This window comes from Python bivittatus, unplaced genomic scaffold (genome assembly GCF_059951505.1).
Source record: "Python bivittatus isolate LINGU-HERP-01145 unplaced genomic scaffold, Pbiv_v1 ctg000700_np1212, whole genome shotgun sequence".
Lineage (NCBI taxonomy): Eukaryota > Metazoa > Chordata > Lepidosauria > Squamata > Pythonidae > Python > Python bivittatus.
The window spans coordinates 101,284,736-101,353,054 of NW_028277098.1; the positions used below are offsets into that span (position 1 = coordinate 101,284,736).

At 46.0% G+C, this 68,319-nt stretch overlaps 3 protein-coding genes across 3 annotated transcripts; all 3 read left to right on the forward strand.

Moving 5' to 3' along the window:
• The first annotated feature begins 1,189 nt into the window (after nucleotides 1-1,189).
• Nucleotides 1,190-13,630, forward strand: LOC148214291 (signal-regulatory protein beta-1-like). The gene is made up of 7 exons (XM_088153652.1): nucleotides 1,190-1,306; nucleotides 2,693-3,034; nucleotides 3,233-3,550; nucleotides 3,933-4,268; nucleotides 5,541-5,635; nucleotides 12,009-12,029; nucleotides 13,276-13,630. The coding sequence occupies exons 1-5, from the start codon at nucleotides 1,231-1,233 to the stop codon at nucleotides 5,594-5,596; spliced, it is 1,128 nt and encodes a 375-aa protein (XP_088009778.1). The 5' UTR covers nucleotides 1,190-1,230; the 3' UTR covers nucleotides 5,597-5,635; nucleotides 12,009-12,029; nucleotides 13,276-13,630.
• Nucleotides 13,631-18,959: 5,329 nt separating this feature from the next.
• Nucleotides 18,960-31,891, forward strand: LOC148214292 (signal-regulatory protein beta-1-like). The gene is made up of 7 exons (XM_088153378.1): nucleotides 18,960-19,081; nucleotides 21,439-21,780; nucleotides 21,979-22,299; nucleotides 22,681-23,025; nucleotides 24,323-24,417; nucleotides 30,036-30,056; nucleotides 31,407-31,891. The coding sequence occupies exons 1-5, from the start codon at nucleotides 19,006-19,008 to the stop codon at nucleotides 24,376-24,378; spliced, it is 1,140 nt and encodes a 379-aa protein (XP_088009504.1). The 5' UTR covers nucleotides 18,960-19,005; the 3' UTR covers nucleotides 24,379-24,417; nucleotides 30,036-30,056; nucleotides 31,407-31,891.
• Nucleotides 31,892-49,368: 17,477 nt separating this feature from the next.
• On the forward strand, nucleotides 49,369-57,943 carry LOC148214293 (signal-regulatory protein beta-1-like). The gene is made up of 5 exons (XM_088154040.1): nucleotides 49,369-49,498; nucleotides 55,570-55,911; nucleotides 56,110-56,430; nucleotides 56,812-57,156; nucleotides 57,918-57,943. The coding sequence occupies exons 1-5, from the start codon at nucleotides 49,423-49,425 to the stop codon at nucleotides 57,941-57,943; spliced, it is 1,110 nt and encodes a 369-aa protein (XP_088010166.1). The 5' UTR covers nucleotides 49,369-49,422.
• Nucleotides 57,944-68,319: the final 10,376 nt, after the last annotated feature.

Sequence of the window (68,319 nt, forward strand, 5' to 3'; positions counted from 1 at the left end):
CCTCCTCAGACGCAATCCTTTTTATCCCTTAGAACCACAATCATGACTCTCAGGATTTTCATAACGTTCCCAGAACAAATTTCAGCACACCGGTGCCCTGTCCCTGTCACACCTGTTCCCATCAGCAAGTTTGCAATTTTCTTCATTTTGCAAGTTGCTCTTATTCCCTGTTATTGCCATACAGGTCACAGTTCAGCTAACTTGGCTTTCTTAAATGCATTCAAAACTAACATTAAAACATACAAAAGGCTACTAAAATTTTCCTCTCACAGTCCCCAGCAGAAGCTCATCTACGCAGACAAGCAAACTCCTGGACTCAAGCAAAGAATAAAGAGGAAATCCCCAAGTTCCTGCCCAGATTTCACTATCTTCATCCACAATGTTACTCTGGAAGGTGCAGGGACATATTACTGCGTGAAGGGGAAGAAAAGCACGGGGCACAGCAAGGACTGGCTCAAAGGACGTGGGACTCTAGTGGTTGTGAAAGGTCAGCGTGAAAAAGCTGTGGGGAAGTTTGTTTATTTGGCTTCTGGGTCTGGGGACCTGTGTGTGAGTGCCGCAGCCGTGCCTGGCTCCAGATTTGTGGAGGACAGGCAGGCTGCCCATGGTGGGCCTCCCCACGCCCCAATTCACACAGGGCCTCCAGGAACACGGCCGTGTGGTCCAACCATCTTCCACTCTTCTGCAAGTATGTCCAATGGATGTGAAGCTGCTTTAATTTTAAGCCTGATTAGTTTTCATGTGGTTTAGTGTACTGTGAGAATCCGGTCTCTATCTAGCTTTTCCTTCAGTAGCTTCTTTCCCAAAGTGACCTTTTGTTAGCATCACCCAAAACTATATTCCCTTCTCTCTCTCTCTCCCACACATACACACCGCATATCTTGGGAACGGCTGGGAAGACATCAGGAATCAGCTGGCCCAGAGCTTCTAATTTTGAATTAGAATACTGAATTCTGCCGATTTTTACTGATTTTTATTGATTTTTATTGATTTTTATTGATTTTTATTGTTGAATATTGATGATTGCCCAGAGTCTCCCCACAGTGAGATAGGTGATGACAAATATGAAATATAAATGAAAAATAAAAAGAAATTAGAGATGATTTCTGGAAATTGCCCAAGTTTAGAAGAAGGAAAGGAGACTTCCTCTTTTGCTTCTTCTGCTGAAGGAAAGATATAGTGGGGGCAAGACACGAATTAACTGCAGACATTTCTCCTGCCGCTATCAGCATGGCTATCTTGAGGTCCTTCTTGGGAACCCCTGATCCGCTTCAGCTGCTGTATCTCCTCCTTCTGCGGAATTTGGGTGAGTGTTGGCATTTGAAATCAGGCAGGGTCCGTTCTCAGATTTACAGCTGGAATAAAATCCTGCAAGGCCAGGCCATCCCCCCGGCTGGACCCCGCAGCTTTGCCAGAGGACAGTCATAGGCAGGGGCCAGGCGGGGGGCACCGGGCAGGACAGCAGGATCATCAGCAGACGTTGCTCATTCCCCCTCTGGAAATGGCTGAGGGGCTGTTGCCTGGGCTGAGGGGGCAATTCTCGCCCTTGAACTCTGCAGCACCTCACAAAGTCCTTCTCTTTACCGGCATCAAAACTTCCCTCGTTGAGACTCAGTGGGTGACCCAAATTTTTGCCTTGTGACGGGGGGGGGGGGGAGGGAAACATCACTGGAACATGCATGATGTTCTTCCATGCCAACATGTCTCTCTTTAGCCTCCATCCAAGCGGTAGCTTTGGTGCATGGCAGAAGTATTCTTCCCCCCACCCTTTAAAAATTGGGTCTCTGGTTTTGGGGAGGTTTTTTGCACCTTTCCCAAATGTGAAATCTGCATCTCCATATCTGTATCACCGTGAGTGAGTTGGGCAGCCATATAAATTACTTTAATTAATTAATTAAATATGTATATCTATATATCTAACTACATCTCTATATCGATCTCTATCTGTGTCTCTATCTCCATATCGGAAACTGAAAGAGATATACAGCACATTCCCACCTGGCCTTTGCTTTAGGAAAGACGGCTTGGGGGCTGTCTCCAGAAAGTGCTCCATGTGGTCTTGGGAAGCGGTGAAGGAAGGGAGACCAAACATACACCGGGCCCTGATGGAGCACCTGCTCCCCCAGCCCATCTCGTCAAGCAGCCTGTTCTCCCCGTGGCCCACCAACTGTCCAACGAAGCCCAGCAGATGAAACTCCCACTGCCCCCCCAGCTGAGAGCCATGGGTCCCCAGGACTTGCAGCAATTGATCCAAGATAATCAGCTATTGCTTATGGCTTAGGCCCTTAAGCGGAAAAAATACATAACTAAAGCGTTCCTATTATTATTTATTTTGTTCATTTACTAACATTTTTAAACTGCCCAGTAGCTGAAGCTCTCGACATCGCTTACAGTAAAACACGCTAAAAAGGTACAAGGTGAATAAAAGCAAATGAAATGTAAAATTAACATACCGCCTGTATACCACTAAAACTCTCCTGCCTGTAACATTCACCTGGGCTAAACGGTGTGTTGTAACGCAACAGTTTTTGAATTAATGTACCTCAGATGGGCTAACTTTCAAATGGTTTGCATTCAGGAAATGCAAGTAATTCTGTTCTCTAAAGGGGCACCACCCATTCTTCTGTCTCAAGAAGAGCAGTGACCACTTTCTAGAGAAAACCTAGTATAGAAGTGTCTCTTTCTGTTTCAGTTGTTGGAGGACAGAACGTGGAGATAACGCAACGTCCGGAATCCCTGTCAGTGACAGCCGGAGAGACCCTCAATCTGACGTGTATCCTGACTGGGGAGAATCCACCAGGAGCAGTGCGGTGGTACAAAGGCCTGGACAGAAGCCAACCTCCCATTTACAGTGATAAAGAAGGAGCTCTGAACCGGGGGATGAGGGTCGTCCCAGGATCAAGCACAGACTTCAGCATCTCCATCCGAAACATCCTCCCTGAAGATGCTGGGACCTACTACTGTGTGAAGGTCACGACAGGGAACCCAGAGAGACAGCTGGCTTCGGGGAAAGGCACCGTGGTCTCTGTGATCGGTACGTTGCACCCCAACGTGATTTCCAGGGATGAAGGAACATCCACCCCAGTCAACCGAGAGAGATGTGGGGCTAAATCACATGTTTGGGGCAAATTCCCTGCACAAAGCTGAGTCTCTCCAACCAAAAGCAGTCTTGGAGACTTGGGTATGGTCTATGTGGGACTGTCAGTTGATGTCTCCCTCCTTCCTCTCTCAGCCAGGCCATCCCAGCCTTTGCTTCGTGGCCCCCCAGGCAGAATCACAGGGTCTCGGGCCTCTTTCAACTGCTCCTCAGAGGGATTCTCCCCCCGAGAGATCACAGTCACCTGGTTGAAGGATGGGAAGGAAATAGAGGGGGCCCAGACCAGGATTCTGGATTCTGGTGAACAGCAGAACATCTCGTACCGAGTGGAGAGCACGGTGGAAGTGCTGCTCGGGAATGGAGACGTGAGGTCGCAGCTGACCTGCCAGATCCAACACAGCTCCTTGGAGGCTCCCCTCCAGCAGGACTTTCCACTTGGTGATATCCTAACAGGTAGGTGAGCTCTGGTCGTGGAGAAGGACGAGGCCACGGAGTCTGGATGTGTCCGAGGTCCCCCGATGGCAGAGGAATGGCTCCAGCCAGGCCCCACTTCTAGCCCCCTCAGTCATGGAAGCCCACCTAGACCAGCCATTCTTTCTCAGCACAAGGGGCTTCACAGGGCTGATGTTGTGGGGAGCAGCCCTTTAGGAAGGCAGCCAAGATCTTTCCCCGGGTACTTGGGTCAAGCGCAGTAGAGTTCCAAATGGGTGAACTCATTTATTTTCCCAATGCTGCAGTCCCAGGCCAGGCCGAGTTGGTCTTCCAGCCCCTTCTGCACGCAGGAGCCATGAGTTGGAAGCTCTTCTGACTGATCTCTTTGTCTCTCTTTCCTCAGTTCCCCCCAAAGATCTGTTTCTCAGCATCCCATTTTCCCGTGTCCCGCTGAACGCCACTGTGGCGGTCACTTGCAGCATGGAAAATTTTTATCCTGATGATGCCAAATTGGAGTTGTTTAACACGGGTACCCCAAGGAAAAAAGGAAAGGTTGGCCCGAGCACCCTGAATTCTGATGGGACATATTCCCTTGCGGCTTCCCTGGTGGTGGTGGCCACCGAAGACAGAAATGCCTCAAACATCACTTGCATGGTTCAGTATAACTCCCGCTCTCTGGCCAATTTCACTAGAACACTGCTCATTGAACACCACAAAAGTTCGGAAGGGAATCCAACAAGTAAGTGTGGACTTTTAGAATAATTCTTCAGTGTTTTTTTACCCCCGCCCCCCTTTTTCTGCTTCATTCCACTTTGATCTTTTGGTCTTCTCTTGATTTGATGACAACATGCATCTCTTAGATTGCTCTAAAATACTGTAGTGAGGGTTCTGTTGCTCCAGGATTCAGCCCAGATGCTGTGTGCAGAAGATCTAGGACCAGGGCAAGAGGTCCTGCCTTGCCCCAGGTGAGTTTGGAAACCCACAGAGATGACCTTGAAGAAACTATGTGAAAACAATTAGCAAAACAGGAAGAAAACCATAGAAAGAAATACAGACTAGCTCCCCTTAAACATTCTGGAAAATAAGAGGGAGGGAAGGAGAACACTCTCAAACATTTCAAGGTCAGCCGAGTCAGAAAACAGACTCTACAAGTAGTACTGGAACTCTGCTTTACTGAGATAGGCTAGAACGGTGTTTCTCAACATGGGCAACTTTAAGAGGTGTGGAGTTAAGTCACCCAGATTGAAAAACACTGAGCTAGAGTAACAGACCCTTGAGAGCTTGAGAGCATTTTCCATCTCTCCCTCCTTCTTAAGCTTTAGAGAGTTAAGATGGAGCTAACCTGAGTTTCTTTCTAATGTTCTCTTCTCTTCCTTGGGTTTAAATCATGTTTTGCTAACTGTCAAATTCCTTCCCCAAGGTCATTTCCATCAAACTCTATCCTGTGTTTTCTTTTTCCCTCTTTCTTCCATTCAGAGAGAAATCTGGAGGTCTTTCCCTGATTTATTCTTCTTTATAAAACTCAAGTTTGTGCTACAGGTGACATGCAAGTCCTGAAAATGTGGGAAAACAGGCCACGGGGTGGTCCAAGGGCCAAATCGGAACAGCTCCAGTTGGGTTTCACTGATCTTCTATTTCTGTGGTTCTTCTTCTGGTGTCCTGTTAATCTATTGTGTACAGGACTCTTAAAATCAAGATAGTCAGAGGCGATGTCAAAAGAAGTCAAGGTAGCGGCCCTTGAAGGGGGACGTTTCACAGTTGGACATTTGTGGCTGCCATCTAGACTTTCTTGAGCCTCCTTGGCGAAGCCCCTGAGGACAGCCTTTGTTTGGGTTTTATTCCACCAAGCAGCTTTGGATATTTCTCTTGTTTTATTCTGTGAGCTGCCCAGAGTTGTGATGGACGGGGGTGGTCTATATATTTCAACAAATGCATTTCATAAATAAATGCTGGCTGACTTAGAGGACAGCTCTTCTCTACCCTAACCTGAACCCATACGATCTTTCTGCAGAACCAACCATTCTAATCGTTGCTGTGGTGGTTAGTGCACTCCTGGTTGTTTGGTGATTGCGGTTATCTACCTCATCCAAGCAAGACACGGCAAAGGTAAAAATCTGTGTTTGCTTTTTTTTTTTATCAAGACTTTTATTAAGATATATAAAAAGTACAATTAAAATACAAATCGGAAAGTATAGAAGAGAGAGAAGATAGAAGTAAAAGAAAAAGACAAAAACTAAAAGAGTGAGATCAAATATAAGATACAACAGAAAGTGACTTCCGACTATCTCTAATACAGATATGAGTACAAATTGAAACAGAATATTAATCTCTTACCACTATTGAATCCTAATGCACATTATTTCTATCAGCACCAACCATCTAATCATTAAATCCCACAATCAAAGCTTCATTTTTTCCCAACCCAAGCACGTAATCTAGGAAGGGTTGCCACGAGGAGACAAATTTAGGAACAGTATTATCTGTTATTAAAGCTGTTAGCTTCACCATTTGAGCCAAGTCCATTAGTTTAATAATCCACTCTTCCACTGTAGTTATTTGTGAATCTTTCCATCTTTGCGCATATAACAGTCTTGCAGCTGTGATCATATATAGAAGCAAAGATCCATATTGTTTCTCCAATCCTTTCTCCTTCAAACCCAGTAGGAACAATTCTGGGTTTTTTTGAATATTCACTTTAAGAATCTTTTGAATAGCAATGCATATCTGGTCCCAAAATTGTTTAGCCTTTTCACAAGTCCACCAAAGATGATAAAAGGTCCCATCGTCCTGTGAACATTTCCAACAAACATTTGTTATACCAGTATACATTTCTGATAACTTATCAGGAGTTAAATACCAGCAGTACATCATTTTATAAAAATTCTCTTTCAAATTATAATTCAATGTAAATTTCAAACCTTTGTTCCACATATTTTCCCATTGTTCCAACATCATACTGTATCCAAAGTTTTTAGCCCATTTAATCATACATTCCTTGACTTGTTCATCTTCTAACTTCATCTGTAACAACATCTTATACATTTTAGCAATAATATGCTCATCAATTATACTGAGTTGAGTCTGAAAATAAGACATTTCATTCACAAATCTATCATTCTTTTTGTCCATTTAAAACGTTCCAACAATTGCATATGAGTAAACCAGTGACATATAAACCCTTCTAATTCTAACTATTCCCTTGTTTAAAAACTTGGTTCACCCTCCTCAAAATTTAATAAATCTTTCTATTTTAACCACTTCATTTCTCCCACGTTTTCTCTTCTAGTAAATGCTTCCTGAGGTGACAACCACAAAGGTACATTAGGAGACAGTCTTACCTTATATTTATTCCAGATCCGTAGTAAGGCATTCCTCATATAACGGTTCTTAAAATCCTTACTAACTTTAACTTTATCATACCACAAACAGGCATGCCACCCGAATCTTGATTCATGACCTTCAAGTAGTAATAATTCTTTATTCTCCACGGTTAATCACTCCGTCATCCAAAGCGTACAACAAGCGTCAAAATACAGTTTTAAGTTAGGCAGACCCAAGCCTCCTCGTTCCTTGGCATCTTGTAACAATTTATATTTAATTCTCGGTTTTCTGCCTTGCCAAATGAAATTAGATATATCTCTCTGCCACTTTTTAAACGGTAAATCTGTAGTCAAAACTGGTATAGTCTGAAAAAGAAACAACATCCCAGGCAAAACATTCATTTTCATCACTGAAATTCTCCCCATGAGAGACAACTGTAATTTTTCCCATCTTGCCAAATCTTTTTTCACTTCATTCCAAATTTTGCCATAGTTATTCTGGAACAACACACTATTTTTAGTAGATAGAATCACCCCCAAACATCTCACCATTTTTTCAGCCCGGAAACCGGTCTCGCTCATCAACAAATCCTGATCAGGCAGGGTCATGTTTTTAATTAACATTTTTGGTTTCTGTTTATTTATTTTGAAACCCGCCAGTGAGCCAAATTCCTTCAGGTTCTTCATCAAGTGTTCAGCAGATACCAGAGGGTCTTGTAATAGCAAAACTAAATCATCAGCCAAAGCCCTCAGTTTAAAAACCTCTTGTTTAATCTTTAAGCCGTTTATTTGTCCATCCCTTCTAATGTCTCTATTAAGAACTTTGAGAACCAAAATAAAGAGCAGAGGCGAAAAAGGGCCACCTTGTCTTGTTCCTTTCTCTATATGACATGATTCAGTTAATTCTTCATTCACAATAATAGTAGCGTATAAATTGACTTTACTCCCTGTGTAAAATGTTCTCTAAAGTCCATACTTTCCAAAACTTTAAACTTTAAAGGAGAAGGGGACGGCAGAGGATGAGATGGTTAGATAGCATCACTGAAGCAATGAGCATGAAACTGAGCAAACTCAGGGAGGCAGTAAAGGACAGGAAGGCCTGGCGCAATATGGTTCATGGGGTCACGAAGAGTCGGACATGACTTAACAACTCAACGACAACAACAATATTGTAAACATTCTATAATATCCAACACGACCCTAACATTGTCTCTTAAGCAATGTCTTTTAGACAAAAATCCACATTGATCATGATGAATACATTCCTGCAAAATTGTTTTTAACCATTCTGCCAACACTGGAGCAAATATTTTATACTCATTGTTCAACAATGAAATTGGTCTATAATTCTTAATTAAAAGAGGATCCTGTCCTTTAGGTAGAAGCGCAATGTTGGCTTCCTTCCATGAGTCAGGCATTGCCGCACCCAACAATATAGAGTTCATCAATCTTTTAAAAGGTAAAAGAATCTCATTTTCAAAACATTTACAACATATTGCAGGTAATCTATCAGGTCCTGGTGCTTTTCCCAGTTTGGTTCTCTGGATAGCTTCAACTATTTCAAAAATAGTTATAGGACTGTTCAATATTAATTTCTGTGGCTGTGAAAGTTTTGGTAAATTTGCTTGTTCAAATATTCATCAACCTTTTCTAAAGAAATTTCTTGTTTTTTATATAAGTTAGAAAAGAAATTATGAAATGCTTTTTAAAAATTTTTCATTGTCCAATAGTTCCACATTTCCTTCTTAAATTTTAGAAATCATTTCCTTGTCTCTCTCTTTCCTTAATTTGTATGCTAACCACCTTCCTGGTTTATTTCCAAATTCAAAGTGTCTCTGTTTAGCATATCTTAACTTCATTTCAATTTCTTTCACAGTCAACACTGAAATTGTTGATGTAGTAACTTAAGGTAATAAACAATATTATTATCAGACAGTTTTTTCTGGAGTTCCTTCTCCTTCAACTTAATCTGATCTAAAATCATTTGTAATTTTTGTTGAGACTTTTTCTTAAAAATACGATTATGATAAATAAAATTTCCCCTCATCACCACTTTACTGGTATCCCACACTGTTTTTAAAGCCACACCTTTATCTAGACTGATCTCAAAAAAGTCCTTTAGTTTCTTCTTACAGTCCTCCACAACATTTTCTTTTTGCAAAGTAGATTCATTCAACCTCCACCTAAAAGACCTAGTAAATTTGTTAATTGTCATGCTTACAGGATTATGGTCTGAAAAAGTCTTTGGTAAAATATCCACTGTAGAAATTTTATTTGCCAAGTCCATTGAAACCCATATCATACCAATTCTTGAAAAAAATCTATGTGTCTCTGAATAAAAAGTAAAAACTTTTGCCAGTCCATTTTGATATCTCCATGAGTCCATCAGTACCAAATTATCCATTAAATCAAAACAGGACTTTGGTAATTTTCCTTGCTTGATTTTAATTTGCTTCTCAGATGTTCTGTCAAGTAATGGTGAAGCAACTCCATTCCGATCTCCCATCAGACACCAACTTTGGTATGAGAAAGCTGACAATTCATTCAAAAGCTGCATAAAAAATTTGCTCTTGTCATCGTTCGGAACATATACTCCCACAACAATCATTTTAAGTCCACGAATCTCCACTTCAACAACTACATATCTACCATAATCATCTGTTAACAATAAATGTGGTTTCAAGTACTTTTTAACATATAATACAATTCCATTTATTTTCTTCGAATTGGCTGAAACAAATTCCTATCCCAAATTATTATTTATCAAATATTTTGTATCTTTCTTCTTTATATGTGTTTCTTGCAAACAAATTACATCATATTTCAATTTATTCAAATAGCGAAAGACCTTTTTTCTTTTCTGTGGAGCATTTGCCCCATTTATAATCCATGTAAGACATTTCAAAGCCATCTTTATGCAGACGATTCACCACAGTCTTGAGGAATGACAGCTCTCTCTTCCCCGTATGTAACCACATCCGTTTGCTTAATTCCAGATGTATCCTGTTCCAAGTTGGTTCCAAATCTAGCTAAAAAGTCCTTAGCCTTAGAAATCAAAGTTAATTTCAATCTTTGTTGGTGGTAAGCAAAACAGGGAATTTTGTTTTTTTTCAAAACATTTGTCGGAAATGCATATTCTTTTCTCTTCCTTAAAATCCTTACTGCTATTTCTCTGAGGACCGTTATATCCATACTCCCAATGTTAAGTTTAGAGTCAAAGTGCGCTTGCAAAAGCAAATCCCTTGTTTTTCTCCTAGAAAACTGTACCAGCACATCTCTTGGGTTACCATGTACAATTGCATATCTGGAGTTTATATAAAAAACTTTTTCTATCTCGTCTGACATTTTATCTTCTTCCCAGTCAGTTAGTTCCTCCATGACACATGTAATCATATCTTTTAAGTTTTCTTCTTTAACTTCAGGGATTCCCCAAAGCCTCAGACAAAACCCTTTATCTCTCGACTCCAATAATGCAATTTGGTCCAGCCCTTTTTCCCTTTCAATTCCAGCAAGTCAACTCTATCATTAAGATTTTTAGTCCCTCCTTCTAATTCCTTCTCCATTATTTCAATTTCCTGATCAATTTTTTGATCTAACTTTTTTTCAAGTTCAAGAAACTTTAAATCAAGTGCTTGAGTAATACTTTGGGTGATCATTTGTGTTGTTTTTTTTAAAATATATTCTTCAAACATACCTTTTATCCAATCAACCTCACCAGAGCCACATCTTGTTAACCTTCTGACAGCCATTATCTTTATTTCTATCTTCTTCTTTTCCCCTTACTTGGAAGGAGAGAGAAAAAGGCTATTTCTTCCTTTCAGTAATCCAATAGTCCAAATATAATACTTTCGCTCCGTCTTGTGGCCCAGGATAGTATTCCCAGCAATCAAATGTAACCAGATATCCACAACTAGAAACAAAGCAGAGGGGGAGGAAGTCTACAGCCAATCACAGCTTAGGAAAATCGGCAGACCAAAACTTTCCCACAGCGTCTAAAAATAAACTGCTTCAACTCCACAGAAAACCACTTATATAAAAATCTTCCTTTTCAAGAACAAAGGTAAGGTGTACATAGAAACATCATCTCCTGAAAATATACAACACTTTCTACAGCACTTTAAAGCTTCTGAGTTGTGTGCTCATATTTCAATCTTTCCAATCCAGTATAACGCACTTAGAAATCCCCCAAAAATAATGAAAAGCCCGGCAAGAGAAGAAGTATTTCTGTAATGGGGATAGCCTCCTTACATTCTTTGAATAATAAACAACAAAGGTGATTTTAGAAGTGGGGGGGGGCGGAAGTAGTGTCTCTTTAAGGAGGCTTTAAACTCAGCTCCGACAGGCTGTTCCACCCACTTCCCAGCTGGTCGCTCACTGTCTGGTCGCATCCGACGAACGTTCGATAAGCTATAGCCGTCCGGAAGAGAAGAGGTACAATTCAAGGCTTCTCCCTGCCTGGAGTTTGCTTCGTGTCTCGGAAAAAATTCTACCACACTTATAATTTCGGCTTCAGCAAAGCTCCAGCTGGAATTAACCTTCCGCCATCCTTCCTCCACCGGAAGTCCAAAATCTCCATTTGCTGATCTTCGTTGTTTCAAGTTCTGCTAAGAAACATGGCCATCCCATGGTGACCACCCATGGGATGGATGGATGCACTGAAGGCATCTTCATGCACTGGGGTCTTCATGTGGTGCCTCTAAACCGGCTGACATAATTTATATGGTTAGGACCTTTCCCATTGTGATGCATGTAGTGGGTGGGTGGCTGGCTCGATGAGGTCTCCTCACGTTGTCCTGAATTCCTGATGGCTTTATGGATACGTTCATGTACCTTTCTTGGTGAGAGTATGGAATTGGCTTGCCACTGCCTTCTTCAAATATATTTTTTGACTTCCCAGTCTCTCCTCCATCCATGTGATTTCCTGGGGGAAGTGGAGGTGGTTCCATCCATGTCCTAACCATATCCAACCCTGTTGCTTTTTCTGAGATCAGCCAAGGTCATGAGGTGCCTCCTGGTCACTTCATGGAGATATCCTTGTACTTTCCCTGACACCGTATTGTTATTGTTATTTTAATTGTAAGAATGAGTTTTGCAGGATTTTTTGGGACCCCTCAAGAACTGACCTTCCAGCTAATGTGTTTTCTCCTACTTTCTTGTAGGTACAGACTCCACTCCGTAAGGTAAATCTACTTTTCTCTTTTAATCCGAAAGCTGGTTGATTCGGGAATATGAATAAAGTAGAGGCCAGCACAACCTGGTGTACTCCAGGTTCACTGGGCAACAGTTTCTGTCAGTCTCAGCCCCCGGGACCCACAACTAGTTCCCTGGATGGTACCAAACGGGGCTAATGTTCGGCTAATGTTTGGAGTGTAAAACTTGTTTGTTGACATTGGCTAATGTTGTTTTATAAAAGCAAAATCTGGCCTTTTCACAATCTGCAAATCACCCTGGATTTCTGGCAAGGAAGGTTGAGCAGATAGGAGGGAACCAAACATTATCAGCATTCACACAACATGTTAGCTGTACAGTCGGGTTAACAAGCATCCTTGTTGCATTAACAACACATGCCACAAAAAGGAGGAGGAGGAGGAGAGGAAGAAGAAGAGGTGGAAGAGGAGGGGAGCGGAGGGGAGGGGAAGGGAGCAGGACCAGGACCAGGAGGAAGAAGAAAAGCTCATTATGGATTAACAGAACAGCTTGGGACAGACATCCTGCTACGATAAAGAATGAACCCCAAACTAAGCAGAAGCTTATCTAGATCAATCTCCAGGTTGATGGGATGAAACCATCTTACAACTAGGAGAGTGTTTCAACCACCTGAGATAAAAGAAGCAAGAAATAATGTGAGCCAAGAGACAAAAACCACAGGAAATGTATTTAAGAGCCTAAGATTCTAGGCTTCTCTTCTCCTGCTTGTCAAGCGTGAAGCAGCAAAACTGTTACTCTAATTTCCCTTTATCTGGTGAAAAGAATCTGTGCGTCTGCTGATTACTTTTGGACCTAACAGATGATAACTAAATGTGTAGAATGATAGGAAATTCCATTTAACGCCAAGGGCAAACATTAGATTAATAATTCAGCTATCTGATCAACCCTCTTAAGACAAAGGACAAAGGATCCCTCAGATAAACCCAGATTAAAATAGGAAGTTTAAAGTAAAACCATATGTGATTTCTTCCTTCCCCGTGTTTCACGTTGACTGTGTAGCAATCTCTTAACGTAGGTCGCTCAGAAAAAGAGCCCAGAACTGCCTCTATGGCTGGTCCAAAGGTTTTTGTTGAGAAATGGCTGAAGGCAAACTTAAACCCCCGTCTCCCCCACCATAAATCAAGAGTAAGGAACCTGTAGCTTTGAAAAATTAAAAAGTGAGTGTGTGAGATTTGCTGTTTACTCTTTGGTGATCGGAGTTTTTGGTCCCACCTTTAGGGTTCATGCATCTGAGAAGTCTCCTGGACTGACGAATCAGGAACGCTGAGCTAAATTTCTTGAGCTGCTGGGCAGAAATAATTATTTCAGAGGTCATCTCTTCAGCCTCAAATGCCTAACTTTGATCATTTACTTTCATCCTCAGTTGATGCAGTTTTTTGGACTGGGACAGAGAATCAGCCTAGATAAGTGGGTCACCATCCTGTGGTTACTAGTGTTATTTTTTGAAGGATCACTGTATTAAAATAGGAAAAATAAACTTTATTATTCCAAGAAAATAAACCTTTTTAGCACTGCAGACCTCTAAGAGGTGGTACAAAGTTTTTTCTTAAGCCTTCTGTCTGTACCCTTAAGAGTTGACTTCCTTCAGCACTGAACCTGCAACATTTTGAAAGCTGTTTTTGCACTCTACCCTCTGCCAGAGATTCTGTCTAGTAGGTGTAAGCTAATAAAGAGCAGAGCAATTCCAGAGCTGTCTCGTGGAGTTTCTTGGGCTGAACCTGACAGCAATCTCGCCAGACTCACTCTAACTCCCAAAGTCCGCAACTAAACACTACGAATTCCTTACTGTGGTGCCAGTCTCATCCTCTTTGAGTTCACACGCTCAGTCTGTGGGCTGAGGAGATGCTTCTCCCCATGACCTTGAACCTCCTCATCCAAGTCCTCCATCACAGGAAGCATTCTAAGAAAAGAAAAATAATTCAGAGCTGCAGCCTAGGGCTTTAGAGGGAAGGACGCCCACCTGCTAAATGGGTGTGTCCTTCCAGCCCCCGCCCACTGTGGCTGCCATTTTGTGAAAGTGTTCACCATATGACCTTAAAACTCACCAAGTGGCAACTGATCCCCAAACTCCCCCAGACTAGGTAGAGTTGATGGGCACTGGGCACTTCCCTCCATCTCCACTGCTCTTTCACGGACCTCTGAGTTGGTGGGATGCAGGCAAAAATAGGTTTGGCTGGGATGCGGGCAAGGCTTGCAAGATGCCTAGTTGACCCTTGGAATGGAGGAAAAGTTAAAGAGTGTTATTAGGTGCGAGCCAATAAAGGAACTGAACTGCACTGGATTGCCTCGTTGCTCTTCTTGGGCTGACCCTGACAGGGAGACTCTGTTGGCTTCAGGGCTTCTGCTCCACGAGTGGCCGGCTGTGAGATCCTGTTCCTGAAGTTGGGCTTGCGAGAACAGCTGGGACTGGTGCTGCTCTACCAGCCTCCCTGCTGGGCATCAACCCCCCTGCCTGAGTTCTGGAGGCAGACTTGGGTTGGCGGTGGAGACCCCCAGGCTGATGGTTCTGGGGACTTTAATCTGCCGTCCCTGGGACGTGCCTCGGAGGCAGCCCCGGGGTTCATGGCCACCATGGCAGCCATGGGCCTGTCCCAGATTATTCGCGACCCGACTCGGGACAGTGGCCTCACACTGGACCTGGTTTCTTGTCTGAGCAGAGGCAATGTGATCTGAAGGGGGAATTACAGCTGCCCCCTTGTCATGGTCCGAACATGCCTGGGTGGCCTTGAGATTCTCCTATGCTACCCCGCTCCACAGGGAGGCAGGCCCATTCGATTGGTCGCCCCTGGCAACTGATGGACCCGATGGGGTCCCCGAGGGAGCTGGGGGCTATACCCGAGGAGCTGCTGCATGGTCCAGACCCTGGCCACCAGATGGAATAGGAAGGTGGCCGAGGCCTTGGATAAAACGCGCCCGTGCCGCCTTTCTTGACCCACCGAGCCCGATACTCCCCATGGTTCACGGAGGAGTTGAGGGGTCTGAAAATTATTAAGAGATGTCTAGAGGGCCACTGGAGGAAAACAAGGACCGAATCCAACTGAACACAGGCGAGAGCCGCCATTAAGGCCTACCTTGTGGCGGTGAATATTTCTCTGCTCTTATGCATCCGCAGAATGCCGCCCAGCGGCCCTGTTTAAGGTCACCTGATCCCTTTTGGGAAAGGGGGGGCCAGTGACCCACCCACGGGACCTCACAGAGGGGTTTTCTGGGCATCTGGAGGATAAAATCGCTTGGATCGTTCCCAGTTGGATGCCAAGCGTGTGGCATGGCCTGTGGAGATGGATGCCTGGGGTACGGACCTGCCCTGTTATCTGGGAACAGTTTGATCCTGTTGGACCTGAGGAAGTGGGCAGGGTCCTCTGGGCTGTAAATGCCACCAGCTGCCAAGTAGATCCAGGTATTCAAACCTACTATGGTGTGTTGCTCGGGTAAAAGGCAAAGGTGTGGTGCAATTTTGTGTTGATAAAGGGAAGTTGTAACTTGGCCGGAAAGGAGTTGATTGCACAATTAGGACTTAAGATTACTGGGGAAGATGGGGAAATCGCAGTGAAATTACTGGAATTGAGAATAGAGAGTCAGGAACAAGTAGATCCAAAATCCTCTCCTGCAGGAAAAGGGAGAAGAGCTTTTCCAGATCGGGGAGTCCCAACGCTGGAGGCTGCGAAAGCCGTGTTTGATTATCCTGAAAGCCCTTGTGCCACTCCTCAACGTCTCCAGGAGCCCGCCTTAGCTGTTTCCGAGTGCGTGGAGCCTGTGTTTGATAACGCCCTCTGTCCCGGTGAAAGCTCAAACCCTCGGGAAACAACCTTCCGCTGGACTAGCTGCGCTTTATCTTTGATGCCTTGTATCCACACGTGGCCAGGTGGTTTAAGGGAGACCGCAGAGCCTCCGCACACTCTGAGGCTGATGGCGAAGCCAACAGCAGATCATCTGCCTACTGGAAACACGGTCTCTTTCAAGGGGGATGACCACAACCCCAGATCACTGGCCAGGGCCGTCCCAAATAGAGTTGGGCTCTTCTTGAATCCCTGGGGCAAAAAACCCCAGCCCAGTATATCTGGGTCTTTTGTGCCATCTGAGGATCTTCCCACTCAAAAGCAAACAATTTCTGGCTTCCCTCTCCCAGCGAGATGCAGGAAAGGCATCCTTTAGATCCAAAACTGGAAACCGCCCCAGAGGCTGGTATAGTTGTCAGCAACGTATAGGAGTTAGGCAGCAAGGAGTATTGCAAGGAGACGCCCCTGGACCGATGAGCCCATGTTCCAGGAATTTGTCGTCTTCCAACAACACGGATACCCACGCAGCTCTATCAAAAGTGCCTGACCACTCAATTTATTACAACACAACCCACACAAGCCATGAAAAGGATCACGCTGCCATACATCAGAAACGCCTCAGAAACTACCAATAGGCTATTACAGCCACATGGCAACTCCGTAGCGCACAAACCAGCTAAAGCTAAATACTACGTTGTTGCAACAGCGGATGTCCAGTAAGTAGGCACACCTTGTGGTAAGATGCGTGCACTTTTTATTCCCTGTGCAGGAGCGAAAAGACCCTCCTGCATTTCCCCATTGGTTAGGCACTCAGGAGTTTGCAACCTATCCGATACGCCTAATACAAGTCACGGACGTCCCGCCTTAGTTTACATCTCCCATTACCCTTATTTTAGAAGCCCCTTTCCCATATTCATTTCCTTCCTTCTATGGCAGTTTCGACATTAGCAGTACGTGCTCAGCGAGGTGGTTTCAGATCTTGTGCAACTATTACAAAACCAACTCAGGTCGGTTCAGAGACTCACGTACACGAGTTCCCTTACACATTACCACATCTTCTGCATTTCAGCTCTTCTTATTATTTTAAGCAGTCAGGTACTACTTTATGCTAAGATCCCCCTATGCAATTGAGGACTAGTAACTTGATTGTGTCATTCTATTTGCTTTGCTTAGAAAATCAGGGGCCTGGGAGATCCCCTTTTACTACTAGTTGTTCATTAGAGTTTATTTTAAAGCATATACTGTCAAATTAGTTTACCTGCGAAAAAAACACTTTTATCATTTCTCACATGCCCAATCCCTGATTAGAGGCAAATGCCACTCACCCTCGCCTCTCTGCTGCCGTTTCCAGCCGTCACCCGTCCACCCAGCCACTCTCTGCCTCCGTCCCTTGCAATGACCCCTTGGGCTCTCGGTTTCTCGCTTCCAGAGACCACTCTGGCGTTCGGCTACACCACACTCTTGAGGGGACCGAACAAAGTGTTCAGGGCGCACCTTCCCATCGATACTGTACTGGTGTTGAAGTCCGAGAGGTCTCCTGGCTGGCTCGCCAAACTCCTGGACCCAAAACGGGGTTCTTAGCCCGGAGACGACTGCCAATAACTTCGCCGGACCCGAGAAACTCTTTAGAGTAAATTCCTTTATTGGTGCGCCACAGTAAAGGGGATGCCTCTATCTAAAGAGGCTCCCTGAACACAAAGAGATCAGGGTTTTTATACATTTTGCTTCAAGGAGATATAACATTTAGAGATTACTGATGGTTCAAGAAGTTCTTCATCACCTTAACTGGGATTTCCCTTTGATCTTTTCTCTGCAGTGGACCCATCCCCATATCCTTTGTTTCCTCAAGAGATTTCAACTGCAGGTGAATATGGTTAATAGGTTACCACGGTTAGATGTAGCTGGATACTGAGGGGAGACGCGCCCGCTGCTGCGAACGGGAATTAGCAGGTGCCCCAGCAAGGGCCAGCCCTGGATTTTGGACCCTTGGGGGAAAGGTGTCTCCCATTGCCCCCTCCGAAGGGCCAGGTGAACAGGCAGGAGCGGCCGGGAAGGGCACCAGAGCACTGAGCTTTGGGAGGGCCAACGGTGGTCCCTGGCTTGGTGTGGGCCGTGGGATGGACCGAGGAAACGTGCACGTTGACACCTGTTCCTTGCATTCTGGATGGCGGCTTCAGGGCTTCTGGCGACGCTTTGTTTAAGGGCTGCCCGCACCTGCACCTCACCCAAGCTCCTGGCCTGGCCTGGTCTTCTTCTTCGCCATCTCCCTTTGGGGTGGCCTCCATCTCATCCCCCAGCCAGCAGTGAGGCCGGCTTCGGTCTCCCTTGGCTGCCTCGGTGTTCACTAGCCTTTTCTCTCTTCCTCCTACGCCATCTAAGGCAGCCTCAGAGTGGGTGAAAGTGGCTGGTCGTTGTCCGTCCCGTTCCCTTGGGGTGAAGTTGGGGGACTCTAGTGGTTGTGAAAGGTCAGCGTGAAAAAGCTGTGGGAAAGTTTATTTGGCTTCTGGGTCTGGGGACCTGTGTGTGAGTGCCGCAGCCGTGCCTGGCTCCAGATTTGTGGAGGACAGGCAGGCTGCCCATGGTGGGCCTCCCCACGCCCCAATTCACAGAGGGCCTCCAGGAACACGGCCGTGTGGTCCAACCATCTTCCACTCTTCTGCAAGTATGTCCAATGGATGTGAAGCTGCTTTAATTTTAAGCCTGATTAGTTTTCATGTGGTTTAGTGTACTGTGAGAATCCGGTCTCTATCTAGCTTTTCCTTCAGTAGCTTCTTTCCCAAAGTGACCTTTTGTTAGCATCCCCCAAAACTACATTCTCTTCTCTCTCTCTCCCACACATACATACCGCACATCTTGGGAACGGCTGGGAGGACATCAGGAATCAGCTGGCCCAGAGCTTCTAATTTTGAATTAGAATACTGAATTCTGTTGATTTTTATTGATTTTTATTGTTGAATATTGATGATTGCCCAGAGTCTCCCCACAGTGAGATAGGTGATGACAAATATGAAATATAAATGAAAAATAAAAAGAAATTAGAGATGATTTCTGGAAATTGCCCAAGTTTAGAAGAAGGAAAGGAGACTTCCTCTTTTGCTTCTTCTGCTGAAGGAAAGATATAGTGGGGGCAAGACACGAATTAACTGCAGACATTTCTCCTGCCGCTATCAGCATGGCTATCTTGAGGTCCTTCTTGGGAACCCCTGATCCGCTTCAGCTGCTGTATCTCCTCCTTCTGCGGGATTTGGGTGAGTGTTGGCATTTGAAATCAGGCAGGGTCCATTCTCAGATTTACAGCTGGAATAAAATCCTGCAAGATTTAAGGCTGCTTAAAACCTGCCGTGCTGCTCTGAACAGTGAGACGAGCAGATTTCCCAGCAAAGGTCAGTCCCAGATGCTGAATTTGGGGAGGAGGAGATTTCTCCCATTGCCTCCCACCCCAGGTGGTAGGAGAACAAAGGAGAAGAGCATCGGAGCTCTGAGGTTCTGGAGATCAACTGGGCCACCTGGTTTGATGCAGTCCTTGGAGTGGGGACCCTGGAAGTCATTCACCACCTGGAGTGATGTTTTCTTCCTGGGATCCAGCATTTTGCGGCTAGCTGAGAAGGAGGGTTAAAGCAGCCCCACCCTCTCCTTAATTGGAGAGTTTCTTTTATAAACAGGGAACTGAAAACAAGCAGGTCGGGGTTACGCATATATGGCGTTGTGGCGTTCCGGGTGCCAGAGAAACAGCCTTCAGGCTATCTTAGCAACAGACCTTATTTACCGTACAACATCAGTCCGCACCTTGCTCTGTCATGCACCCACCGCACCCCACAGGTGTGAGTACTTATTACCCAGAGCTAGTGACTTCACACTAAAATAAAATTTTACTTCAGAGTATACTCTAACAATGTGAATGTGTGGAGGAACAGAGTCGAGCCCCGAGGATGGGAGATGGTGAAACCTCAAGAAATCCTTCTTGGCAGAAGCAGCAGACAGCTTGAGATGGTGACCGGCCGGTGGCCGATCCAGCAACGCACCACCGGCAGAAGCAGGCGTCCTTCTTGGCTGCAGAGGACCAAGCTCTGCCTCGAGAGAGAGCACTTGGTCCTTAAGTGCAGATCTAGTTCATTCAGAAGAGCACTGAAACCTTGTGGACGGCCCAGGGCTGTCCGGGCCAGCTTAAAGCCAAGGGAGGGCTTCACCACAGCCCACCAACGGAGCCCCTCGGTGCTGGACTGGCAAGGCAGGAAGTGCTGAAGGCAAAGTAAGAGATTAAACATCCGTTTTCTTCCAGTCCATCCCCCCGGCTGGACCCCGCAGCTTTGCCAGAGGACAGTCATAGGCAGGGGCCAGGCGGGGGGCACCGGGCAGGACAGCAGGATCATCAGCAGATGTTGCTCATTCCCCCTCTGGAAATGGCTGAGGGGCTGTTCCCTGGGCTGAGGGGGGCAATTCTCGCCTTGAACTCTGCAGCACCTAACAAAGTCCTTCTCTTTACCGGCATCAAAACTTCCCTCGTTGAGACTCAGTGGGTGACCCAAATATTTGCCTTGTGACGGGGGGGGGGGGGGGAGGGAAACATCACTGGAACATGCATGATGTTCTTCCATGCCAACATGTCTCTCTTTAGCCTCTATCCAAGTGGTAGCTTTGGTGCATGGCGGAAGTATTCTCCCCCCCACCCTTTAAAATTTGGGTCTCTGGTTTTGGGGAGGTTTTTTGCACCTTTCCCAAATGTGAAATCTCCATCTCCATATCTATATCACCGTGAGTGAGTTGGGCAGCCATATAAATTACTTTAATTAATTAATTAAATATGTATATCTATATATCTAACTACATCTCTATATCGATCTCTATCTGTGTCTCTATCTCCATATCGGAAACTGAAACAGATATATAGCACATTCCCACCTGGCCTTTGCTTTAGGAAAGACGGCTTGGGGGCTGTCTCCAGAAAGTGCTCCATGTGGTCTTGGGAAGCGGTGAAGGAAGGGAGACCAGAACATAAACCGGGCCCTGATGGAGCACCTGCTCCCCCAGCCCATCTCGTCCAGCATCCTGTTCTCCCCGTGGCCCACCGACTGCCCAACGAAGCCCACTGGTCTCCCAGCAGATTTCACTCCCACTGCCCTCCAGGCAGAGAGTCATGGATCCCCAGGACTTGCAGCAATTGATCCAAGATAATCAGCTATTGCTTATGGCTTAGGCCCTTAAGCGGAAAAAAAACATAACTAAAGCGTTCCTATTATTATTTATTTTGTTCATTTACTAACATTTTTAAACTGCCCAGTAGCTGAAGCTCTCGACATCGCTTACAGTAAAACACGCTAAACAGGTACAAGGTGAATAAAAGCAAATGAAATGTAAAACTAACATACCGCCTGTATACCAGTAAAACTCTCCTGCCTGTAACATTCACCTGGGCTAAACGGTGTGTCGTAACGCAACAGTTTTTGAATTAATGTACCTCAGATGGGCTAACTTTCAAATGGTTTGCATTCAGGAAATGCAAGTAATTCTGTTCTCTAAAGGGGCACCACCCATTCTTCTGTCTCAAGAAGAGCAGTGACCACTTTCTAGAGAAAACCTAGTATAGAAGTGTCTCTTTCTGTTTCAGTTGTTGGAGGACAGAACGTGGAGATAACGCAACGTCCGGAATCCCTGTCAGTGACAGCCGGAGAGACCCTCAATCTGACGTGTACCCTGACTGGGGAGAATCCACCAGGAGCAGTGCGGTGGTACAAAGGCCTGGACAGAAGCCAACCTCCCATTTACAGTGATAAAGAAGGAGCTCCGAACCGGGGGGTGAGGGTCTTCCCAGGTTCAAGCACAGACTTCAGCATCTCCATCCAAAACATCCTCCCTGAAGATGCTGGGACCTACTACTGCGTGAAGGTCACGACAGGGAACCCAGAGAGACAGCTGGCTTCGGGGAAAGGCACCGTGGTCTCTATGATTGGTAGGTGGCACCCCAACTTGATTTCCAGGGATGGAGGAACATCCACCCCAGTCAATCGAGAGAGACGTGGGAGTAAATCACATGTTTGGGGCAAATTCCCTGGTTAAAGCTGAGTCTCTCTGACCAAAAGCAGTCTTGGAGACTCCGGTATGGTCTATGAGGGACCGTCAGTTGATGTCTCCCTCCTTCCTCTCTCAGCCAGGCCATCCCAGCCTTTGCTCCGTGGCCCTCCAGGCAGAATCGAGGCAGGGTCTCGGGCCTCTTTCAACTGCTCCTCAGAGGGATTCTCCCCCCGAGAGATCACAGTCACCTGGTTGAAGGATGGGAAGGAAATAGAGGAGGCCCAGACCAAGATTCTGGATTCTGGTGAACAGCAGAACATCTCGTACCGAGTGGAGAGCACGGTGGAAGTGCTGCTCGGGAGAGGAGATGTGAGGTCACAGCTGACCTGCCAGATCCAGCACAGCTCCTTGGAGGCTCCCCTCCAGCAGGACTTTCCAGTTGGTGATATCCTAAGAGGTAGGTGAGCTCTGGTTGCGGAGAAGGACAAGGCCACGGATTCTGGACGTGGCCGAGGTCCCCTGATGGCAGAGGAATGGCTCCAGCCAGGCCCCACTTCTAGCCCCCACAGTCATGGAAGCCCACCTAGACCAGCCATTCTTTCTCAGCACAAGGGGCCTCACAGGGCTGATGTTGTGGGGAGCAGCCCTTTAGGAAAGCAGCCAGGATCTTTCTCGGGCACTTGGGTCAAGCACAGTAGAGTTCCAAACGGGTGAACTCACTTATTTTCCCAATGCTGCAGTCCCAGGCCAGGCCCAGTTGGTCTTCCAGCCCCTTCCGCACGTAGGAGCCATGAGTTGGAAGCTCTTCTGACTGATCTCTTTGTCTCTCTTTGCTCAGTTAGCCCCACATGGGTCTTTGAAAGCCCACTTTACCCTTTCTGGCTGAATACCACTGGGCTGGTCTATTGCCGCATGGAATATTTTTATCCTGATGATGCCAAAATCGAGTTGTTTTGGAGTGATATCCCAAGGAAAAAAGGAAAGGTTGACCCGATCACCCTGAATTCTGATGGGACATATTCCCTTGCGGCTTCCCTGGTGGTGATGGCCACGAAAGATAGAAATGGCTCAAAGATCACTTGCGTGGCTCAGCATAACTCCCAGCCTGCGCACAGTGGAACAACGACACTGTTCATCGAGATGCCACCTGAATACAACAGAAGTTTCGAAGGGAGTCCAACAAGTAAGTATGGACTTTTAGAATAATTCTTCAGAGTTTTTTTTTACCCCCGCACCTCTTATCTGCTTCATTCCTCTTTGATCTTTTGGTCTTTTCTTGATTTGACGACAACATGCATCTCTTAGATTGCTCTAAAATACTGTAGTGAGGGTTCTGTTGCTCCAGGATTCAGCCCAGGTGCTGTGTGCAGAAGATCTAGGACCAGGGCAAGAGGTCCTGCCTTGGCACAGGTGAATGTGGAGACCCACAGAGATGACCTTGAAGAAACTATGTGAAAACAGTTAGCAAAACAGGAAGAAAACCGTAGAAAGGAATACAGACTAGCTCCCCTTAAATATTCTGAAAAATAAGAGGGAGGGAAGGAGAACACTCTCAAACCTTTCAGGGTCAGCCGAGTCAGAAAACAGACTCTACAAGTAGTACTGGAACTCTGCTTTTCTGAGATAGGCTAGAGCGGTGTTTCTCAACATGGGCAACTTTAAGAGGTGTGGAGTTAAGTCGCCCAGATTGAAAAACACTGAGCTAGAGTAACAGACCCTTGAGAGCTTGAGAGCATTTTCCATCTCTCCCTCCCTCTTAAGCTCCAGAGAGTTAAGATGGAGCTAACCTGAGTTTCTTTCTAATGTTCTCTTCTCTTCCTTGGGTTTAAATCATGTTTTGCTAACTGTCAAATTCCTTCCCCAAGGTCATTTCCATGGAACTCTATCCTGAGACTGTGAAACACAGTCTCTTGTGTTTTCTTTATCCCTCTTCCTTCCTTTCAGAGAGAAATCTGGAGGTCTTTCCCTGATTCATTCTTCTTTATAAAACTCAAGTTTGTGCTACAGGTGACATGCAAGTACGTGAAAATGTGGGGAAACAGGCCACGGGGTGTTCCAAGGGCCAAATCGGAACAGGTTCTGTTGGGTTTCACTGATCTTCTATTTCTGTGGTTCTTCTTCTGGTGGCCTGATAATCTGTTGTTTACAGTACTCTTAAAATCAATATAGTCAGAGGCGATGTCAAAAGAAGTCAAGGTAGTGGCCCGTGAAGGGGGACGTTTCGCAATTGGACATTTGTGGCTGCCATCTAGACTTTCTTGAGCCTCCTTGGCGAAACCCCTGAGGACAGCATTCGTTTCGGTTTTATTCCACCAAGCCGCTTTGGATATTTCTCTTCTTTTATTCTGTGAGCTGACCAGAGTTGTGATGGACGGGTGTGGTCTATATATTTCAACAAATGCATTTCATAAATAAATGCTGGCCGACTTAGAGGACAGCTCTTCTCTACCCTAACCTGAACCCATGTGATCTTTCTGCAGAACCAACCATTCTAATCGTTGCTGTGGTGGTTAGTGCACTCCTGGTTGTTTGGTGATTGTGGTTACCTACCTCGTCTACTCAAGACACGGCAAAGGTAAAAATCTGTATTTGCTTTTTTTTTTATCAAGACTTTTATTAAGACATAATAAAACTAATACATCATTTTATAAAAATTCTCTTTCAAATTATAATTGAACGTAAATTTCAAACCTTCGTTCCACATATTTTCCCATTGTTCCAACATGATACTGTACTCAAAGTTTTTAGCCCATTTAATCATACGTTCCTTGACTTGTTCATCTTCTACGTTCATCTGTAACAACATCTTACACATTTTAGCAATAACATGCTCATCATTTATACCGAGTTGAGTCTCACAATAAGATATTTCATTCACAAATCTATAATTCTTTTTATCCATTTAAAACTTAAAATGTTCAAAGAATTGCATATGAGTAAACCAGTGACATATAAAACCTTCTAACTGTCCTCTTCTTTTAAAACCTGATTCACCCTCCTCAAAATTTAATAAATCTTTCTATTTTAACCACTTCATTTCTCCCACATTTTCTCTTCTAGTAAATGCTTCCTGAGGTAACAACCACAAAGATACATTAGGAGACAGTCTTACCTTATATTTATTCCATATCCGCAGTAAGGCATTCCTCATATAACGGTTCTTAAAATCCTTACTAACTTTAACTTTATCATACCACAAACAGGCATGCCACCCGAATCTTAATTCATGACCTTCAAGTAGTAATAATTCTTTATTCTCCACGGTTATCCACTCCTTCATCCAAAGCGAACAACAAGCATCAAAATACAGTTTTAAGTTAGGCAGACCCAAGCCTCCTCGTTCCTTAGCATCTTGTAACAATTTATATTTAATTCTCGGTTTTTTGCCTTGCCAAATAAAATTAGATATATCTCTCTGCCACTTTTTAAATGGTAGATCTGTAGTCAAAACTGGTATAGTCTGAAAAAGAAATAACATCCCAGGCAAAACATTCATTTTCATCACTGAAATTCTCCCCATGAGAGACAATTGTAATTTTTCCCATGTTACCAAATCTTTTTTCATTTCATTCCAAATTTTGCCATCGTTATTCTGGAACAACACACTATTTTTAGTAGATAGAATCACCCCCAAACATCTCACCATTTTTTCAGCCCGGAAACCCGTCTCCCTCATCAACAAATCCTGATCAGGCAGGGTCATGTTTTTAATTAACATTTTTGGTTTCTGTTTATTTTTAAACCCGCCAGTGAGCCAAATTCCTTCAGGTTCTTTGTCAAGTGCTCAGCAGATACCAGAGGGTCTAGTAATAGCAAAACTAAATCATCAGCCAAAGCCCTCAGTTTAAAAACCTCTTGTTTAATCTTTAAGCCGTTTATTTGTCCATCCCTTCTAATGTCTCTATTAAGAACTTTGAGCACCAAAATAAAGAGCAGAGGCGAAAAAGGGCAAGCTTGTCTTGTTCCTTTCTGTATATGGCATGATTCAGTTAATTCCTCATTCAGAATAATAGTAGCCTTCTGAGGCGTATAAATTGACTTTATTCCCTGTATAAAATGTTCTCCAAAGTCCATACTTTCCAAAACTTTAAACCTAATCACCCAATTCAAATTATCAAAAGCTTTCTCTGCATCCAAAAAAGTAAGAGCCGTTCGACATTCATTATGATATTGTAACCCCTTCATGCATCGCTGCCTGGTCGTGGCAAAGGGGCTTGCGTAACTCAGTGAAGCCATGAGCTATGCCGTGCAGGGCCACCCAAGACGGACAGGTCACGATAGAGAGTTCTGACAAAATGTGTTCCACTGGAGAAGGAAATGGCAACCCACTCCGGTATCCTTGCCATGAAAACCCCATGGACAATGTCAAAAGTCTAAAAGATGTGATGCCGGACGATGAGCCCCTCAGGTTGGGAGGTGTCCAATATGCTACTGGGGAAGAGTGGAGGGCGATTCCAAGTAGCTCCAGAAAGAGTGAAGCGGCTGGGCCAAAGCCGAAAGGATGTTCAGCTATGGATGTATCTGGAAGCGAAAAGAAGGTCCGATGCTATAAAGAACAATATTGTATAGGAACCTGGAATGTAAGACCTATGAACCAAGGCAAGCTGGATGAGGTCCAACATGAGATGACAAGATTGAACATCGACATCCTGGGAATCAGTGAATTGAAATGGACGGGAATGGGTGAATTTAATTCAGGTGACCATTATATCTACTACTGTGGGCAAGAAACTCTTAGAAGAAATGGAGTAGCACTCATAGTCAATAAGAGAGTGGGAAAGGCAGTAATGGGGTACAACTTCAAAAACGACAGAATGAACTCAGTGTGAATCCAAGGCAAACCATCCAACATCACAGTAATCCAAGTCTATGCCCCAGCCACTGAAGCCGAAGAAGCTGAAGTAGACCTACACAACCTTCTAGAACTAGCACCAAAAAAAGATGTCCTTTTCATCATAGGGGATTGGAATGCTGAAGTAGGTAGTCAAGGAATAATCAGAATAACAGGCAAGTGTGGCTTTGGAGTACAAAATGAAGCAGGGCAAAGGATAATAGACGTCTGTCAAGAGAACAAGCTGGTCATAGCAAACACTCTTTTCCAACAACACAAGAGAGGACTCTACATGTGGACATCACCAGATGGTTAATCATCTGTTAACAATAAACGTGGTTTCAAGTAATTTTTAACATATACTCGAATTCCATTTATTTTCTTCAAATTGGCTGAACAACATTCCTGTCACAAATTCTTATTTATCAAATTTTTTTATCTTTCTTCTTTACATGTGTTTCTTGCAAACAAATTACAGTGGTACCTCTAGTTACGAACGCCCCTCCTTATGAATTTTTCGAGATACGACCAGCTCCAGCCCCAAAAATTTACCTCATGTTGCGAACCTCCTCGAGATATGAACCGGATCCGTGGCCATTTTCCCTCCCGTGACACGTGGTCCGCGGCCATTTTATCCCCGTTCCATGTGGTCCGCGGCCATTTTTCCACCCTTGCCATGTGGTCCGCGGCCATTTTCCGCCCATGCCACCTGGTCCGCGGCCATATTTCCGCCCGTGCCACGTGGTCTGCGGCCATATTTCCGCCCGTGCCACGTGGTCCGCGGCCATATTTCCGCCCATGCCACGTGGTCCGCGGCCGTTTTTCCGCCCTGTCACGTTGTCCGGGGCTGTTTTTCTGCCCCTGATGCGTGGTCCGTGAACGCCGGAACGGATTAACCGTAATTACATTGAACCTTATGGGAAAATTTGCCTCGTGTTGCGACCAATTCGAGTTGCAACCAGAGTCACGGAACGGATTAAATTAGTAACTCGAGGTACCACTGTACATCATATTTCAATTTATTCTAATAGTGAAAGACCTTTTTTCTTTTCTGTGGAGCATTTGCCCCATTTATAATCCATGTAAGACATTTCAAAGCCATCTTTATGCAGACGATTCACCACAGTCTTGAGGAATGACAGCTGTCTCTTCCCCGTATGTAACCACATCCGTTTGCTTAATTCCAGATGTAACCTGTTCCAAGTTGGTTCCAAATCTAGCTAAAAAGTCCTTAGCCTTAGAAATCAAAGTTAATTTCAATCTTTGTTGGTGGTAGGAAAAACGTATCCCTTCCAGTTTTTCCCAACGACAGGGAATTTTGTTTTTTTTCAAAACATTTGTCGGAAATGCATATTTTTTTCTCTTCCTTAAAATCCTTACTGCTATTTCTTTGAGGACCATTATATCCATACTCTCAATGTTAAGTTTAGAGTCAAAGTGCGCCTCCAAAACCAAATCCCTTGTGTTTCTCCTAGAAAACTGTACCAGCACATCTCTTGGTTTACCATGTACAATTGCATATCTGGAGTCTATACGAAAAACTTTTTCTATCTCGTCTGACATTTTATCTTCTTCCCAGTCAGTTAGTTCCTCCATGGCACATGTAATCATATCTGTTAAGTTTTCTTCTTTAACTTCAGGGATTCCCCAAAGCCTCAGATAAAACCCTTTATCTCTCGACTCCAATAATGCAATTTTGTCCAGCAATTTTTCCTTTTCATTTTCCAGCAAGTCAACTCTATCATTAAGATTTTTAGTCCCTCCTTCTAATTTCTTCTCCATTATTTCAATTTCCTGATCAATTTTTTGATCTAACTTTTTTTCAAGTTCAAAAAACTTTAAATCAAGTGCTTGAGTAACACTTTGGGTGATCATTTGTGTTGTTTTTAAAGTATATTCTTCAAACATACCTTTTATCCAATCAACCTCACCAGAGCCACATCTTGTTAACTTTCTGATGGCCATTATCTTTATTTCTTTTTTTTCCCCCCTTACTTGGAAGGTGAGAGGAAAAGGCTATTCCTTCCTTTCAATAATCCAGTAGTCCAAATAAAATACTTTCGCTCCCTCTTGTGGTCCAAGATAGTATTCCCAATAATCAAATGTAACCAGATATCCACAACTAGAAACAAAGCAGAGGGGGAGGAAGTCAAGAGAAAATCACAGCTTAGGAAAATCGGCAGACCAAAACTTTCCCACAGCGTCTAAAAATAAACCGCTTCAACTCCACAGAAAACCACTTATATAAAAATCTTCCTTTTCAAGAACAAAGGTAAGGTGTACATAGAAACATCATCTCCTGAAAATATACAAAACTTTCTACAGCATTTTAAAGCTTCTGAGTTGCGTGCTCCTATTTCAATCTTTCCAATCCAGTATAATGCACTTAGAAATCCCCCCCAAAAAATTAAAAGCCCGGCAAGAGAAGAAGTATTTCTGTAATGGGGATAGCCTCCTTACATTCTTTGAATAATAAACAACAAAGGTGATTTTAGAAGTGGGGGGGCCGGAAGTAGTGTCTCTTTAAGGAGGCTTTAAACACGTCTCCGACAAGCTGTTCCACCCACTTCCCAGCTTGTCGCTCACTGTCCGGTCGCATCCGACGAACGTTCGATAAGCTATAGCCATCCGGAAGAGAAGAGGTACAGTTCAAGGCTTCTCCCTGCCTGGAGTTTGCTTCGTGTCTCGGAAAAAATTCTACCACGCTTATAATTTCGGCTTCAGCAAGGCTCCAGCCGGAACTAACCTTCCGCCATCCTTCCTCCACCGGAAGTCCAAAATCTCTATTTGCTGATCTTCGTTGTTTCAGGTTCTGCTAAGAAACATGGCCATCCCATGGTGACCACCCATGGGATGGATGGATGCACTGAAGGCATCTTCATGCACTGGGGTCTTCATGTGGTGTCTCTAAACCTGCTGACATGATTTATATGGTTAGGACCTTTTCCATTGTCATGCATGTAGTGGGTGGGTAGCTGGCTCGATGAGGTCTCCTCACATTGTCCTGAATTCCTGATGGCTTCATGGATATGTTCAGGTACTTTTCTTGGTGAAAGTATGGAAGTGGCTTGCCACTGCCTTCTTCCAAGGTATTTTTTGACTTCCCAGTCTCTCCTCCATCCGTGTGATTTCCTGGGGGAAGTGGAGTGGTTCCATCCATGTCCTAACCATGTCCAACCCTGTTGCTTTTCCTGACATCAGCCAAGGACATGAGGTGCCCCCTAGTCACTTCATGGAGATATCCTTCTACTTTCCCTGGCACAGTATTGTTATTGTTATTGTAAGAATGAGTTTGGCAGGATTTTTTGGGACCCCTCAAAAAATGACCTTCAGCTAATGTGTTTTCTCCTACTTTCTTGTAGGTAAAGACTCCACTCTGTAAGGTAAATCTACTTTTCTCTTTTAATCCAAAAGCTGGTTGATTCGGGAATATGAATAAAGTAGAGGCCATCACAACCTGGTGTACTCCAGGTTCACTGGGCAACAGTTTCCGTCAGTCTCAGCCCCCGGAACCCACAACTAGTTCCCTGGATGGTACCAAACCGGGCTAATGTTCCGCTAATGTTTGGAGGGTAAAACCTGTTTATTGACATTGGCTAATGTTGTTTTATAAAAGCAAAATCTGGCCTTTTCACAATCTGCAAATCACTCTGGATTTTTTGCAAGGAAGGTTGAGCAGACAGGAGGGAACCAAACATGATCAGCATTCACACAACATGTTAGCTGTAAAGTCGGGTTAACAAGCATCCTTGTTGCATTCACAACCCATGCTACAAAAAGGATGAGGAGGAGAGGAAGAAGAAGAGGTGGAAGAGGAGGAGAGGGGAGGGGAGGGGAATGGAGCAGGAGCAGGAGCAGGAGGAAGAAGAAAAGCTCATTATGGCTTAACAGAACAGCTTGGGACAGACGTCCTGCTATGATAAAGAATGAACCCCAAACTAAGCAAAAGTTTATCTAGCATATAGTGCGAATGTAAAAACTGCTGTTAAGAAAAACAGTAAAATCGTGATAGGAAAGGGGATTAGAAGACAAGGCTTCCAAGGCCCCCAGTTTCAGCTCGTATTGATCAGTCTCCAGGCTGATGGGATGAAACCATCTTACAACTAGGAGAGTGTTTCAACCACCTGAGATTAAAGAAGCAAGAAATAATGTGAGCCAAGAGACAAAAACCACAGGAAATGTATTTAAGAGCCTAAGATTCTAGGCGTCTCTTCTCCTGCTTGTCAAGCGTGAAGCAGCAAAACTGTTACTCTAATTTCCCTTTATCTGGTGAAAAGAATCTGTGCGTCTGCTGATTACTTTTGGACCTAACAGATGATAACTAAATGTGTAGAATGATAGGAAATTCCATTTAATGCCAAGGGCAAACATTAGATTAATAATTGAGCTATCTGATCAGCCCTCTTAAGAGAAAGGAGAAAGGATCCCTCAGATAAACCCAGATTAAAATAGGAAGTTTAAAGTAAAACCATATGTGATTTCTTCCTTCCCCGTGTTTCATGTTGACCGTGTAGCAATCTCTTAAGGTAGGTTGCTCAGAAAAAGAGCCCAGAACTGCCTCTATGGCTGGTCCAAAGGTTTTTGTTGAGAAATGGCTGAAGGCAAACTTAAACCCTCGTCTCCCCCACCATAAATCAAGAGTAAGGATCCTGTAGCTTTGAAAAATGAAAAAGTGAGTGTGTGAGATTTGCTGTTTACTCTTTGGTGATCGGAGTTTTTGGTCCCATCTTTAGGGTTCATGCATCTGAGAAGTCTCCTGGACTGACGAATCATGAACGCTGAGCTAAATTTCTTGAGCTGCTGGGCAGAAATAATAATTTCAGAGGTCATCTCTTCAGCCTCAAATGCCTAACTTTGATCATTTACTTTCATCCTGAGTCGATGCAGTTTTTTGGACTGGGACAGAGAATCAGCCTAGATAAGTGGGTCATCATCCTGTGGTTACTGGTGTTATTTTTTGAAGGATCACTGTATTAAAATAGGAAAAATAACCCTCATTATTCCAAGAAAATAAACCTTTTTAGCGCTGCAGACCTCTAAGAGGTGGTACAAAGTTGTTTCTTAGGCCTTCTGTCTGTACCCTTAAGAGTTGACTTCCTTCAGCACTGAACCTGCAACGTTTTGAAAGCTGTTTTTGCACTCTACCTTCCACTATAAAAACATAATGGCCATATTCACACTAAAAAACTCAATTTCAAGGGCCAGGTAGACTTCACAACCCAGGAAGCAGCAGCCCCAACATAATGTGAGAAGGACTAAATTGGCTTAAAATGTCATGGCTCACTTTTTGAGACCATAATTCAGACCTTTTATGGGCTTTTTGGCAGTTTGGATCGACCCAAATGCCAGAAAAGGCAACCCATTCTGAAAATGCAGACCAAAGCAAATTTTGTAACCTGCTGAACTTTACAAAGTGGTCGGGAAGGAGACCTAAAATGCCATTATGTGAAGGACGGGCCACGTCAGGCCATATTAAAACCCACAGTCATATAGAAATATTCTTGGTGAAATCCTGGGGCTTAAGTCTAAGTGGAGACAGCAAAGCGTTACACAGATTGGAGGAGGCTAATTTTAAAAAATAAGCTGGGAAAAATGGCTGGTCCTTTGCTTGATGTATTTGTTCATTTTTTATGAGATGCCACCCACTCCATTAATAGTTCAGGCAGCTTACAGAAATAAAAACAGAACTATGCAATGCAGTGCCATTTTTTTTTAAGTAGGTACAGAAATACAACTGAAACTGATCTTCTTTAAAAATAGAACAGTATAAAAAAGGCAAACGATTAAAATACAATTAAGACGTCTTGATAAATGAGGCCGCTTGGAGCCCCATCTCTGGGCTGTGGCAGCCATCTTGACTTTTGACTCCCCTCTCTGAGGACACCCCTGGATCCAGAGGAAGCGCCGGTATTGGCAGGTCATACAACGCACAACATCACACAACAAATTCTGCCTCTTTGGACTTGTAACGCCATGCAGGTGAAGAGAGACGGATTTTGTGTTGTGACAACACAACACATGTTTGTGTTTTGGTGTCACCGTGGGGGTAAATGCAACCAGGGCTGCCTTTCGCTGAATCTTGTTAGCTAAATCCGCCCCTCACCTTAAACCGAGTTCCTCAAACCATGGTGTTTGTACCCTGCGGGGGACCCTAACCAAACCCAACAGGCTAAAATTCACCCAATGCACCACACCCCCCACATACACCCACATCGAAACCAAAGATAAAACTTAAGCCAATCTTTGCATGTCCTACCGAGTGGAGAGCCCGGTGCAAGTGCTGCTCGGGCAAGGAGACGTGAGGCCGCAGCTGACCTGCCAGATCCAACACAGCTCCTTGGAGGCTCCGCTCCAGCAGGACCTTCCACTTGGTGCTGTCCTAAGAGGTAGGTGAGCTCTGGGTCACAGAGAAGGACAAGGCTACGGAGTCTGGATGTAGCTGAGGTCCCCCAATGGCAGAAGTAATGGCTCCAGGCAGGCCCCAGTTCAAGAAAAAAGGAAAGGTTGGCTGGAGGACCCAGAATTCTGACAGGACATCTTCCCTCAACAGTTCCCTTGAGGTGATGGCCACCAAAGACAGGAACCCCTCACTGTTCACTTGAATGGTACAGCGTAACTCCCAGGCTCTGGTCCATGCAACAACAACACTGTTCATTGCGATGCAACTTCTTCTGAGGATTTGCTGACCCTCACCCTGCAGGTTGTTCCTGTCTTTTTCAGATTTTTTTTTACACGATGTGAAATTAGGCATCATTAATTCCCTCTTCTAAATAGTTCCCACTGTCTTTGTGATCCTTTCCACACTAAAAGCGGAGCTGATCTCGACTCCAAGGAATTTTTTTCTTTCGCATCAAACACGATCATATAAAATAAACCAGACAACTAGTTCTTACAATGGGGCAAAAAAGTATTTAGTCAGCCACCAATTGTGCACGTTCTCCCACTTAAAAGATGAGAGAGGCCTGTAATTTTCATCATAGGTATACCTCAACTATGAGAGACAAAATGAGAAAAAAAATGAGAAAAAAAATCCAGAAAATCACATTGTCTGATTTTTAAAGAATTTATTTGCAAATCATGGTGGAAAATAAGTATTTGGTCACCTACAAACAAGCAAGATGTCTGGCTCTCACAGACCTGTAACTACTTCTTTAAGAGGCTCCTCTGTCCTCCACTTGTTACCTGTAGTAATGGCACCTGTTTGACCTTGTTATCAGTATAAAAGACACCTGTCCACAACCTCAAACAGTCACACTCCAAAGTCCACTATGGCCAAGACCAAAGAGCTGTATTAAAATAGGAAAAATAAACTTCATTATTCCAAGAAAATAAAACTTTTTAGCGCTGCAGACCTCTAAGAGGTGGTACAAAGTTTTTTCTTAAGCCTTCTGTCTGTACCCTTAAGAGTTGACTTCCTTCAGCACTGAACCTGCAATGTTTTGAAAGCTGTTTTTGCACTCTACCCTCCGCCAGAGATTCTGTCTAGTAGGTGCCAGCTAATAAAGAGCAGAGCAATTCCAGAGCTGTCTCGTGGAGTTTCTTGGGCTGAACCTGACATCAATCTCGCCAGACTCACTCTAACTCCCAAAGTCCGCAACCAAACACTACGAATTCCTTACTGTGGTGCCAGTCTCATCCTCTTTGCGTTCACACGCTCAGACTGTGGGCTGAGGAGATGCTTCTCCCCATGACCTTGAACCTCCTCATCCAAGTCCTCCATCACAGGAAGCATTATAAGAAAAGAAGAATTCAGAGCTGCAGCCTAGGGCTTTAGAGGGAAGGACGCCCACCTGCTAAATGGGTGTGTCCTTCCAGCCTCCGCCCACTGTGGCTGCCATTTTGTGAAAGATGTCAAGTTGAGCCTTGGAATGGAGGAAAATTTAAAGAGTATGAATTAATGAACAAAGTTTAAAAAAAAAGAGAGAAGAAAATCAATACATTGCCCACCTGTAAAAGAAAGAGAGAGGAGGATGAGGCATCAGACTGAATGAAGATAGCTGATCTTATGCAGTGGAGTTGATATGAAATTCATTATACTGTAAAATATGATCCACCATCTCAGGATCGGTACCGTGAGAGGGGCAAAATCTTTGAGAGATGGGCATTTTCTGAAATCTACCCTATAGCATATTTGATGGTGCCACATTTCATCTGGCTTTTGAAAGGGCTCTTCTGTATTTGTTTAAATATAAGCTATGCAAATATTTAGGGAGTTGAAAAACAGATCTGTGGTTAATTCTAAAAGTTACAGGTGAACATGATACTTTGGCTGTAGCTGTTAATTCCTGTCCTGGATTATCCCCCAGTCTTTGTTTGATACAATGAATGCGGATGACATACCTCTGGAGAATAAATAATCAGGATCCATGCCAATCTTCCTTCCTTCCTTCCTTCCTTCCTTCCTTCCTTCCTTCCTTCCTTCCTTCCTTCCTTCCTTCCTTCCTTCCTTCCTTCCTTCCTTCCTTCCTTCTTTAATTTCTCCCTGCCCATCTCCTGGGGGGCTCACACAAAACATTAAATCCATAAATATCAATAAATACATAAAACATAAGAAATTAAACAAAACATTACTAAAAAAGAAGGAGAAAGTCCAAGAAGATGAAGGATCTGGGACTGAAGACAGCAGGCCTCTATGGGGCTAGCCATCCCCACACTTGATGTCTTCCCTCCCTGCCCCAGGCCAAGTGGCAGAACCAGGTCTTCAAAGCCCTCCGGAAGGCCAGGAGTGAGGGGGCCAATTGCACCTCCGGGGGTGGAATATTCCAAAGAGGGGGGGCTACCGCAGAGAAGGCCTTATCTTTTGAGTCACCTGTTTAAAGCACATATCTGCAAAGGGTTCATCTGGGATCCCCAGAAGCTGCCTTCCTTGTTTTGAAAAGATATATTTGCAACCAAAACTTAATAGTCCTTAATCAAGCCTTTTTTTCAAAGGGCATGGCCCAGTTTGCAAGAGAAAAAAAGAATTTGGAACACAGCTTGGGACACTTAGAAGAGATCGTAGAAATTTGACCTGCAAGTGTGCTATGAGATTATTAGCAACGTGATCCAAATTGAAGCTCCATTTAAAATTTGAGATGCGAGAATTGATCCAAGATAATCAGCTATTGCTTATGGCTTATGCCCTTAAGCAGAAAAAAAAATCAGGAAAGCAACACAATTTAAGAAAGATGGATGGATGGATGGATGGATGGATGGATGGATGGATGGATGGATGGATTCCAAGACAGGGACTGGGAGCAAACACCGGCTGCTTCGCTAGGCTAGACGAGGCAAGCCGAAGGTGAAACCAAGGGGCTGAGCAGCACAGCTGGTTTAGGTTTTCACTTGGCTGCCCTGGGGGTTGCTTGGCACCAGTTTGCCAGGAGTTGGGGTGCCTTGGCCCTGCAAACTTCGTGGCAAGCAGTCTGAGGTGAACAGCCTGACCTGGAATGGCGCAGTGGGTGGCTCCAGCCAGGCCCCGCAGGGAGTGCAGCAAGTACAGGAGGCGGCCTGAATCACCGACCGGTGCCCAGCGGAGCTCAACGGAGGGTGGGGGAGCTCAGCAGAGGTTGGCAGAACAGGGCTGCACAGCTGAGCGGCTCAACGGGGGTTGTGGTGAGAGACCCCGATCCTAAAGGTACAGCGCAGTGGGCGTCCCAGATTGAGTGCCATGGCGAGTGTCTTGGGGTGCCAGGTCATGCCTGGCAGAGCCTGGTGGAGGCTGGTATGGCTCGGCACAGGCTGGCAGGAGCTCATCGGATGCTGACGGAGCCGGCCTATACACCCAAGCACCGCAGCGAACAACAGAGCCAGTGGCCTGAGACGAGCGCTGGGGCCCTGGTCTGCAGCGGCCTGGAGAACAGCCGAAGTAGGGCCGGGTGGCTTCAAACAACCGAAGGTTTACTGGACTGGTGCTAGAGCAACGGTGGTACCGCAAACGGGACGGGGGCAATAGCCGAAGAATTGGCGGCTACGGCCCAAGGCCTGCAAATCAGCCAGAGCCTGGGTCTGAGGTGCAACCTGAGGGGTGGCCTAGGTGGTCAACTCAGCCGGCCGCTATAGCCTCTGCAGAGAGGGCAGAGGTGGGTAGGGGTCCCACCTGGGTGTGAGAGTTTGGGTGCCCTTCTCTGGGGTGAGAGACAGGGAGGGAGCCCAATGGTGAATGCATAGAGTGTGAATGAGGGGTGAGTGACGTGAGGATGCTCGCCCCCCCCCAGTGAAAGTCGGGGAGGGAGGGGAAGTAGACTGGGTACCCCCTCCCAGTAGCAGCTGACATCTGGGAGTCTCTCTTGGCTTTCAGGGCGCTGCTCCACAAGTGGCCGATTGTGAGATCCTGTTCCTGAAGTTGGGCTCGCGAGAACAGCTGGGATTGGTGCTGCTCTACCAGCCACCCTGCTGGGCATCACCCTCCCTGCCTCACCTCTGGAGGCCAACTTGAGGCTGCCGGTGGAGATGCCCAGGCTGATGGTTCTGGGGATTTTAATCTGCCGTCCCTGGGACGTGCCTCGGAGGCAGCCCCGGGGTTCATGGCCACCATGGCAGCCATGGGCCTGTCCCAGATTATTCAAAAACCGACTCAGGACAGTGGCCTCACACCGGACCTGGTTTCCTTGTCCAAGCAGAGGCAATGTGATCTGAAAGGGGAATTACACTTGCCCCCTTGTCATGGTCCGATCATGCCCAGGTGGCCTTGAGATTGGGGCCACAGGGAGGCAGGCCCATTCGATTGGTCGCCCCAGGCAACTGATCGGCCCAATGGGGTCCCGGAGGGAGCTGGGGGCTATACCCGAGGAGCTGCTGCATGGTCCATGGAGACCCTGGCCGCCTCCTGGAATAGGAAGGTGGTCGAGGCCTTGGACAAATCGCGCCCGTGCGGCCCCTCTTGACCCATCGAGACCGATACTCCCCATTGTTCACGGAGGAGTTGAGGGGTCTGAAAAGGATTAAGAGACATCTAGAGCACCACTGGAGGAAAACAAGGACCGAATCCAACTGAACACAGGCGAGAGCCGCCATTAAGGCCTACCTTGTGGCAGTGAATATTTCTCCGCTCTTATGCATCCGCAGAATCCCGCCCAGCAGCCCTGTTTAAGGTCACCTGATCCCTTTTGGGAAAGGGGGGGCCAGTGACCCACCCACGGGGCCTCACAGAGGGGTTTTCTGGGCATTTGGCGGATAAAATCACTTGGATCGTTCCCAGTTGGATGCCAAGCGTGTGGCATGGCCTGTGGAGATGGATGCCTGGGGTACGGACCTGCCCTGTTATCTGGGAACAGTTTGATCCTGTTGGACCTGAGGAAGTGGGCAGGGTCCTCCGGGCTGTAAATGCCACCAGCTGCCATCTAGATCCAGCTGGTGAAGGCGGCTGAGGAGGTGACGTGTGGGTGGGTCTGGGCGATGGTGAATTCTCTCTTGAGGGAGGGAGTGCTTCCAGCAGCCTTTAAAGAGGCACTGGCACACCCACTCCTCAAGAAACCATCACTGGATCTCACCGTACTGGATAATTTTCCTCCAGTCCAGAAAGTGGTGGGGTTGCAGCTCCAGAGGATCCTCGTTGAAACGGATTATCTGCACCCTTTTCAGCTGGGTTTCTGGCCCGGATACCGACGGAGGGACCCTAGGAAGTCACAGGTACGTGATGGGTAATAAAGGATCAAAGAGGAGGGACGCCTCCCTGGGAAAAGGGAAGGAACAAAAGGCAAAGGGAGAGGAACCCCACGTTCCAGAGGATGCTCCCTTGGGGAGAATGTTAAAATATTGGGACTCATTCTCCTTCACCAGGAATAAAGATAACGAGAAAATGATAAGGTACTGTGCACAAATTTGGCCTACGTATAAAATCTTGGGAGGGTGGGTATGGCCACCCTACGGGACTGATGATCTCTCTATATGCCAGGCATTAAATATAACTATTAATGAAGCTAAGGTAGGGACTGAGGAATCTCATGATGGGCAGCTTGGGTTAGGCAAAACTGAGAATAAATTAGTGAAAATGAATGCCTGGGATGCCTCAGATAATCTGCCTCCATACCCGGGGGCCCGGGTGACTCAGGCGTGAGCGGGCCGGTCCCAACAGCTCCTGACTTGCCAGGAGAAACCAAACAACTAACGGAACAAAATGAGGAAATGGCAAGTAAAATGAGGCGAGGGTTGGAGGGGGATTTTCACCAATGGGAGTTAGACTCAGGAGCCCTGTGATGTTGTGGCAGGTTTCGGCAGGTCCCTTTGGGGGCGCGAGGATGTGCTTTTGTGGAAGCTCCTTTAGCCGGGGCTGAGGTGAGGCAATTTAAAAGGGAAATCCGAAATTAATAGAAGATCCAGTAGAAACTGGTAAACAGGTGGATCAGTTCCTGGGTCCGGCAGAGTATTCGTGGAAAGAGCTGAATGCGGTATTTAGTATCTTGTTCTCGGGGGAAGGACTAACTATGATGAGAGAGAGAGCTGGGGCTTTGTGGAAGCAGGACAGCCAGGGGGGTAATCTTCAGAGGAATATCCCAAACACAGATCCACAAAGGGATGCCAATCATGATGGGGACGCGGATAGGATCAGAGCCTATCGAGTGGATATGATTAGAGGAATGAAGACTGCAGGGCCCCAAGCTTTAACCATTAAAAAAGCGCTGGAAGTGGAACAAAAATAGGAAGAGGCCCTTTCAGACTGGTTGGAAAGACTGAAGGGGCAAATCCAAAAATATGGGCACTTAGATCCCGAAAAGCAGGGGCACAGATGGTGTTGAAATATCAATTTGTGGGGAAAGCTTGGGAAGATATTAGGAATACATTGCAGAAGATGGACAATTGGGAGGGAAGGACTGTGGATGAATTGTTAAGGGGAACACAGAAAGTGTTTGTCAAGAGGGATGAAGAAACAGAAAAGGAAGGTTAAGACGATGGTACAAGTGTTGCAGAAGGAAGGAAAAGGGTATGGGCAGAGGGAAGAAGGAGCAGGAGTAGGCAGTACGGGGAGGGGGAGACCTCCTTTCCAGGCGAAGGGAGCAAGGAGAGAGGAAGGAAAAGGAAGAGGAGGGCTAGAGAATCGCAGATCACGTCTGGGACGAAATCAATGTCCCATGTGTAAGGAGGAAGGGCGTTGGAAGCGGGAATGCCTGAGGGGATGCAACTTGGGAAAGGGGAAATAAAAGCTCAAGGGGTGGGGTGGGGGGAATGTGCTAACGGCAAAGGTATTCAAACCTACTAGGGTGTGTTGCTTGGGTAAGGAGGCAAAGGTGTGGTGCAATTTTGTGTTGGTAAAGGGAAGTTCTAACTTGGCCGGAAAGGAGTTGATTGCACAATTAGGACTTAAGATTACTGGGGAAGATGGGGAAATCGCAGTGAAATTACTGGAATTGAGAATAGAGAGTCAGGAACAAGTAGATCCTAAATCCTCTCCTGCAGGAAAAGGGAGAAGAGCTTTTCCAGATCGGGGAGTCCCAACGCTGGAGCCTGCGAAAGCCGTGTTTGATTATCCTGAAAGCCCTTGTGCCACTCCTCAACGTCTCCAGGAGCCCGCCTTAGCTGTTTCCGAGTGCGTGGAGCCTGTGTTTGATAACGCCCTCTGTCCCGGTGAAAGCTCAAACCCTCGGGAAACAACCTTCCGCTGGACTAGCTGCGCTTTATCTTTGATGCCTCGTATCCACACGTGGCCAGGTGGTTTAAGGAGACCGCAGAGCCTCCACATACTCTGAGGCTGATGGCGAAGCCAACAGCAGATCATCTGCCTACTGGAAACACGGTCTCTTTCAAGGGGGATGACCACAACCCCAGATCACTGGCCAGGGCCGTCCCAAATAGAGTTGGGCTCTTCTTGAATCCCTGGGGCAAAAAACCCCAGCCCAGTATATCTGGGTCTTTTGTGCCATCTGAGGATCTTCCCACTCAAAAGCAAACAATTTCTGGCTTCCCTCTCCCAGCGACATGCAGGAAAGGCATCCTTTAGATCCAAAACTGGAAACCGCCTCAGAGGCTGGTATAGTTGTCAGCAACGTATAGGGGTTAGGCAGCAAGGAGTATTGCAAGGAGACGCCCCTGGACCGATGAGCCCATGTTCCAGGAATTTGTCGTCTTCCAACAACACGGATACCCACGCAGCTGTATCAAAAGTGCCTGACTCACTTTTTATTACAACACAACCAACACAAGCTCAATTTATTACAACACAGCCAACTCAAGCTATGAAAAGGATCACGCTGCCATACCTCAGAAACGTCTCAGAAATTACCAATAGCCTATTACAGCCACATGGCAACTCCGTAGCACACAAACCAGCTAAAGCCCTCCAGAACATCTTAAGCAAACCAAAAGACCCCGTAGCCCAAGCAGAAGAAACAGGAGTCATCTACCACACACAGTGTAAGGACTGTGACAACCACTATATAGGAGAGACAGGCAGAAGACTAGCAGCGTGCATCCACGAGCACCAACTAGCAGTCAGAAGACACGACAAACACTCCTTAATCTCCCAACACATGGACAGACTTAGCCATAGGTTAAACTAGGAAACTGCCAACATCTGAGACCAAGCAAAATCCAAAAATGCAAAGAGTTCTTGGAAGCTTGGTATTCAGACAACGCAGCCTTGAACAGGCACATAGAGATAACCAACATCTACCCGCTTTTCAGAGAAAGACAAAAAAACAAAAGACTGGAGCATCTCCTCACCAGCAATCCTCACCCAGATAAGCAGAGATTAGTACCAAGATTACTACCAGACATACAAGCAGGACACAATACCTTACTCAAGGAACTACCAGAGGAAAAAGTAGAGCAAAACCAAACCCACCCCCCCACCATCACTGGTAGGGTCCCTTTCCAGTAAAGGGGTAGGACATTCAGGTACACACAAAAACCGGTGTGTCACTTTCTTTTTACCAGTTTGACATTCCACAGCTTGCAGCGGGGGTGAGGGTGGGGGTGGGGGGCAAAATTAGGCAATAGGGCAAAAATGCACCTCCCTCCCCCCTCTGCTGAGGTTGCATAGGTCTTCTTGAGAGAAGTTACCGCTTTTTCCTACCAGTAGCAATGGAAGGAAATAATGTTACAAGGGAAAACATGTGAAATGCAGATTTTAATTAAAAAAAGAAACACTTAAAAGTCCAGCCTATCGACTGCCACCACCTTTCTTTTTCCACATTGGAGGGGGAAGCAGGTTCCCCCATTCCCAACACGCTAACCCTACACTCACCCTTCACAAACCCTCTTACAACATACCATGTGCTGCTGCTGCGTCTTCTTTTCCTTTTTGCTTCCATCCACAAGCATTTTCTGATGCCTTTCAAAAGACCACCTTGTCCGTTTGCACTCCATCTTCTGTCACCGTGCCCAACCCTTCTACTTTCACTGAGACCCATTTCCAGCTCAAAGCAGTTCAAACAGACTTCAGTCTTCTTCTACTTAAGGTTGCCACTTCCTGACCACTGGAGCTCTTCTGTGCCTTTACATGGAGAGGAGACCTCCTCTCCTCTGACCCAGAGTTCGATCAAGGGCCCCAGAATCCCAGATCTATTGGAGGATTCTTGCTAGAGGCGGTAGCTAATAAACACTGCTGGACTGAATTTACATGGTCTCTTGGAGTTCCTTGGGCTAGGCCGGACATCAGTCTTCCCAGACTGAAACCCCAGCTCCCAAGTAATGCCAGCCACAACACTGTGAATTCCTCAGGGGGGTGCCAGCCTCATCCTCTTCTCTCTCCCTCTCGCCTCAGGAGACGGAAGAAAATGTTTTCCTCCCTGAGTCTGGCCTTCATAATTCCATTCCATCACAAAATAGGAGTTGGGTGAGACAGTCAGCTACATCGACTTTCCCCACATCCCCGTGTCCTGCAAGGTTATGCTGCTGAACACACAGGGGAATTTTCCCTATGATTTCAGCTTTCTTAGTCACTGGCCCATCTATGATGGGAGGCGAGGCTTTCAGTGGGTCTAGCATTCGCTTATAGATCCGAAGGTAGTTTCTGATTTTTCCAGCAGGTGGACCTCTTCCCTGAAAAGCAAGTTTGGCTGTGGAATTATACCACCACTGAGGTGGGGTGGGGAAAGCCCGGTGAATCTCAGTTGGCATGGGCAAACATACCCAACAATCATTTGCCACCTTAGGGTTGCCTTGTTTAAGCAAACTATAAGAAAGATTCAGAGTCTGGTCTATGTAGGTGTTTCTTTTAAGGCAACTAGTAAACTTCTTGGTGTCTTGTCGATTTGGCACCCTTGGAATCCTCAAGGTAGGGTGCGGTTTTGGCTTCAGGACTCTGCCTAAATGAGGAGACTTACCAGCCTCAATATCAGTGAGCAAAGACAATCCAATTACCAGTAAGCATAAAACAAGGTTTTTCAGACAAGCATTGTGGTGCCTTTCCTCAAGGATCAAGGGCATTAAGGCAGGTGTTCTTCCTAAAATAGAGATTAGACCCATTCTAAAGAAAAACAGAACAACAGAGTCACAGAACTACAAAATAAAGAAAGATCGTCTGGCAGGGATTCCCAAAAGAGTCCAGTTCACATCAGTCAGGAGGCGACAAGTCTCTGGGGGATGTTTGAGGACGGTGCAATCTGAGCCTCAGGCCTTCCAGCTGCCGGGCTTGCCACTCTGGAGAAGGGGGCTTGTGGACCTCCTTAACACGGGAACCATGTACCCACGCTTTCACACCTTCAACTTTCACGGCTGTCGGGGTGCTGAGCAAAACTTGTTTTGGGGATGACCACTTTGGCTCGACAGTTCCTTAATTAGGACCCATTCTCCTGGTTCGGCAAGCGATGGCTGTTCGGTAACAGGAGGTAATGCAGCCTGTGCCTGTTTTGAAATGGAAGACAATACCTGCACCAGATGAAGCAAACACTGAGTGATGTTTTTCTCTCCTGTGTCACTATTCTTGAGGTCTTGGGACACAAAGGGTCTCCCATACATCATTTCAAAGGGGGACAGGGCCAGCGTCCCCTTGGGGAGGGCCCTGATGCGGGTAAGAGCTATGGGCAAGACCTCGGGCCAAGGCAAATGGGTCTCCTGACAAAGCTTGGCCACATGTGTCTTCAGAGTCCTGTTCATTCGCTCCACTTTAGCAGAAGCCTGGGGCCGATAACTAGAGTGCAGATGCCATGGGATTCAGAGGAAGCGGCTGACCCCTTGAGTGACCTGAGAGGTAAAATGCCGACCGTTATCTGATTCTAATCCCATGGGAACACCGAACCTGTGGATAATGATGTTTACAAGGGCTTGCACCACCTCTCTAGCCTTTTGGGTGGTTGTGGGGATTGTTTCTGGCCATCCTGTAAAAAGGTCTACAAAAACAAGAAGGTTGTGCTTGGCTCCACTCTTAGGCATTTCGGTGAAATCTACTTGCCAGGCTTCTCCGGGAAATCGGGCAGTTCTTAGACGCCCGGGAGGTGTGGCTTTTCCTCCACGAGGGTTGTTTCGCTGGCACACTTCACACTGCATGACTACCTGTTTGCATGTGGGTGTGTAATTAAAACTGGTAATGAATCAAGATTAGATATTTAGATATTGGTCCCTTCATCTCCTTACTGCTTTCCTCCTTTGCTCCTTCCGCTGAGGAAAGGTCTTGCAGGGCGCGGTGCAAAGGAGCCCAGACGCCTCTCCGGCAGCGATCGGCATGGCTGCCCTGAGGCCCTTCCTGGGGATCCCCGGTCCGCTTCGGCTGCTGCTGCTGCTGCTCGTGCGGGGCCTGGGTGAGTGTTTGCGTCTGAGGCGAGGCTGGTGCCGCTGCTCGGACTTCCACCTGGAAGGTGGATGTTGAGGGGAGACACGCCCCACTGCTGCAAACGGGGGATTAGCAGATGCCCCAGCAAGGGCCAGCCCTGGATTTTGGACCCTTGGGGGAAAGGTGTCTCCCATTGGCCCCCCCACCCGAAGGGCCAGGTGAACAGGCAGGAGCGGCCGGGAAGGGCACCAGAGCACTGAGCTTTGGGAGGGCCAACGGTAGTCCCTGGCTTGGTGTGGGACGAGGAAATGTGCACGTTGACACCTTTTCCTTGCATTCTGGATGGTGGCTTCAGGGCTTCTGGTGATGCTTTGTTTAAGGGCTGCCCGCACCTGCACCTCTCCCAAGTGCCTGGCCTGGCCTGGTCTTCTTCTTCGCCATCTCCCTTTGCGGTGGCCTCCATCTCATCCCCCAGCCAGCAGTGAGGCCGGCTTCGGTCTCCCTTGGCTGCCTCGGTGTTCACTAGCCTTTTCTCTCTTCCTCCTACGCCATCTAAGGCAGCCTCAGGATGGGTGAAAGTGGCTGGTCGTTGTCCGTCCCGTTCCCTTGGGGTGAAGTTGGGGGACTGCAGTGACTGGGCACAGAAGCAGTAAAAGCAGGAGGAGAATCAGCCATGGGGCTGCCCATTTCATGCCAATCTTCAACTCAGCAGCAGGGAAAGGACCTCAGGCAGAATCTGGCTCCTTCATGACTGTCTTAATCCGCTAACCTTCAGTCTGCTGTTCAGATCTGCAGCTGAGGCGAGGGATGCAGCAAGTCCCCAAAAGGAGACCTGGTCTGCAGCAGCCTGGAGAACAGCTGAAGTAGGGCCGGGTCGCTTCAAACTGAAACCTTATAAAAAAGGGCTCCCAGTTTCTCTCATCTTTTATTTCCTTACATTTGGAAGCCAGAGGGATGACAAGGAAGCTGACGTTCATGAACCTTCACGCATTTGCCTCATTTCTGTTACGTGGAAGGCTCTAGGCAGACGTCCTGTCTCCTTAAGTGTCGAGGCCATACGGATACGGGCGGAGGTGACCCCGGTCTGCTAGCCTTCAGAACAACCTGCAGCCGCTCTGGCGATCCCCCTGCAGTCTAGGAAACAATCAAGCAATAAAACCCCAAACTCTGACTAGCAAGCAGTTGGTCATCGGGAAGATAGGTTTCCCCCAATAAAAAGGAGGATCCCAGCCTTATGCCACTTTCAGCCAATCGTTTGTTAATTGCTGTATCTCTGTGTAAGGAACGTGTATAAATTCTTCTTCTTTGGTGTGACCGGGGCTCTTCTCTGCCTTAAGGGGAGACCCCAGCTGACTCTATTGGCTCACTTTCAATAACACTTTAAAATCTCAGCTGGTACTTTCGTGTCGATCTTCTGCCAGACTGAATCCTAATTGGGGAGACTCAGAAACTCTCAAATTTGGCTAAGAAAAATGGGGGCTCGTCTGGGGTTTCTTTAAGTGTCCGGTGATCCTGAAAGGGGGGAGGCCCTAAGGGATCCACAAAGGGGAGATCTGACGATTCCTGCCTGGGAATTTCCCTTGAGCTGCGCCAGAACGGGTGAGTACATTCGAGTACTCCAAGCAGGTTTTTCCGGTTGAAAGGAAAAACCAGGCGGTCCGGATGAAAGGAACGGGGTGTGCCTATTGTCTTGCCTCCCGGGGGCAACCAGGACTGCTCAGCGAACGGGGAATACATGCCCCAATTTTGGCACGAGGTCTGAGACCAACGACTGCCAGAGTTGAAAGCCAGTGTGCTCCGTTCGCCAGTATCTTGTCCCGCCCTGCTGCGAGTGACGGTCCACGTGTGTGAGTGAAAGCGAGCCAGACCCGTGGAGAAAAGTCCTAGCGCTAGGTGTGCGGAAGACTTCTGGCATGGGCAGCTGTGCCAGTAAGCCACACCCTCACAGGGGGACGCCTCTCGGGTGTGTAATTAAAAATTGGCGAGCTCTGGGAGATTCCCGGTCTGGAATGACGAAAGAGAGATTAATTTATCTTTGTAACAAAGATTGGCCATCTCAAAAGGAAATTTTCCCTCCGTGGCCGTGGCCGGAGGAGGGAAGCTTAGAGGCAGAGACCATTGGGGCGCCGATTGATTGGTGCAGACTAACTCCAGGCAAAATAGAAAGAGGGAGAGGGAGGGGCAGGGGCAGGGGCCGAGGAGGAAGGCCATCCCTAAGAAGAGATCAGTGCAGGATCTGCAAAAGGACGGGGCACTGGGGGAGACACTGCCCGGAAAAGGGAAGAGGCACCCGGCTAACCCTTGGAACTGAAGACAGCGCCTGATGGGGTCCCGGGGCCTTTGCTTTACCACCTGGGGACCCCGTGGTTAATAGACACCGGCACCACATATTCTGTTTTGAGCGAAACCCCCCCAAACAGAACCCACTTTGTCATTGGCAAAAGGGGAAACAGTAGTTGATGCCTCGGGGAGAACGGAGAGGGTGGCCTTGATGGAGTCTGTGCCCATAGAAGTAAACGGAAGAAGGCTGGAGCACCAGTTCCTTTATATGGACAAATGCCCTGCCAGTCTTTTGGGGCGAGACTTATGGATGAAATTGCAAGCAAAAATTCTCTGAGTTCTCTGAGGATGGCTGTACTGTCCAATTTGGGAATCCAGAGGCATGCAATTTTATTTTGACACTTAAAAGCCAGCCGTGCTCAACCGGATTAGATTTATTTATCTATCATCCATCCATCCATCCTCTCTTCATCCCTTTCAGTGCCTTGGCCAACCCTGGTTGTGTTGGGTCCCGGTGAGAAAGTACAGGTGGGAATGTGTGCAGAGTTAGCTTAGTGTAAGAAAGTCAACGAGGCTTTACTGTTCCTCTGATTTCACTCATGTTCTGTGTGTTTTTATTTAAAGAACCTTCAGTTGAGCTGGGGGGTCTCTGCACCCCTTGCAAATGTGAATGCATATAATTCTCTTATTCTCATTTCTCCTCTTATAATTTTTATAATTATAATTGGGGGTTTGACCAAAAGACCTCCAAGGTCCCTTCCAGCGCTATGATTCTGTGATTCTGTGATTCTGTGATTCTATTCTCCACCTCGACACCAGAAATGGGCTTCCTTTTCCTTCCATCCGCACCCAGATCTCAGGCTAAGAGAAATCCAGGGATCCCTTGAAACTGGAAAGCAAGGGGAGAGACCAGGGCTCTCGTTTCCTTACAAGGCAGTGAGTGAGGGGGTCTAGCTATAAGTTGGGCAGACTCCATAAGAATCCAGGTCTGTCAAATTCTCCTGCCCCGGGCACTGCTCTGGAACAGTGCTTTGAGGCTTCCTTGATCGGGTTGGGTGTGATCACAGTTCTGGGCAAGGGATCCACGTTCAACACAGGACACCTCGTTTGAGGAAGGGCTGGGATGGCGTGAGAGAGCTGTAACTGCAGCCTGGGCTCCTCTTTCTCAGGCGTGAAGGCCCAGGACCCAAAGGTGCGGCAATCCCCGGAATCCGTTCAGGTACTAATCGGAGAAGACCTCCACCTGGAGTGCCTGGTGTCTGAGCAGCTCCAAGCCGGTCCTGTGAAATGGTTCTTGGGGGAAGGTCCCAGCAGAAGCTCATCTATGCAGACAAGCAGACTCCTGGAAACAATCAAAGAATAAAGAGGAAATCCCCAAGTTCCTACCCAGATTTCACTATCTTCATCGACAATGTTACTCTGGAAGGTGCAGGGACATATTAGTGTGTGAAGGAGAAGAAAAGCACGGGGCACAGCAACGACTGGCTCAAAGGACGTGGGACTCTAGTGGTTGTGAAAGGTCAGCGTGAAAAAGCTGTGGGGAAGTTTGTTTATTTGGCTTCTGGGTCTGGGGACCTGTGTGTGAGTGCCGCAGCCGCGCCTGGCTCCAGATTTGTGGAGTGCAGGCAGGCTGCCCACTCTGGACCTCCCCATGCCCCAATTCACACAGGGCCTCCAGGAACACGGCCATGTGGTCGAACCATCTTCCACTCTTCTGCAAGTATGTCCAATGGATGTGAAGCTGCTTTAATTTTAAGCCTGATTAGTTTTCATGTGGTTTAGTGTACTGTGAGAATCCGGTCTCTGTCTAGCTTTTCCTTCAGTAGCTTCTTTCCCAAAGTGACCTTTTGTTAGCATCACCCAAAACTACATTCTCTTCTCTCTCTCACACACATACACATCGCACACCTTGGGAACGGCTGGGAGGACATCAGGAATGAGCTGGCCCAGAGCCTCTAATTTTTTGGATGATAGGAGGAGACCAGCCACTGAATACTGCTGATTTTTACTGAATTTTATTGATGAATATTGATGATTGCCCAGAGTCTCCCCACAGTGAGATAGGTGATGACTGTCGTGCAGAGTGCAAATCACAAACACTCCTGTTTGTGTAGAGCGCAGCAAAAACTCCAGGGAAAGTTATCCAGGAAAGGGTTATCACAATGCAATGTCCATTTCTTGTTTCCCAAAGAAATCCAGTCAGAAAATATATACTAACTGGTGTTTATTGATAAAAATGCAAAATTCCATAAAATGCAAATATCATACAAAATATAAAGAAAAACACATCTTCTCATGTAATGTAGCGTCCAAGACTTATTAGCAACACAAGCTTAACAAAATCTCTAGCTACAAACTCTTAGAGAAGAGGTACACTACTTGATAATTTGTTACAACTACATAGCCCATAAAACCTACATAGTGGCTAACACTAAAACAACTAACAACTACTCAGAGAGGCTGAACATTTTCCTCCCCTTGTATTATAGCTCTATGCCCCCCCACTGGGTAACTAGCACACACACGCCAATAGGTGGTAGTAAATAGCACAATACACAACACACAATAACAGGTGTTTTTCACATGATCTCTGTAGCCAGAATATTATTTGTTATTGTTGTAAAGATAACGGGATGAATCCTTTCCCATGAGAAAGAAAATCCTGACAATGACAAACATGAAAAATAAATGAAAAATAAAAAGAAATTAGAGATGATTTCTGGAAATTGCCCAAGTTTAGAAGAAGGAAAGGAGACTTCCTCTTTTGCTTCTTCTGCTGAAGGAAAGATATAGTGGGGGCAAGACACGAATTAACTGCAGACATTTCTCCTGCCGCTATCAGCATGGCTATCTTGAGGTCCTTCTTGGGAACCCCTGATCCGCTTCAGCTGCTGTATCTCCTCCTTCTGCGGGATCTGGGTGAGTGTTGGCATTTGAAATCAGGCAGGGTCCGTTCTCAGATTTACAGCTGGAATAAAATCCTGCAAGATTTAAGGCTGCTTAAAACCTGCCGTGCTGCTCTGAACAGTGAGACGAGCGGATTTGCCAGCAAAGGTCAGACCCAGATGCTGAATTTGGGGAGGAGAAGATGTCTCCCATTGCCTCCCACCCCAAGTGGTAGGAGAACAAAGGAGAAGAGCATCCGAGCTCTGAGGTTCTGGAGATCAACTGGGCCACCTGGTTTGATGCAGTCCTCAGACCTGGGACCATGGAAGTCATTCACCACCTGGAGTGATGTTTTCTTCCTGGGATCCAGCATTTTGGGGCTACCTGAGAAGGAGGGTTAAAGCAGCCCCACCCTCTCCTTAATTGGAGAGTTTCTTTTATAAACAGGGAACTGAAAACAAGCAGGTCGGGGTTACGCATATATGGCGTTGTGGCGTTCCGGGTGCCAGAGAAACAGCCTTCAGGCTATCTTAGCAACAGACCTTATTTACCGTACAACATCAGTCCGCACCTTGCTCTGTCATGCACCCACCGCACCCCACAGGTGTGAGTACTTATTACCCAGAGCTAGTGACTTCACACTAAAATAAAATTTTACTTCTGACTCTGACACCCCTCCAAATTTTCTTTAGTGTGAATCAAACCCGTCATGTCCCAGTGTTTTTGTTTAGATAAAGGTTTTGTCCTAACATCTGCTATGTTATACTCTGACATACAATATTCCAATCGTATTAATCCCTTCTTCACTGCCTGCTGCACATTACAATATTTAATATCTACATATTTACTCCTTGTCTGTACTCCTTCAGTTGTCGCCATAGTGATCCACGTTTCTGAATCCTCATACCCTGTAATAGGAACAAGCATAGGTACATTTAGATCTTTAAACGATTGAGTATAGCATATAAGATCATTACGTGCAGCGGACAAGGGAGCATATTCGGCTTCTGCTGTGGACGCTGCGTTCCGTTTTCTTATTCTCCACTGTTGTAAATTTCACTATAATTCCTGTTGTCGACTAAGTCAAAACGCTTCTCTGAGATCCTAGTGCTTTGTTTCTGAATAGGATACCGTTTGGATTTTGCTGTCTTACAAATACCGCAATCCAAATACGTCTTGCATTGCTTCAGCTTTAAACGCTCCCTTACATCAGGCATTTCAGCAGCGGTTCTAAAATGAGCGTGCCCCAGCCTCCTACGTATTAGATGTATACACCCATCACCAGCCGGCTTATTGCTAAACAGTGTCCGTACTGTTATCTGGCTACCTGCATGCGCTAGCACTGTACACATTTTGTTCCTTATTATGCCCCGCGCACATATCTTACCATTCATCTCACCGGCGCATCCTGTACCTTTAAATGAAACCGAGTAGCCTTCCTGAGTAAACATGACACCCTCAGCAAGTTATACTCTAGTGTAGGTACATATGAAACACCCTCAAGAGTCCTGTTTAAGCTAGGGACGTGCACTGAACCGTGTCCATGCACGGGTGTCCTCTTACCATCTGCTAAACTGACATACTGTTGAGTCACAGGTTGAAAAGAAACAAAATCTTCCTTTCTGTTGGAAAGGTGCCGTCCCGCTCCGCTATCAAGCAGCTTTGCAATCTCTGTGAAGATGTGTTCTAGAGCCGCACTTAAAACACCTTCTCACAGCAAACACACCCTCCGTTTCTTTGCTGCACGCTGGTGCCTTTAACCCCTTCACACTTGGCTTTCTACCGTTGCTCTCCTGCGCTCTCTCTGTCCGTCTCTGTTCTTCCTCAGGCAGAGGACCAACAAGGTGATATAGGGTAAGCTGTCGTTCAGGCATCGACTCTAAGCTTGTAATTAACACAGTCCAAGAGTCATCTAACGAACTCAAGATTCTGTAGACTTTGTTTGCCTCGGATATTTGCATTCCTCGCTCCCGTAGCTCCGCAAACAAGCTTTGCATGGTGTGCAAATGCTCCGATAAGCGCTCCCCCTCCTGCAGACATTTCATGTACAAACGACGTGTCAAAGCAATCTTAGTAGCAGCTGTCTCACGAACATGCAGCCGCCTTAACATAGTCCAACGTTCAGCAGCAGTCTGTAGACCACCAACATGCAGCAACTGGCTATCTTCCAACCCCAAGATAATACACGACCGGGCTTTTTCTTCAGCCCTTAGCTGCCTGTTATCAGGATGTGCTGGGGGATTACTCACTGCTTCCCAGAGATTCTCCCTTCGAAGATACGTCTCCATTTTCACACACCAAGACGTGTAGTTCCGCTCATTGAGATGATTTCCACCACTCACGGCACACACGGCCTCAGCCTCCATGTCTTCTGCTGGTACTTACAACGTGTTGACTTCACCAGCAAACAGGTCTGCACAAACTCACGGAGTAAACACCATCCACTGGGCCCATAACCTGTCGGGGTTTCGCATATATCGTGTTGTGGCGTTCCATGTGCCAGAGAAACAGCCTTCAGGCTATCTTAGCAACAGACCTTGTTTACTGTACAGTATTTACAATACTTACAAACATCAGTCAGCCACTTAACCAGAGAGTGCCTCCAGAGAACATCCCCTGAGAGCATCTCTCTAAATACCCAACACTGCACTGATCATATGCCTTGCTCTGTCATCCACCCACCGGACCCCACAGGTGTGAGTACTTATTACCCAGAGCTAATTCCTTGACACTAAAATAAAATTTTACTTCAGAGTATACTCTGACAATGTGGATGTGTGGAGGAACAGAGTCGAGCCCCGAGGATGGGAGATGATGAAACCTCAAGAAATCCTTCTTGGCTAAACAGCGGACAGCTTGAGATGGTGACCGGCCGGTGGCCGATCCAGCAACGCACCACCAGCAGAAGCAGGCATCCTTCTTGGCTGCAGAGGACCAAGCTCTGCCTCGAGAGAGAGCACTTGGTTCTTAAGTGCAGATCTAGTTCATTCAGAAGAGCACTGAAACCTTGTGGAGGGCCCAGGGCTGTCCGGGCCAGTTTAAAGCCAAGGGAGGGCTTCAGCCCAGCCCACCAACGGAGCCCCTCGGTGCTGGACTGGCAAGGCAGGAAGTGCTGAAGGCGAAGTAAGAGATTAATCCATCCATTTTCTTCCAGGCCATCCCCCCGGCTGGACCCCACAGCTTTGCCAGAGGACAGTCATAGGCAGGGCCAGGCGGGGGGCACCGGGCAGGACAGCAGGATCATCAGCAGACGTTGCTCATTCCCCCTCTGGAAATGGCTGAGGGGCTGTTGCCTGGGCTGAGGGGGCAATTCTCGCCTTTGAACTCTGCAGCACCTAACAAAGTCCTTCTCTTTACCGGCATCAAAACTTCCCTCGTTGAGACTCAGTGGGTGACCCAACTTCTGGCCTTGTGAGAGAGGGCGAAACATCGCTAGAACATGCATGATGTTCTTCCATGCCAACATGTCTCTCTTTAGCCTCCATCCAAGCGGTAGCTTTGGTGCATGGCAGAAGTATTCTTCCCCCCACCCTTTAAAATTTGGGTCTCTGGTTTTGGGGAGGTTTTTTGCACCTTTCCCAAATGTGAAATCTGCATCTCCATATCTACAGTCAGGTCCAGAAATATTGGGACATCGACACAATTCTAACATCTTTGGCTCTATACACCACCACAATGGATTTGGAATGAAACAAACACAATGTGCCTTAACTGCAGACTGTCAGCTTTAATTTGAGGGTATGTACATCCAACTCAGGTGAACGGTGTAGGAATTACAACAGTTTGCATATGTGCCTCCCACTTGTTAAGGGACCAAAAGTAATGGGACAGAATAATAATCATACATCAAACTTTCCCTTTTTAATACTTGGTTGCAAATCCATTGCAGTCAATCACAGCCTGAAGTCTGGAACGCATAGACATCACCAGACGCTGGGTTTCATCCCTGGTGATGCTCTGCCAGGCCTCTACTGCAACTGTCTTCAGTTCCTGCTTGTTCTTGGGGCATTTTCCCTTCAGTTTTGTCTTCAGCAAGTGAAATGCATGCTCAATGGGATTCAGGTCAGGTGATTGACTTGGCCATTGCATAACATTCCACTTCTGTCCCTTCAAAACTCTTTGGTTGCTTTTGCAGTATGCTTTGGGTCATTGTCCATCTGTACTGTGAAGCGCCGTCCAATGAGTTCTGCAGCATTTGGCTGATGTGAGCAGATAATATTGCCCGAAACACTGCAGAATTCATCCTGCTGCTTTTGTCAGCAGTCACATCATCAATAAATACAAGAGAACCAGTTCCATTGGCAGCCATACATGCCCACGCCATGACACTACCACCACCATGCTTCACTGATGAGGTGGTATGCTTAGGATCATGAGCAGTTCCTTTCCTTCTCCATACTCTTCTCTTCCCATCACTCTGGTACAAGTTGATCTTGGTCTCATCTGTCCATAGGATGTTGTTCCAGAACTGTGAAGGCGTTTTTAGATGTCGTTTGGCAAACTCTAATCTGGCCTTCCTGTTTTTGAGGCTCACCAATGGTTTACATCTTGTGGTGAACCCTCTGTATTCACTCTGGTGAAGTCTTCTTTTGATTGTTGACTTTGACACACATACACCTACCTCCTGGAGAGTGTTCTTGATCTGGCCAACTGTTGTGAAGGGTGTTTTCTTCACCAGGGAACGAATTCTTCGGTCATCCACCACAGTTGTTTTCCGTTGTCTCCCGGGTCTTTTGGTGTTGCTGAGCTCACCGGTGCCTTCCTTCTTTTGAGAATGTTCCAAACAGTTGTTTTGGCCACGCCTAATGTTCTTGCTATCTCTCTGATGGGTTTGTTTTGTTTCTTCAGCCTAATGATGGCTTGCTTCACTGATAGTGACAGCTCTTTGGATCTCATCTTGAGAGTTGACAGCAACAGATTCCACATGCAAATAGCACACTTGAAATGAACTCTGGGCCTTTTATCTGCACATTGTAATTGGGGTACTGAGGGGATATCACACACCTGGCCATGGAACAGCTGAGAAGCCAATTGTCCCATTATTTTTGGTCCCTTACCAAGTGGGAGGCACATATGCAAACTGTTGTAATTCCTACACCGTTCACCTGAGTTGGATGTACATACCCTCAAATTAAAGCTGACAGTCTGCAGTTAACGCACATTGTGTTTGTTTCATTCCAAATCCATTGTGGTGGTGTATAGAGCCAAAGATGTTAGAATTGTGTCGATGTCCCAATATTTCTGGACCTGACTGTATATCACCGTGAATGAGTTGGGCAGCCATATAAATTACTTTAATTGATTAACTAAATATATATATTGATATATCTAACTACATCTCTATATCAATCTCTATCTGTGTCTCTATCTCCATATCGGAAACTGAAAGAGATATACAGCACATTCCCACCTGGCCTTCGCTTTAGGAAAGACGGCTTGGGGGCTGTCTCCAGAAAGTGCTCCATGTGGTCTTGGGAAGCGGTGAAGGAAGGGAGACCAAACATACACCGGGCCCTGATGGAGCACCTGCTCCCCCAGCCCATCTCGTCCAGCAGCCTGTTCTCCCCATGGCCCACCAACTGTCCAACGAAGCCCAGCAGATGAAACTCCCACTGCCCCCCCGGCTGAGAGCCATGGGTCCCCAGGACTTGCAGCAATTGATCCAAGATAATCAGCTATTGCTTATGGCTTAGGCCCTTAAGCGGAAAAAATACATAACTAAAGCGTTCCTATTATTATTTATTTTGTTCATTTACTAACATTTTTAAACTGCCCAGTAGCTGAAGCTCTCGACATGGCTTACAGTAAAACACGCTAAAAAGGTACAAGGTGAATAAAAGCAAATGAAATGTAAAACTAACATACCGCCTGTATACCACTAAAACTCTCCTGCCTGTAACATTCACCTGGGCAAAACGGTGTGTTGTAACGCAACAGTTTTTGAATTAATGTACCTCAGATGGGCTAACTTTCAAATGGTTTGCATTCAGGAAATGCAAGTAATTCTGTTCTCTAAAGGGGCACCACCCATTCTTCTGTCTCAAGAAGAGCAGTGACCACTTTCTAGAGAAAACCTAGTATAGAAGTGTCTCCTTCTGTTTCAGTTGTTGGAGGACAGAACGTGGAGATAACCCAACGTCCGGAATCCCTGTCAGTGACAGCCGGAGAGACCCTCAATCTGACGTGTATCCTGACTGGGGAAAATCCACCAGGAGCAGTGCGGTGGTACAAAGGCCTGGACAGAAGCCAACCTCCCATTTACAGTGATAAAGAAGGAGCTCCGAACCGGGGGGTGAGGGTCGTCCCAGGATCAAGCACAGACTTCAGCATCTCCATCCGAAACATCCTCCCTGAAGATGCTGGGACCTACTACTGCGTGAAGGTCACGAAAGGGAACCCAGAGAGACAGCTGGCTTCGGGGAAAGGCACCGTGGTCTCTGTGATCGGTAGGTGGCACCCCAACTTGATTTCCAGGGATGGAGGAACATCCACCCCAGTCAATCGAGAGAGACGTGGGAGTAAATCAGATGTTTGGGGCAAATTCCCTGTTTGAAGCTGAGTCTCTCTGACCAAAAGCAGTCTTGGAGACTCTGCTATGGTCCATGAGGGACCGTCAGTTGATGTCTCCCTCCTTCCTCTCTCAGCCAGGCCATCCCAGCCTTTGCTCCGTGGCCCTCCAGGCAGAATTGGGGCAGGGTCTCGGGCCTATTTCAACTGCTCCTCAGAGGGGTTCTCCCCCCGAGAGATCACAGTCACCTGGTTGAAGGATGGGAAGGAAATAGAGGAGGCCCAGACCAAGATTCTGGATTCTGGTGAACAGCGGAGCATCTCGTACCGAGTGGAGAGCACGGTGGAAGTGCTGCTCCGGAAAGGAGACATAAGGTCACAGCTGACCTGCCAGATCCAGCACAGCTCCTTGGAGGCTCCCCTCCAGCAGGACTTTCCACTTGGTGATATCCTAAGAGGTAGGTGAGCTCTGCTTGCGGAGAAGGACAACGCCACAGAGTCTGGACGTGGCCGAGGTCCCCTGATGGCAGAGGAATGGCTCCAGCCAGGCCCCACTTCTAGCCCCCACAGTCATGGAAGCCCACCTAGACCAGCCATTCTTTCTCAGCACAAGGGGCTTCACAGGGCTGATGTTGTGGGGAGCAGCCCTTTAGGAAGGCAGTCAGGATCTTTCTCGGGCACTTGGGTCAAGCACAGTAGAGTTCCAAACGGGTGAACTCACTTATTTTCCCAATGCTGCAGTCCCATGCCAGGCCTAGTTGGTCTTCCAGCCCCTTCCGCATGTAGAAGACATGAGTTGGAAGCTCTTCTGACTGATCTCTTTGTCTCTCTTTGCTCAGTTAGCCCCACATGGGTCTTTGTAAGCCCACTTTACCCTGTCGAGCTGAACACCACTGCAACCACCTTTTGCCGCATGGAATATTTTTATCCTGATGATGCCAAAATCGAGTTGTTTAGCAGTGATATCCCAAGCAAAAAAGGAGAGGTTGGCCCAAGCACCCTGAATTATGATGGGACATATTCCCTTGAGGGTTACCTGCAGGTGGTGGCCACCAAAGATAGAAATGGCTCAAAGATCACTTGCGTGGCTCAGCATAACTCCCAGCCTGAGCACAGTGGAACAATGACACTGTTCATCCAGATGCCACCTGAATACAACAGAAGTTTCGAAGGGAGTCGGACAAGTAAGTATGGACTTTTAGAATAATTCTTCAGAGTTCTTTTTTTTCCCCCGCCCCCCTTTCTCGGCTTCATTCCTCTTTGATCTTTTGGTCTTTTCTTGATTTGACGACAACATGCATCTCTTAGATTGCTCTAAAATACTGTAGTGAGGGTTCTGTTGCTCCAGGATTCAGCCTAGATGCTGTGTGCAGAAGATCTAGGACCAGGGCAAGAGGTCCTGCCTTGGCACAGGTGAGTGTGGAGACCCACAGAGATGACCTTGAAGAAACTATTGACAACAGTTAGCAAAACAGGAAGAAAACTGTAGAAAGAAATACAGACTAGCTCCCCTTAAATATTCTGGAAAATAAAAGGGAGGGAAGGAGAACACTCTCAAATATTTCAAGGTCAGCCGAGTCAGAAAACAGACTCTACAAGTAGTACTGGAACTCTGCTTTACTGAGATAGGCTAGAGCGGTGTTTCTCAACATGGGCAACTTTAAGAGGTGTGGAGTTAAGTCACCAGATTGAAAAACACTGAGCTAGAGTAACAGACCCTTGAGAGCTTGAGAGCATTTTCCATCTCTCCCTCCCTCTTAAGCTCCAGAGAATTAAGATGGAGCTAACCTGAGTTTCTTTCTAATGTTCTCTTCTCTTCCTTGGGTTTAAATCATGTTTTGCTAACTGTCAAATTCCTTCCCCAAGGTCATTTCCATGGAACTCTATCCTGAGACTGTGAAACACAGTCTCTTGTGTTTTCTTTATCCCTCTTCCTTCCTTTCAGAGAGAAATCTGGAGGTCTTTCCCTGATTCATTCTTCTTTATAAAACTCAAGTTTGTGCTACAGGTGACATGCAAGTACGTGAAAATGTGGGGAAACAGGCCACGGGGTGGTCCAAGGGCCAAATCGGAACAGCTCCAGTTGGGTTTCACTGATCTTCTATTTCTGTGGTTCTTCTTCTGGTGGCCTGTTAATCTATTGTGTACAGGACTCTTAAAATCAAGATAGTCAGAGGCGATGTCAAAAGAAGTCAAGGTAGCGGCCCTTGAAGGGGGACGTTTCACAGTTGGACATTTGTGGCTGCCATCTAGACTTTCTTGAGCCTCCTTGGCGAAGCCCCTGAGGACAGCCTTTGTTTGGGTTTTATTCCACCAAGCGGCTTTGGATATTTCTCTTCTTTTATTCTGTGAGCTGCCCAGAGTTGTGATGGACGGGTGTGGTCTATATATTTCAACAAATGCATTTCATAAATAAACTCTAGCCGACTTAGAGGACAGCTCTTCTCTACGCTAACCTGAACCCATGTGATCTTTCTGCAGAAGCAACCGTTTTAATCGTTGCTGTGGTGGTTAGTGCACTCCTGGTTGTTTGGTGATTGCGGTTACCTACCTCGTCTACGCAAGACATGGCAAAGGTAAAAATCTGTATTTGCTTTTTTTTTTTATCAAGACTTTTATTAAGACATAATAAAACTAATACATCCTTTTATAAAAATTCTCTTTCAAATTATAATTCAATGTAAATTTCAAACCTTCGTTCCACATATTTTCCCATTGTTCCAACATGATACTGTATCCAAAGTTTTTAGCCCATTTAATCATACGTTCCTTGACTTGTTCATCTTCTACATTCATCTGTAACAACATCTTATACATTTTAGCAATAACATGTTCATCATTTATACTGAATTGAGTCTGAAAGTAAGACATTTCATTCACAAAACTATAATTCTTTTTATCCATTTAAAACGTTCCAACAATTGCCTATGAATAAACCAGTGACATATAAAACCTTCTAATTCTAACTATTCTCTTGTTTAAAAACTTGGTTCACCCTCCTCAAAATTTAATAAATATTTCTATTTTAACCACTTCATTTCTCCCACATTTTCTCTTCTAGTAAATGCTTCCTGAGGTGACAACCACAAAGGTACATTAGGAGACAGTCTTGCCTTATATTTATTCCAGATCCATAGTAAGGCATTTCTAATATAACGGTTCTTAAAATCCTTACTAACTTTAACTTTATCATACCACAAACAGGCATGCCACCCGAATCTTAATTCATGACCTTCAAGTAGTAATAATTCTTTATTCTCCACGGTTAATCACTCCTTCATCTAAAGCGAACAACAAGTGTCAAAATACAGATTTAAATTAGGCAGACCCAAGCCTCCTCGTTCCTTGGCATCTTGTAACAATTTATATTTAATTCTCAGTTTTTTGCCTTGCCAAATGAAATTAGATATATCTCTCTGCCACTTTTTAAACGGTAAATCTGTAGTCAAAACTGGTATAGTCTGAAAAAGAAACAACATCCCAGGCAAAACATTCATTTTCATCACTGAAATTCTCCCCATGAGAGACAACTGTAATTTTTCCCACCTTACCAAATCTCTTTTCACTTCATTCCAAATTTTGCCATAGTTATTCTGGAACAACACACTATTGTTAGTAGATAGAATCACCCCCAAACATCTCACCTTTCTTTAGCCCGGAAACCCATCTCGCTCATCAACAAATCTTGATCAGGCAGGGTCATGCTTTTAATTAACATTTTTGGTTTCTGTTTATTTTGAAACCCGCCAGTGAGCCAAATTCCTTCAGGTTCGTCATCAAGTGCTCGGCAGATACCAGAGGGTCTTGTAATATCAAAACTAAATCATCAGCCAAAGCCCTCAGTTTAAAAACCTCTTGTTTAATCTTTAAGCCCTTTATTTGTCCATCCCTTCTAATGTCTCTATTAAGAACTTTGAGAACCAAAATAAAGAGCAGAGGCGAAAAAGGGCAAGCTTGTCTTGTTCCTTTCTGTATTTGGCATGATTCAGTTAATTCTTCATTCACAATAGTAGCCTTCTGAGGCGTATAAATTGACTTTATTCCCTGTATAAAATGTTCTCTAAAGTCCATACTTTCCAAAACTTTAAACCTAATCACCCAATTCAAATGATCAAAAGCTTTCTCTGCATCCAAAAAAGTAAGAGCCGTTCGACATTCATTATGATATTGTAACCCCTTCATGCATCGCTGCCTGGTCGTGGCAAAGGGGCTTGCGTAACTCAGTGAAGCCATGAGCTATGCCGTGCAGGGCCACCCAAGACGGACAGGTCACGATAGAGAGTTCTGACAAAATGTGTTCCACTGGAGAAGGAAATGGCAACCCACTCCAGTATCCTTGCCAAGAAAACCCCATGGACAATGTCAAAAGTCTAAAAGATATGACGCCGGACGATGAGCCCCTCAGGTTGGGAGGTGTCCAATATGCTACTGGGGAAGAGCGGAGGGCATTTCCAAGTAGCTCCAGAAAGAGTGAAGCGGCTGGGCCAAAGCCGAAAGGATGTTCAGCTATGGATGTATCTGGAAGCGAAAAGAAGGTCCGATGCTATTGTCAGAGCCTGCACACTCAATCCCAAAGTTCAGTAAATCCTCTGGAGACCAAAAGTTCCATCAGAGATTTCTTTATTCAGGAGAAGCATACAGCATCATAGTTTGTTGAGTCTAACTCTACATAGCAAAGCCTTGTCCTTTTAAGCCCAAGTTGGGGGGAACTAAAAGGGGGGGCTTTTAGGTTTCTATTCCCGCTTGCATCTCTTCGCGCCTTGCACCGTTTCTACACCTCCTGGCCTTGGATGTCTGTCTCAAGATAGAGATAACGGCACCTGGCCTCCTCCTCCTCCCTCCTTTATGGCAGGTCAAGCAAACAGTTAGCATAACATTCCCAGCATTTCACTATTGACCTATGTTTAGCATTAAAAGCAAAAGTATGGTTAGCAATAAAAGCAAAATAAAAACAATTGAAGGTTCTGGTTTGCGTAGATCCTGACATGCCGCCCTCCAGCAGAACGAATGTTTCTACATTCGGAAGAAAATCTGGAAAAGAAGATAGAGAAAATACAATGATCATAAATATGGTTATTTAGGTTTGTCAGGGTATCTGGAGTAAAAGTGAGCAAGTAGTTTAGGAGCTTTAACATTAATACAGTCCACCCATTCATGATGGGTTTTTGGGAAATGTTTCCATTGAATCAAGTATTGGAGTTTGCCTTTATATTTCCTAGAGTCCAACACTTCTTTTACTTCAAAATGGGTTTGATCCCCAATCATGATGGGTGTTGGTGGAGTTGTCTCTGGATGCCAAGTGTCAGATTGCTTGAATGATTTTAATAAATTCGCGTGGAAAACAGGATGAATGTTTCTATTATGTTTTGGTAATGATAATTTAAATGCCACAGGATTTATAACCTTCTCAATTGGGAAAGGCCCCACATATTTTGGAGCCAGTTTTTTAGATGGTTGTGAAGATTTTAAATTTTTTGTAGAAAGCCAGATTAGGTCGCCCACCTTCCAAGGGGGTTTGCAGTGCGTTTTCTGTCAGCGAATTTTTTATGTTGGCTTTTTGCTTTTTCTAAGGATTTCACAATTAGTGGCCACAGACTTGTAATGTTATTTATCCATTGGTCTGCTGAGAGTTCAGGAAAGTCTTTAAGTGGTAATTCTGGAAAAGGTGGGAAGTCTTGGCCAGATGCTATTTTGTATGGTGTGAAGCCAGTGCTTTGATGCACTGTGTTGTTATAAGCCACTTCAGCGAAGGGAAGAAGTTCAGACCAATCATCCTGTTGATGATTAGTAAAGCATCTTAGATATTGTTCCAACAAGGATTTAATTTTCTCAGTAGATCCGTCCGTTTCTGGATGAAAACTGGAACTCAAAGCTTGAGTAGATCCAATTAATGTAAGAAATTCCCTCCAAAACTTGGAGGTGAACTGTGGCCCGCGATCTGAAATCACCTGCTTGGGGGCACCATGGAGTCGGTAGACGTGTGCAATGAACAATTTAGCTAATTTTTTAGCGTTTGGAATTGATGAACATGGAACAAAATGCGCCTGTTTAGAAAACAGATCAACGACAACCCAAATTACTGTGTTGTGATTGCTTAGAGGTAAATCCACAATAAAGTCCATAGAAACTTTTTCCCAAGGCTTTTTTGGAGATGCTACAGATTGAAGAAGGCCCAAAGGTTTTCCTCCTCTTTTCTTTGACATTGCACATACAGGACAGGTGGAAACATAGTCAGAAATATCCTTTCTCATGGTTGGCCACCAAAATTGTCTACGTAACATGTGTAAGGTTTTTATAAATCCAAAATGCCCCGAGGTTTTATCATCATGTCCTTTTTCTAAAACTTGTTTACGGAATGAAAGTGGAACATAAAGCTTGTCTCCCATCCACCAAGCTTGGTTTTCATGAGTTAGGGTATTTTTATTATTCTGGAACCATTCATCAGAATTTAAAGCAGCATTTATTTTTTGGAGCAGTTCATTTGTAGGTTTTTGTTTTTGTAGTTTTGCTTGGGTTCTGGTTAGGGCCACCGAGCCAGGTTCTGTCTGAGGTGGTGCTTTGGGGATTACTGGGGCGACCACTTGTTCTCTTTGACTGTTATGCTGAGGCAACCTTGATAATGCATCGGCTAAGAAGTTTTTTCCTCCTGGTATGAATTTTAAAGTGAAGTTAAATCGACTGAAAAATTGGGCCCAGCGTACTTGCTTGGGAGTTAACTTCCTTGGAGTTGTGAGAGATTCTAAATTCTTGTGGTCCGTCCACACCTCAAAAGGATTGGCTCCCCCCTCGAGGAGATGCCTCCAGGTCATAAGGGCCCAACGTACCGCAAAAGCCTCCTTTTCCCAAACAAGCCACCTTCTTTCTGTCTCAGTAAATTTGTGAGAAATATAGGCACAGGGTTTGAGTGCACCCTTTTCATCTTTCTGCAGCAGAACAGCCCCAATTGCGACGTCTGAGGCATCGGCTTGAATTACAAATGGCTTGTCAGGGTCTGGGTGTTTTAAAATAGGCTCTGCGGTAAACAAACCTTTTAGAGCCTCAAATGCTTTTTGGCATTCCTCTGTCCATGTTACCGGGGCCCCCGGCTTCTGAGCTTTTGCTACGACTTTGCCCTTCGTTTTTAGTAAATCTGTTAACGGCAAAGCCACTTGTGCAAAGTTTGGAATGAATTGGCGATAGAAATTAGCAAAGCCCAAAAAACTTTGTAATTGCCTCCAGGTTTTGGGTGGTTCCCAACCCAAAACATCTTTTATGTTTGAGGGGTCCATTTCAATTCCTGAATTAGAAATGCGATACCCCAGGTAGTCCACTTGTTTCTTATGAAATTCACATTTTGACACTTTGGCATATAATTGAGCTTTCAGCAATTTTTTTAGAACAGTCCGTACCAATTTTATATGGTCTTTTAAATTGTCTGAGTAAATCAGGATGTCATCTAAATAAACCAGCACTCCTTGATACAAATGTTCATGTAGCACTTCATTAATTAGTTGCATAAATACCCCGGGCGCTCCCGAAAGCCTGAATGGGAGAACCTTGTACTCATAGCAGCCAAAAGGGGTCGAAAATGCAGTTAAATGCTCGTCTCCTTTGCGAATTCTTACTCTAAAATATGCCTCCCTTAAGTCCAATTTAGTAAATATTTTCCCCTTTGACAGTTGAGCAAGCAGGTCCTTCATCAAAGGGAGGGGATACTTATTTTCCTTGCAAATTGCATTGAGACCCCTATAGTCCGTACAAAGCCTCAAGCTTCCATCTTTTTTCCCCCGGAATAAAACGGGTGCTGCCATGTGTGATTTAGCTGGTTGTATAAATCCCCTTACCAGATTGTTGTCTATAAACTCCCTCAGAGCGGCAAGCTCTTTCTGGGTCATTGAATAAGTTTTCTTTTTTGGGAATTTTGCTCCTGGCTGAATTTCTATAGCACAATCAGTGTCTCTGTGGGGAGGCAGTGTATCTGCTTCTTTCTTGCTGAACACAGCCTGTAAATCCCTGTAGGGTTCAGGAATGTTTTTAAGGGACTCTGGGTCCAAATCTAGTGATCTGTCCATGCTGCTAGCTGTTGCCGCAGTTTCTGTTTTTCCTGACAGCTCAGGTCCCAAATAAATTCCATCTGCAAATTGCAGTTGCCCCGTCTTCCAAAAAACACGAGGATCCCACTTTTTCACCCAGTTCGCTCCGAGGATTAGGGTGTAATTTCCTAAAGGAGCCACTAAACATTTAAGAGTCTCTCTGTGGGTCCCTACTTATAGCTCAAAAGGCTCCGTGCGATCCAGCACAGCCCCTCCTCCTGCTTTTGACCCATCCAGCTGGGTGAACACTATGGGAGTCTTTCTTTTTTTCACCCTTAGCTCCAATGCGTTAACCAGTATGGGACTGATTAAACAGCGCGAGCAGCCGGTATCCATTAGCGCAGTTAGCGTAGCTTTGTATTCTGTTCTGAGCGCTGAAATAGTCACTTTAAGGGTGGTAACACTCACGGACTCATCGTCATCGGAGTCGTCCTCCTCCTCCTCCGGTTCAGCCTTGGGTTTGTGAGCAGGTTCGGGCTCGTTGCTTGCCTCTTGTTCTTTTCCAACCGATCCATTTTTGTAAATGACGAGGTCTGGGAATGCCAACTCCGTTCCTGCCGCCGCAGTTCCTTTTTTTCCCTTCGTGCTGGCTTTTTGTGCTGCTCCAGGAAGTTTTTTCGCCTCCCCTGCCCTTGCGGGTGGTGGTTTGGGACAGGAAGGCGCCAAATAACCGGGCTCCCCGCAGCGGAAGCAAATGCGGTTGACCCCTCTAGGAAATCTCTTGTCTCCTCCTCTCAGTGGTTGTCTTTGGGACGTCGATGCCAGGGCGCTGGGTTTCCTACTGAAGTCCGGGTCTACTCTTTTCCACTGGGCTTCGACATTACCCGCATGCTGGATCCATCCATCTAGGGAATTTGGATCACCCCGGGCGAATGCTAACTTCCAGAGGTCGCGACGCAATCCTTGCTGGAAGCAGTCAATTTTGAACTGCTCTGGCCAATCTGGAAGCAGCCCCGCAACGCCGCGGAACTCCAGGGCGTACTCGCCAAGGCTACAGGTTCCCTGCCGCATCGTGCTTAGTTGCGCCCGGGCTCGGGTGACTACTCCTGGGTCCTCAAATCTCCTACGAAGAACGGTTAGGAACACACCCAGGTGGTTTAGTTCTGGTGCTTGTGCCGCTCGGAGCTGGATCAGCCACTCCCCCGCTTTGCCGGTGAACGCTCTGCAGATGTAGAGTACGCGCTCCCGGTCGGAGGCGAAAAGATGCCCCATCTGCTCCATGGATATGGTGATTTGTGCCATGAAATTGGGTACTTCATTTGGTTCCCCGCTAAATTTTTCGGTTAACCCCCAGCATTTTAAAAGGGCATCTTGCTGGGCTTGGATTGGGGCAATCCTCAGTGGTATCATCGGGGCGGGCGCAGGTGGCGGAACTGGGCCGGCCGGAAGACCCGGTGCTGCCGGGGCTGCGGGGATTGCAGGCGTGGTTGGTGGGGCTATTAGCGATTCCTCCAGCCCTTCTCCTACGCCCTCCCCCTCTATGCCCAGGCTCTGGTACAGACCTGAACGACGGACGAGTTCACTCATTCTCATCAGCTCCCTCTTTATCACGGTGTTTTCTGATTGCAGGATCTGCACGCAATCTTCTAGGGTCCCCCTCCGTGTGGATTCGGCTCTCCCTGTCGTCAGGGCCCAGCGCTTATCAGGGGCCATGTCTAGGAATGACATCTCCCCAGTCATCTCTTCCATGCTCCACAACTTAGTTTTGCACCGGTCGGGTTTCCGTGGCAGCGGGAGAGTAGGGTAGGTACCGGTTAGGGATTCCTTCCCCTCGGATCCACCTACGGCCCCGACCACGGGGCACTCCTCCTCCATTTCCGCAGCCATGGTCGGTTTTTCGAGGGATTTCTCCACGGTGGTTGGTTCCCCGGTAAATTCCTCGTAAAGTGGAGTGAGACTCAACAAAATGTCAGAGCCTGCACACTCAATCCCAAAGTTCAGTAAATCCTCTGGAGACCAAAAGTTCCATCAGAGATTTCTTTATTCAGGAGAAGCATACAGCATCATAGTTTGTTGAGTCTAATTCTACATAGCAAAGCCTTGTCCTTTTAAGCCCAAGTTCCCCCCCCTTTTAGGTTTCTATTCCCGCTTGCATCTCTTCGCGCCTTGCACCGTTTCTACACCTCCTGGCCTTGGATGTCTGTCTCAAGATAGAGATAACGGCACTTGGCCTCCTCCTCCTCCCTCCTTTATGGCAGGTCAAGCAAACGGTTAGCATAACATTCCCAGCATTTCACTATTGACCTATGTTTAGCATTAAAAGCAAAAGTATGGTTAGCAATAAAAGCAAAATAAAAACAATTGAAGGTTCTGGTTTGCGTAGATCCGGACAGCTATAAAGAACAATATTGTATAGGAACCTGGAATGTAAGACCTATGAACCAAGGCAAGCTGGATGTGGTCCAACATGAGATGACAAGATTGAACATCGACATCCTGGGAATCAGTGAATTGAAATGGACGGGAATGGGTGAATTTAATTCAGGTGACCCTTATGTCTAATACTGTGGGCAAGAAACCCTTAGAAGAAATGAAGTAGCACTCATAGTCAGTAAGAGAGTGGGAAAGGCAGTAATGGGGTACAACTTCAAAAACGACAGAATGAACTCAGTGTGAATCCAAGGCAAACCATCCAACATCACAGTAATCCAAGTCTATGCCCCAGCCACTGATGCCAAAGAAGCTGAAGTAGACCTACACAACCTTCTAGAACTAGCACCAAAAAAAGATGTCCTTTTCATCATAGGGGATTGGAAAGCTGAAGTAGGTAGTCAAGGAATAATCGGAATAACAGGCAAGTGTGGCTTTGGAGTACAAAATAAAGCAGGGCAAAGGATAATAGACGTCTGTCAAGAGAACAAGCTGGTCATAGCAAACACTCTTTTCCAACAACACAAGAGACGACTCTACACGTGGACATCACCAGATGGTTAATACTGAAACCAGATTGATTACATACTTTGCAGCCAAAGATGGAGAAGCTCTATACAGACAGCAAAAACAAGACCAGGAGCTGACTGTGGCTCAGATCATGAGCTTCTTACTGCAAAATTTAGGCTTAAATTGAGGAACGTAGGGAAAACCACTAGACCACTCAGGTATGACTTAGATCATATTCCTTGCGAGTACACAGTGAAGGTGATGAATAGATTTAGAGGATTAGATTTGGTAGAAAGAGTGCCTGAAGAACTATGGACGGAGGTCTGTAACATTGTACAGGAGGCAGCAACTAAAACCATCCCAAGGAAAAAGAAATGCAAGAAAGCAAAATGGCTGTCTGATGAGGCTTTACAAATAGCTGTGGAAAGAAGGAATGCGAAAAGGAAGGGTGAAAGGGAAAGATATAAGCAACTGAATGCAGATTTCCACAGAACAGCAAGGAGAGATAAGAAGGCCTTCTTAAATGAACAATGCAAAGAAATCGAGGAAAACAATAGAATGGGGAAGACTAGCGATCTCTTAAAGAAAATTGGAGATATCAGAGGAACGTTTAGTGCAAAGATGGGCATGATAAAGGACAAAAAAGGCAGGGACCTAACAGAAGCAGAAGAGATTAAGAAGAGATGGCAAGAATACACAGAAGAACTATACAAGAAACATCTTAATGTTGCATCCTGGTGTGATCACTGACCTTGAGCCGGACATCCTAGAGAGTGAAGTCAAGTGGGCCTTAGGAAGCATTACTAACAACAAAGCTAGCAGAGATGACAGTATTCCAGCTGAGTTATTTAAAATACTAAAAGATGATGCTATTAAAGTGCTGCACTTAATATGCCAGCAAGTTTGGAAAACGCAACAGTGGCCACAGGATTGGAAAAGGTCAGTTTACGTTCCCATTCCAATGAAGAGCAATGCCAAAGAATGCTCAAACTATCGCACAATTGCACTCATTTCACACGCTAGCAAGGTTATGCTCAAAATCGTACAAGCTAGGCTTCAGCAGTATGTGAGCCAAGAACTACCGCATGTACAGGCTGGGTTTTGAAGAGGCAGAGGAACTAGAGATGAAATTGCCAACATTCGCTGGATCATGGAGAAGGCACGAGAGTTCCAGAAAAATATCTACTTCTGCTTCATTGACTATGCAAAAGCCTTTGATTGTGTCGATCACAACAAACTCTGGCAAATTCTTAAAGAGATGGGAGTACCAGACCACCTTACCTGTCTCCTGAGAAATCTGTATGCGGGCCAAGAAGCAACAGTTAGAACCGGTCATGGAACAACCGATTGGTTCAAAATAGGGAAAGGTGTACGACAAGGCTGTATACTGTCACC

Bases quoted from the DNA above. Each gene is read 5' to 3' on its own strand.
- LOC148214291 (XM_088153652.1), top strand. From the start codon at position 1,231: ATGGCTATCTTGAGGTCCTTCTTGGGAACCCCTGATCCGCTTCAGCTG. The intron at 1,307-2,692 runs GTGAGTGTTGGC...TTTCTGTTTCAG, and splicing joins CCTCCTTCTGCGGAATTTGG to TTGTTGGAGGACAGAACGTG. The intron at 4,269-5,540 runs GTAAGTGTGGAC...ATCTTTCTGCAG, and splicing joins TTCGGAAGGGAATCCAACAA to AACCAACCATTCTAATCGTT.
- LOC148214292 (XM_088153378.1), top strand. From the start codon at position 19,006: ATGGCTATCTTGAGGTCCTTCTTGGGAACCCCTGATCCGCTTCAGCTG. The intron at 22,300-22,680 runs GTAGGTGAGCTC...CTCTTTGCTCAG, and splicing joins AGTTGGTGATATCCTAAGAG to TTAGCCCCACATGGGTCTTT. The intron at 23,026-24,322 runs GTAAGTATGGAC...ATCTTTCTGCAG, and splicing joins TTTCGAAGGGAGTCCAACAA to AACCAACCATTCTAATCGTT.
- LOC148214293 (XM_088154040.1), top strand. From the start codon at position 49,423: ATGGCTATCTTGAGGTCCTTCTTGGGAACCCCTGATCCGCTTCAGCTG. The intron at 55,912-56,109 runs GTAGGTGGCACC...TTCCTCTCTCAG, and splicing joins CACCGTGGTCTCTGTGATCG to CCAGGCCATCCCAGCCTTTG. The intron at 56,431-56,811 runs GTAGGTGAGCTC...CTCTTTGCTCAG, and splicing joins ACTTGGTGATATCCTAAGAG to TTAGCCCCACATGGGTCTTT.